The 72,089-nt window shown below is 37.6% G+C and overlaps 1 protein-coding gene across 1 annotated transcript; it reads left to right on the forward strand.

Moving 5' to 3' along the window:
- The first annotated feature begins 42,989 nt into the window (after positions 1–42,989).
- LOC101432703 (large ribosomal subunit protein bL35m-like) lies at positions 42,990–55,692 on the forward strand. The gene is made up of 2 exons (XM_012519235.4): positions 42,990–43,236; positions 55,009–55,692. The coding sequence occupies exons 1-2, from the start codon at positions 42,990–42,992 to the stop codon at positions 55,530–55,532; spliced, it is 771 nt and encodes a 256-aa protein (XP_012374689.2). The 3' UTR covers positions 55,533–55,692.
- Positions 55,693–72,089: the final 16,397 nt, after the last annotated feature.

The raw sequence follows: 72,089 nt of genomic DNA on the forward strand, positions 1-72,089 counted from the left end.
CATTTATTGGCTCATGGTTTCAAAGCTGGAAGAACCACGAGACCTAGGTGTCAGCAAGATGACGCCTCCTCTCCCAAGCCTGGCATCTGGGGCTGGCTGCCAGCAATCGTTGGTCCTTTTCTGTCACCTGGAAATGCACATGGCGGTGTCCTTTCCTTTTTCTTCCATATTTCTTGGACTTTAGCTTCTGCCTGCTCGTGGTGGCTTCTCTCCCTACGGCCTTCTCTCTAAGGCCTCCAGGAAGAGGATCAAGACGCATCCTGATCCAACTAAGCCACACCTGAACTGGTGACAATAAGGTCGTTCCCACAGGAACATGTTGTTCTGGGGTACATAACTTCATCACCATACTCATTTAATTCTCAAAACAATACTCCGAGGTAGGGACGATTATCCCTATTTTACAGCAAAGAAACTGAGACACAGAGAGTGGAGGTAACTTCCCAGGATGTACACAGTTAATAGACGGAATGGTCCAGATTCAACCCAGGCAGGCTGGTCACAGGACCCATGCTCTTAGCCGTGATGTTGCGCTGCTACCCAAAACGCAGCGGAACAGGAAACAGCTCCTCCTCCCCAGAGAGCTCCAAGAACACGCTCAGACTCACCGTCCCCATTTCCACACCCAGGGAATTCCCTCCCCCTCCCCAGAGCCTCCAGAGGTGCCCTCCACCACGCACAGGACCACATCTCCCCATCACCCTCTGCTCCGGCCCCTCTTTTGAAGGGCAGAGCTAGAAAAAGGCACCGCGGTAGTGGGGCCCTGGAGGGTTTTTGCAGCCCCGCTCTCTTCTCTCTGCCAGACCGACTTTGTGTTCTGTGTTGACATAAGGAGAAGGCCCCTTTGCCTGCTGGAGTGTCACGCTTTATCTCCAGGGCACCAAGTTCTCAAGCCACTTGACTTCCTCGTTAGAAAGGTCCCTTCACCTTCTGCCAGGACCAGGGCAGACCTTGTCCTTGCATCTGAGCTGGGGACCACACCACCCTACTACCCATCCCTTTTGCTCTCATCTCTCCCACCTCCCTCAAGCACTTGTCAAACAGCCTTCTGCCTCCTCTTAGGAAGCAATGACCAAGGAAAGAAACCAGCTCTGGAGCAAATCACATTTTCTGATAGATGCCTGGACAGCTGGCTGAGGGCCTCATACATCTAAATCAAGTTAGGTTTAGAAGGCAGGGCGTCTTCCCTACACATGCCTGAAACTAGACGAGGTTAAGAGGCTTGAACAAATCAAGGCTAGAATCCAGGTCTTGAACCCAAGATTGTACAACCCAACTCAAAGTTTGGTTTGCTTGTTAATTTATTTGTTTGTCAACTTCACTAAAGCTGCATTTGAATGTCCAGCAGAGCAGCCATTCTACTATCAATTCTGTAGCTGAATCTTCTTACAGTTCAGCTGTAAGAAGTTCCTGAATCTTCATAGACCACTGCAAAATAATACTTTAAATGAAATACTAAACCAACAGACAAAAAGGAAAAAAAGATGTTGTCCAGTGTTTTAGTTTGCTAGTAGCTGCTGGGAGCAATATCCCAGAAATGGGTTAGCTTTTGTAGTGGGAATGTATTAGATTAAAAACTAAAAGTTCTGAGGCTGTGAAAGGTCCAAGTCAAGGCATCATCAGAGAGGCTGTCTCATTGAAGGCCGGCGGCTGGTGACCCTGTGTTCCTGCCACGTGGCATGACACAATGGCAGTTCTGCTGGTCTGGGTCTCCTCCAGGCTCCCCTCCTTCCCAAGGAATATGGCCAGTTTCTCCCCGCCCCTCCCCCCGGGCCTCTGTCTCAGCCTCTTGGGAGCCTCTTTCCGTGTCTCTGGGCTCCGTTGCTTCCAGCCTCTGGTCTCTGGAACCTTTTCCTTAGTCTCTTGGGGTTTCTCTGTCTCTGCCACTTTCTTCTGTGTGTCTGTTTTCAGGGCTCTGTTCATGAAGGACTCCAACAAGGGGTCTAAGACCCAGCCTAGGCCATGCCTCCTGGAAGTCATCCAGTCCAAGGCCCTTATCTGACTACCATCCAATGAAAGAACCCCACTCCTACAGGAATGGCTTAGATTTGAAACATGAGCTCTTCCTGGATTCACAGACAGCTTCAAGCTGTCACATCCAGAAACGTGGTATCTCTAAGTGGATTTGAATCATTCAGATTGCCATTCTATATTACCTGAAGTTATACTCTTCAACTATTTTTCCTTTCTTTTTTTGAGAAAAAAAACACTAAAAACAGGCATGCTACTTAAAGTACTCGTGAAAATAACAATATGGCAGCTATCAGGCAATTTCTCAAGTCGCTCAAGAAACAGACATGTAACAGTTAATACTCACTGCCTCTGCTTTAGGTCTCGGGAGTCTGGATTTAAGGCTAGCTAGGTCTACTTCTTTCACAAAAAAAAAATGAATCAAATTAAGCACTTAAATGAAAAAAAATCAATTATGTAAAAAATGTGATAATAAGTTGGGAAAATAAATCAGTTATTCATGTTAGGGAGGCAAAACTACTGTATGACTGATCAAATTTATCACCTTACAACCATAGTGTAGAAACTTGGTAAGCATGCTTTGTCTATATGCTGGGGCAGAAATTTGATTTTCTTAGGTAATTATGATAAGGAATCAAAGGACAAAAAGTGGTTATGGTGAATACTTTTGGTAAATCATATTACTATGTGCTGATTAATTTTGATATATTTATAAAGAGAGCACAATTAAAGAGATTAAAATCCAGGAACTTGACAGAGAAAATACTTGATTCTTAATCATCACTTGAAAATCCTAAGGCAGAAATTTCAGTAGACACCCATTGACACAGGCTCATATATGTTTCTACTGGTCCAGGAGTGAAAAGGTTTAAGTAGCAATTTTTTAAAAGTTTGTTATTGGTTTGCAGAGTAATCTTATAAGGTCAATTTCTATGCCCACACTTCATTCCATAGTAATCAAAATAGTACTTCACAACCGAAACAGTTTATCCCAAGCACATTGTTTGAAACAACTACACCAATTAACTTTTTTGTGTGTAAAAACCGGAAAAATCAAAAAGAAATTTGAACAAAGCCTAAATGTAACTTTTCTTCAAAATCCTTTCTCTATGAACACCCAGTAACTGAAAATGACCAAACGTATTTTAAATTACTGTTTCACTCTCTATATTAATTTATCATATATTGAAAACTCCTGCTTTAATCCAAAAATCATTTATTTATGACAATAGTAAACTGAGCAGTTTCCTTTGAATAATTTTTAAGTCTTCATTTTTTCTGAGTTGGTAAATCTTGCACTATGAATTGGCAAAGAGTAAACACAGTCACATATTGGGAAGGAAAACATTTCATTACCTTTTGTGCTATGTTCAAGATGAATCATATCCATTGAAAAAATATAGTATGCTATGCATAATCATCAGACTTTATCACAAAAACAACATGGAAGTTCTGCTGTTTCCTTGTATTGTATATGTGCATAAAATGACTGGGGTTATAATTAAGCAATGTTTTAAGAGTAAAAGTGTAACGAGAGTAAGTCCCAGGTGTACAATTTAATAAAGTAGAATTTTATTAACTTGTTCATTTTGTATGAAAACTATATAGTCAAGGGGAAATATGTAAAATACCGTTATTTTAAAGGAACAGGAAAAGAAGCAGACAAGTTTACTTTTCATTTAAGTATTCAAAACAATTTTCTGGAATTGATATTTAATTACATTCATGAAAGACTGCAGACATTTTAGAAATGGTTATAGTTTTTCCATCAGCTTGCTGTTCTGGACATGAACTATGACTAGACTCTAAGCCTATTCAAAACAGTGCCTGGGCCCAATTTCTAAGAATAAAATCTACAAATGTTTTCTAAAACAAAATTTTAATAAATCAGTATCTTTAAAATCAATTATAAATGATTCATTTCTATCCACCTAGCAGTATTTTAAGATATTTGAGCCAAATTTAAAACATATTTTCCCAATTACTATGATAATTTATAAAAGTAGAAGTGATCACAAGTCACATTCTATAGATAGAGAAAGAACAAAGAATTAAGTGGTTCTGTGTCTGAGGTTGTCATGAAGTTTATTTCAGTTCAAATATAAGCAACAATATATTGCACTATTGTCTGTATGCCTAATATTATATCACCCCAAGGCAAAATGTATGATACACTAAGAGCAAACTAAGTAAATTTTTTTTGCATGAAAATTGAGCCATTTGATCAAAAAAAGGAGCCATTTGATCAAAAAATAACTTTTCAGCTCTTAAATATCAATCCTTTATAAATTTTATAAAAATAGTGCCTGATAAATAAACGTGCTGAAAAAAACCTTCTGACATACAAGTTAACATCTCAGGCTGACAAAGTGATATATCAAAGGGAAGCAAATGCAGATTTACACAGACAACTGGGTTGACTAGATTCAAAAGAGGTGAGTTAAATGTAGCAACATTTCTAAACGTTGCATTTGTAAAGAAAGCTGAGGATTCCATGTGAAGAGCACATGGAATCTGTGAGTACAAAGGCATAATGCTGGCAAAAATAAAACACTTGTAAAGAGTTGAAATTTAGGTTGGTAGGATAAAAAGTACAGGCGTCCACATCAGGAACTTGGCAACATAACAGAGTGAGAAACAGATCTATGTCTGCTATAGATCCTAGACATGCTAGCTGGAGAAAAATTCCAACACTAGTGTATCATATGACATGAATGTAGTTGCTAAGAGAAGTTAGAGAACTGAAATGGAGAGGTTTAAGAAAGCACTCTACAGTCAGTGGCCAAACATGCATGATCAGTTGTGGCTTAGGTTTATTGCAATCCCATCTGGGGATGATGCATACAGAAGCAGAAACTACTCTATGTTTGTCCTTTATGGTATAAAATAAAATGCAGAAAATTGAAGCAATTTGCAATAAAGGGAAACAAAATGTATAACAGACAATAAGGGAAGGGCAAATCCTTCGTGTGGATTAACTAAAGGCTATTTCAATGTTTGTGTTTTTAAAAAATTTTTAATTTCAAATACAGCTGTGATGGTATAATAGCACTTAAATTGAACCAAATTATGGTGTTAGTTGCAAAATCTAAGTTTTTATGCTGCAAAAATCTTTAAAATTTATAAAACAGAATTCATCCTAGTCCTTGAAAATGAAAAAAGTACTGAAAATGAAGGTTATCATCATTCCAAATACACAGAGATAATTATTTTTGACACTAAAAAAACCTTCTTGTAACACAAACAAGTTTTAAGTATTTATCAAAGACAATGAGCCCTCAGTTGTTTCAGTCTCTCTGAGCTACCCCATTCCTTTTGAATCAGGCCCTGGGATTACAATCTTACAAGTATCAATTTATGCTCATTTACCCTTGTCCCTCACCCATCCACATTAAAATAATTTTTATTGAAAGCCAATTTTCAACGTGGATTGCTTTTTACCCTGTTTTATTTTTTTTAATCTACTGAAATGGAACAATTGGTGTAATAATTAGATGCTATCAAAATACATTTGTAATCTAAGAAGCTTATGCCTTGAATAAGATGTTAGTGTAAACCTATAATGGTAAAAAATATTTCCCAGTTTCCAATTTTCAAATGAAATGACCAGGTTCTGTTTTTACATAAAGTAGAATGGAGGAAAAAGTCTGACCACATGTAAAATTAATTAAAATAAAGGCCAATTTATTATTTTTTTCCTAAAATCATCACCAACAAAAAATTTAGAGAGTGGTGGCAAGGAGGCTAGACTAATTATATGGATCAGGAGTAATCTAAAAGAATTTGATAGAACAGAAATATTGTACTAATATGTTAAACCTTTTTTGCATATGAGAAGTAACTGGATGAATACTTGAGGGGAATATTTTGCTTCATCCGATAAATATTGTGGGGCAGTATTTCACATGTTGAACATTTTTTTCCCTAAACATCAATATTAAAATGTGTAATAACATGTTCTGTCTCAAGTATGAAATCAGAAAGCCATTCAAGATGCATAAATTGTAGAGGGCTTGTTTTTCTAATACAGAACAAGCTGAGTCATTTTAAATAGTCTAGATAGTTATTACAATCTGACTGTGATGCATTCTTCCTTCTACCTTCCCAAGAATTTCCTGTATTATAATAATGGACTCTAAAGGAATAAATTGCATACACACAATCAATTACTGGAAAGTGTAGGTGGCTCACCCAGCTTGATGCAATCACACTGTGGCATATGGTTCCCTTGTAACAACGTTGCCCTTGGATTCCATGAGGCTCAGCCTACACACACGGGCATGGCCCACCCACATGTTTCAGAGAACGTCAACAACGCCACTGCTTGCAATAAGCCACGGCATGTAGGCTGCCTCTGACTCACCATCCGAGGGTAAGAAATAGTCAAGTGAGGAGTTTCGAAGAATGGGTTTTAGAGGAGGAAAGGTAATTCCTCAAGGAAAAGCGAGGGAGGTAGTGACACAGGAGGGCTTTAGGTTGTCTGCAGTGGCCCAGTTGTTCATCCTGGGATGTGCATTTCTATGCAGCTCCAAAAATTTCCTCATTTAAATGGAAGAGGGGTAGAGGCCGGTGTGTCTTCAGAACTATTCTGAGACCTTGCAGCCTGTGGATGCTATTGACCTTTTAAAATATATGCCTAAAGAACCTTATTTTATAAAATGAAAGTTTATGGGTTCTAGAACCCTGCTGGGAAAGGAATATAATATTTATAAAAAATATTTGAATATATTTGAGTAATTCTAGAATCATTCAGTTCTGTGGGATTGGCTGCATCAGACGTCATACCTTGTAGTGACCTCATATTTTTAGAGGAAAGAAGTTTAAGGGGAATTGATAGGAAGATAATCGCTAAATAGAAATGCTCTGATTTCTAGCATTCCTAGGAATCAAAATACTTGGCTAATCATTGCCTAAGGAATGTATATGTCTGTAGCAGTTTGATATTGTTTATGAATTCCAAAAATAGATATTGGGATTATGTTTGTGAACTGGTCTGTTCCTCTGGGTGTGTTAGATTGTATTAGGTTCAGAGGTTTCACTTTTAGTTGCTTAACTTAAGATTGGGGTTTTCATTTGGCCAAGTCAGTAGGACGTTGAGTCCCTGACCTCTTGGTGGGTTTGGGTTTTGATGCTGGAGTCCTGGGAAGTAAATACACAGAGAAGCAGATACTTGAGGAAAGAAGGAAGGCTCCATTAGACATGGCAGAGGTCCTGGGAAGAGTGAAGAGCCTGATAGTTTACAGCTGGCCCTGTGGAGTGAACAGAGTGGCTGAGCCCAGAGAGAAATGAGCCCAGAGAATGAGATGAGCCTTTTACCAGTCTACAGATGAGATCAGAAGAAGCTGGGCCAAAGGAACCTTAAGAGGAAGAGGAAGAGGAAGAGGGAGGCTGAACTCTCGCAGATGTCGGCAGCCATTTTGCTCCAACACATGGCAATAGACTTTGGTGAGGGAAGTAACTTACACCTTTTGGCTTGGTAACTGTAAGCTTCTGCCCCAAATAAATACTCTTTTATAAAAGTCAACAGATTTCTGGTATTTTGCATCAGCAACCCTTTGGCTAACACAATGTCTAACACATTTGATGGAAAAATATAGAATTTGTAATAAATATGTGAATCCACCAAGTTTTGTTCTATTTTCTTTTTCTCCTGACACAATTACATGTTTTATCAACTAAAGAACATGGAATGGGAAAGTAGATTTTCAAACAGGATGGGTGAAAAGCTTTTGTTTCTCTCAAAGGACACAGCTTTAAAGAATGAAATTGGACCAGCACCTCACATGATATACAAAAACTGACTCAAAAAGGATCATACACAAAAATGTAAAGGCTAAAACTATAAAACTTTTGGAAGAAAACATGCAGAAAATTTACTTGGCATTGGGTTAGACAATGGTTTCTTAGGACACCAAAAGCATAGTGATAGCAAAAAGAGTTTAGTTGGACTTTATCAAAATTAAAAACTTTTACCCCTCAAAAAGACACCCTCAAGAAGGTACAAAGAAGTTCACAGGCTGAGAGAATAGTTGCAAAAAAATATCTGATAAGGGATATATATCCAGCCTATAAGAGCAACTCTTTCAATTCAACACTAAGAAGGCAACCCAGTTAAAAACTGGGCAAAGAATTTGAAAAAACATTGCTCCAAAAAAATATACAGATGGTCATTACATTCATAAAAAGATGCTTGCCATCATTCATTAGGGAAATGCAAATAAAAACCACAGTAAGTTACCACTCCTTATCTACTACAACAGATAAAGTAGTAAAGTCAGACAAACACAAGTGTTGGTTATGTGGTTTCCAAATATTTTCACCCATTGCGTAGGTTGTTAATTTACTTTCATGCTAAGTCTTTTGAGGAGCAAAAGTTTTTAATTTTGATGAGGTTCCATTTATGTACTTTTTTCTTTTGTTGCTTGAGCTTTGGGTGTAAAGTCTAAGACATCATTGCCTAATACGAGATTCTGAAGATGCTTCCCTGTGTTTTCTTCTACGAGCTTGGTAGTGATAGAATTCATATTTAGGTCCTTGATCAATTTTGAATTGATCTTTGTATAAGGTATAAGGTAAGGGTCCTCTTTCTTTTTCTTGCAAATGGAGATCCAGTTTTCCTAGCACAATTTATTGAAGAGAATATTCTTTCTCAATTGAGCGGTCTTTGCCCCTTCTCAAAAATCTGTTGGCCATAAATAGGAGGATTGATTGCCGAGTTCTCAATTCTATTCCATTGGTTTATGTCTGTCTTTGTGCCAGTACAAAGCTTTAATGTGTCTTTGTCATAAGTTTTAAGATTGGGAAGTGCATCTTCCAACTTCATTCTTCATTTTCAAAATGGCTTTGGCTATTTAAGTTCCCTTACCCTTCCATATAAATTGGATGACTGGATTTTGCATTTTTGCAAAAAAGGTTGCTAGAATTTTGATTGGGATTGTGTTGAATCTGTAAATCACTTTGAGTAGGATTGACATCTTAACAATAGTCTTCCAACCCATGAACACCCATGAGCACAGATGTGCTTCCATTTTTTTAGGTCTTCTTTGATTTCTTTTAGTAATATTTTGTCATTTTCTAGATACATGTCCTTTATATCATTGGTTAGACTTATTGCTAGATATTTGATTCTTTTGGTTGCTATTATAAATGGAATTTTTTTTGATATATGCTTCTGATTATTCATTGCTTGTGTATAGGAATAATATTGAATTTTGAGTGTTGATCTTTTACCCTGCCTCTTTCCTGAATTCATTTATTAGCTCCAGAAGATTTGTTGTGTATAGGATCATGTCATCTGGAAAAAGGGAAAGTTTTACTTCTTTCTTTCAAATTTGGATGCCTTTTTATTTCCTTTTCTTGCCTAATTTCTCTGGTAAGAACTTTCAGTACAAGGCTGAATAACAGTAGTGACAGTGGGCACTCTTGATGTTTTGGAAATGACATATCTGATAAAGGTGTAATATCCATAATATATAAAGAAATTCTTCAAGTTAACATCAAAAAACAAACAATTCGCTTTAAAAATTGGCAAAAGAATGAAATAGACACCTCTTCAAGGAAGATATACAAATGGCTAGACAGCACATGAAAGGACATTTGACACTAGCCATCAGAGAAATGCAATTCAAAACCATGAGATGCCATTTCATACCCATTACATTGTGGGACTTTAACCCAAACATCTCAATAATTGTATTAAAGATAAATTATTGAAAGATTACAAGTAAGACGCAGAGATTGTCCAATTACATTTTAAAAAGCAACATTCAAATATTTGCTGCTTGTCAAAAAATGACAAATAAAATGATGCTAAAGGTAAAATACTAAATGCTTTCTTTTACTTTTACTTCTTTATTTTCTTTTAAATGTTACATTAAAAAAAATGAGGTCCCCATATACCCCCCACCCCACCCATGCCACTCCTCCCACATCAACAACCTCTTTCATCATTGTGGCACATCCATTGCACCTGGTGAATACATTCTGGAGCACTGCTGCACCACATGGACAGTGGTTTACATTGTAGTTCACACTCTCCCCCAGGCAACCCAGTGGGCCAAGGCAGGACACACAACGTCCAGCATCCGTCCCTGCAGCACCACCTAGGACAACTCTAAATCCTGAAAATGCCCCCACACCATATCTCTTCTTCCATCTCCCTGCCATCAGCAGCCACCGTGGCCACCCTCTCCACATCACTACTACAATTTCTTCCCTTACTAATCACAATAGTTCTCCAGCAGAACACCAGTCAGTCCACTCTAACCCATACTCTATTCCTCCATGCTGTGGACCCCGGGATGGCTATGTCCAGTCCCCCTCTACATCAAGAGGGGGCTTAGATTCCACATGGATGATGGGTGCAATTCTCCTGCTTGCAGCTGTAGGCACTCTTGGCTTCCTGGTGTGGTGTTGACCCTCTTCACCTCCCTGTCAGCTGGCCGGGGTAAGTCCAACAAACCAGAGGGTAGGAGCCACAAGTCTGCTGAGATCGACAAGCCATTGCTCTTTACTCTCTACACTTCTATTTGACTTTGTACTGGTGATACTAGACTGAAAAGAAGAAACTGAACTGTCTTTACTCACATATGACATAATTATCTATTTAGACCATCCTCTGCAATCTACAAAACAGTTCCCAGAACTGATGAGTTTTTCAATATCACAGAATACAAAGGCAGTATATAAAATCTCAACTGTATTTCTGTATATTAAAATAATTAGAAACTGAAATCTATAACACAATACCATTTCCAGTATCATAAAAATCCTGAAATATGCACGAATACATTATAAGAAAATACGTGCAAAATATCGTTATAATGAAAACTACTCCAAAACATTGCTGATAGGAGGATCCAAATAAGTGAAGCAAGTTACGTTCTTTCATCAGAAAACTCAATATATTTGAGCCATCTATTCTCTCCAGATTTATCTATATTTTCAGTTCAATTCCAACCAAAAGACCAACACGTTTTTGAAGTTAACAATTAGATTTTAAAATATATAAGGCAAGGCAAGGAAACTACCATGGCCAAAATAATTTTGAAAAAGAAAAACAAAATTGGGGAATCTGTACTACTTGATTTCAAGACTAAATGTAAAGCTGCAGTTATGAAGACAATATGCAGTGTTGGCATAAATGTATATAAAAAGAACAATGGAACCGAATACAATGACTAGAAATAGATCTATTCTTTTATGGTCAAATGATTTTGTCAAAGAGTCTCAGGTAATATAATGAGGAAATTCAACTAGTGGTGATAGAACAATTGGATATACATATGTATAAAAAGATCTTGACTCTTATATCACACCAATTATTTTAAAAATTCAAAATAGATTAGAAGTATCAATATAACTGTCAAAATTATGTGACTTCTAAAAGAAGACATTACAAAATATTTGTGACTTTGGGTCATACAAAGCTTTCTAAGATAAGATACAAAAAGTCCAAATCAAAACTGATAAACTGAAAATAAAAATCTAAGACTTCTGCCCTTCAAAAGATACTGTCAAGAAAATGAAAAGGCAAGTCATGCACTGGGAAAAAATATTTATAACACATATGTGTTATAAAAGACGTTTATTCAGAATATACAAAGAGTACTTATAATTCTATAAGAAGACAAAGAAGTTTATTTAAAAATGGGCCAAATATTTTAGTACTTTACAAAAGAAGATATGCCAATGACCAGTAAGCCCATTAAAAAAACAACATTACTATTCATTAGGGGCACACAAAGTACAACCACAATGAGATACATTACAAGACCACTTGAGTGACTAGAATGAAAGGGACTGATAATTCCAAGGTTTGGTGAAAATGAGGAGCAAATGGCACACTCATAAAATGCTCCTGCACTTGTAAAATACCACAGCCACTTTGGAAAAACAACATGACATTTATTAAAAGGTAAACATCAACCTGTCATTAGACCCAGAAATTCCACTTTCTAGCTATTAACACACAAGAAAAAAAAGTATATGTCCACGCAAACAACTGTACTTAGTCACATAATTTTTATTTATGATAGCCAAAAATGAATTACAGCCTAAATGTCCATCCACAGATGATTCATCCCTTCAATGAAACACTACTTAGCAATAAAAAGCAATGAACCACTGACACATACAACAACAGATGAATCTTAAAAGACTTATGTTAAGTGAAAGAAACAGGCACAAAAGACTGACTTTTTGAAAATGAACTTCTAGAAAAGACAACACTATGGTGACAGAAAGCAGATCAGTGGTTGCAGGGATGTGGAGGAAGGGAGTGAGGGCGTTGGTTTTTTTTGAGGCAATGAAAATGTACCTTATCTTTATCCATGGTTACACGATGATGTGTCTGTGTGTGTGTGTTTGTGTGTGTCAAAATTCAAAATGCATAGTTATAATTGATATTTTATTCTATGTAAATTATACAGTGAAATGATTTGGTACTTGAGGAAAAAAACAACAGCTCTATGATCTATTTTTTGGATTACATGAGTAGGATACATTTATTATGCAAACTTTTTAAAACTACAGAAGAATAAGAAAAACGAATCATCCATAATTCTACCATTGGGTAGTGAAGTATATGGGAGAAAACATCTTTGTGGAAGTGAATATTATATTGGAACACCTTTGATAAGACAGAATAATGGACTATTTAGGCAGATATTGGAGTTAAAATGACCTAAAAGAGTTGGATTTTGGAAAAAAACGTTCAACTCTTTTAAAAGCCAATGCCTCTCACTTACATGTAGATCAGTTCTTTCCTCCAAGTTCTGATAATGGTAATATTCTATCTTGTAAAACAATTTAAGATACCTGTTTTCCTTTAGCCCTCATTTCAGATTCTTCATGAATACTGAGAATATGTTATCTTGATTTTAAGCTAATACCATCTATAGGGATAAATATTTGCAAGATTAGAAGCTTGTTATTCCCTTTATAAATTAATTATTTGCTGTACAATAGGGTTCATTTTAGGACAATTTACAACGTGAAACCCAGTAGTGTTTTAAAATGTGTTTTAACTGGCAAATATAGGACACATATAGCATAAAACAATGTGTACCTATACTTAATTTTAAATTTAAAAAGAAAACTGTACAATGGCAACAGTAAAACTAGAGAAAAATAATTTTCTACCTCTACTTCACACAGTAAGTCACACCAAGAATCTGGTATTCCTTATGTGTAACTTAAAAAAAAATGTCATTTGATTACCTTCTTCTGCAGAGGATATTAAAATGTGCAAATAATAACTTAAATGCAATTTTATGCCTGTCTTGGAATCCTATACTTAAAAAAATTTTTTCTTTGCAACTGAGGAGTTTTTGAGTAACTGGCTTCTTTTTTATGAATATAACTCTTATGTCACATATAGAATATCTACTATGTCTTCCTACACAGGGAAAATCAATGAAAATAGTATGAAGAGCCCCAGTAAGCCTGTTTTTGATGAATTATGTCCTTAAATGCTTACCTTGTATGTGGTTCAGAAGGTATTGATTAGTAACAACCATTTCCGTAATATTAATGATGCACCACTCTTGAACTTCCCCCGAAGTGACAGGGTTTAATCGAGAGGGCCCTGAACAATAAATGGACTACCAAGGAGGAGACAGAATGAAATTGACTCAAACTTCCACAATAAATAATAATTTGAAACTTGAAGAAAACATATTGATGTCTCTGTTTGCTCTGCCTTTTTTGACTTGTATCTTTCATAATAAGCTGCTTACCAAAAGGATTATTACTTCATCAAGTTTAAGCCCCTATACAACCCTTTGACATTTACCTTTCTATATGCTATTGAATATTAAGAAATTAAAAATGAATAGAAAATATCTTAAATGCCACTTTCACTATTTTTAAATCTTTTTTTCTATTACAAAACACAAACTTTTAATAAACTCGACTTATCAGCTTTAATTAACTTTTCCTTGCTGTATTTTGTTTTATCACCAATTAAGCTATATAGGGACGCTACCAATTTTGGAGACCTCATGTAGAGGTAGAATATTCCTGTACTGATGCAGTCTATAAGATAGGAAAAGATTTTTCTACTGTATGTTCAAAACCTAATAAATTACTTCAGTGCAATAAGTGAACTATATAGAGTTGCATTTTTTTTCGAAACATCTAACCAACATATGATTAGTTCTTAATTAAATTTCTAAATTATTTAGAGACTTTAGTCCTGTGGTTAAAACTTCTTAACCTATTTTGTAAACTTAAATTACCAAGAAATTTTTCATCCAAATTGTTTTCTAAAGTATTGTAAATGGAAAAAATTTTTGAACTGACAAACTATTTTACACATTTGTAAATGCCACTTTAAAACCCTATAATTTACATAGGCATATCTATAACCTTGATTCATTAATATTATTATTTGACCATACATAATCTCAGCACCAGTGTTACCCATCTGTTATAGCAATTAGCTCCTATTTCCTCATTTTGCTCACAAGTTTATTATGATAAAAACCTTTTAGTATTAGCTTGGAATCCTGCCTCCTGCTTTGTCAGTCGAAAAAAAACTATCAAAAGAAAATGACAAATTTTGACAAAATTTGTTCTAGCAGTTCTGCTGAATTTTCTAAGACCTCATAAATCATTTCTTCATTCCTTAGTTTTAAACTCTTAACTGCCTTCTCTGTGTTATGTCAACTTCAAAACAAATTGGTTAAGAACTTGCAATGAATAGGTTAATGGTCCAGGGCTCTGCAGACAACCCAAGGATGGATTGAGGCTTTATGTGTCAGTGATCCGAACACTGACTTTGACATTTGACAGAATTCATACCTCACCTCTCCCACTTAGTAGCTGGTTTTTTTGTTTGTTTGTTTGTTTTTTTACCAACTCAACTTTTCTTAGCCTCATTTTTAAAATATGAAAATTGGGGATAATATTCAGGGATTATAGAAATACTATGATGATTAAATGTGATATGTCTTATACAGAGTCTAGAAGATTTTCTAGCAAAGAGATGTGCTTATCGAGGGAAAGCTGCCTTTCCCCTTGGCATTTTTATACCAGAACAGTACTTTAACTACCAATGTTATATTAGCTTTCTATTGTTGGGTAAGCCCCCATCTTACATACTCTTTCATTTGATTCTCTTCTTAGGAAAACCTGGCTATTAATATAAAAAGTTAACTTGAATCCATGAGTTTCAGAGTTTTGAGGTTTTTCCTATTTTTTAAAAAATTACAATGAATATATATTGAAAGAATAAGTGAATTACACCTCTCCACAGCTGACAATGCTCTATTGCATCAGATAAGTACCAATAATGCCTCTTTTATATCTATGTGAGCCACTCAGATAATACATAATTTTATTGTAATTTTAAAAGATGGAAGTCTGTTCACATGTAGGTTGCCTATTGGGCATGGTATCTTAAAAAGTGACTCATTTAAATAATAATCCAGTTATTCAGCTTTGAAATACTAGGTCTTAAATATACTTCTATGGGATTTGATGTTTTATAAAGCTTTGCCAAATGTTACTCAAACATCTTTTTATCCTATATGAGATATTGCCAGATAAAGTCCTCAGCTCAGCAGGCATGATTTGGGGATGTTAAAGCTTTTATAATTTGTAAGACTGATTATTGTAACTCCTAATTATCTATCCTCCTAGCCAAATGCACCAGAAAAATAGCATTTATAATGGGTGACGAAGGAAAGAATCCTTACTCTTCTCAGTCACTCTGGAACCACAGACCACCTTTCTCCCGAATTGCCTTTCCATGCCTAGAACTGATTCTAGAGGGGGAAAAAGTCCTTTAGTAACTGACCATAAATTCCCTTCCTGTGCCTTTTAAAAATTCAAGTATTAATTTAGCACCTACTTTGATCCAGGTTCTAGTTCAGGTGCTTCAATATTTATAAGAAAAGTTGACCTGTTCACTATCCAGAGGTTGAACAAAGAATAATTTTTGACCTGGAAGGTTCATGAACCAGGTGAAAAGGTATGCAACAGTGATCTGTAAGCAAGGGGCACTTCGAGGGGTATTTAGAATGTGTAATGACATGGAGGTAGAAAAGAGCATATTTTATTTCAGGAATAGTTTTTAAATGTTTTGAGCTTAAATTATTATGATTTGAGAGGGATGGCCACTAAAACAATAACAACATTAGAAAGCTATTAGCTTCTACTTATAGAGTGCTTAGTATATATCAGGTAATGACCATAGGGTCTGTTTTTTTCTTAATAATAGTAGTATTTTTTTTAGATTTATTTATTAATTTTTCTCCACTTCCTCCCACCCTCCACCCCGGTTGTCTGTTCTCTGTGTCTATTTGCTGCGTGTTCTTTGTCCGCTTCTGTTGTTGTCAGCAGCATGGCACGGGAATCTGTGTTTCTTTTTGTTGTGTCAGCTCTCCGTGTGTGTGGCGCCATTCCTGGGCAGGCTGCACTTTCTTTCGTGCTGGGCAGCTCTCCTTACGGGGCGCACTCCTTGCACGTGGGGCTCCCCTACATGGGGACACCCCTGCGTGGCAGGGCACTCCTTGCGCGCATCAGCACTGCACATGGGCCAGCTCCACACGGGTCAAGGAGGCCCGGGGTTTGAACCGCGGACCTCCCATGTGGTAGACGGACACCCTAACCGCTGGGCCAAGTCTGCCGCTGACCATAGGGTTTTAAATAACTATTTCACTTCCATGAATCCTCACAACCCCATATTGGACCTGATTATTATTTTTATTCCCGTGATCACTGGCTAGAAATTGGCAGAGCTGTCCTTCAAATCCAGGATTTGTGACTGTGCCAAAAGGTCTGGGGATTCTTCTATGACTGGGAAGGCCCCTGCACTGGCAGAGGGGTGTCGGCCAAGGACTGGGCTCTCCCACAAATTCAGGCATCTCCACAGGACTAATGGGAGTAGTAACTTGAAGTGAAGACTTTGCTATTTCCTCTCGAACCAAATATACAGGTAAATATACATGGCATAATGACCGGATATTTGTGAAAGATTAGTGCTCTGCTTGCTACGCTACACAATTTCTGGTACATTTTCCTTTTACAGTCTCGGGGGGATGGTAGAGTCATTTCTTTGAGTCGCAGGCTCCATTTACCTCTTCTCTTTGCTATCACCTGCTAACTCTCTAGACATGTCTAGTTATTAATTTAAGATTTGGGCAACAGGCTCTCCACCTCCCAAACACGGCCATCATTGGGCATTACAATCTGCCCTTTCAGTTTCTCGATAGTCACATTTTCTGTGACATTTTCCTCCTCCACCTCCACCACCCCCTCTCCGTGTCACAGAGCGGGATGTCTACACCTGAAACTCCACGTCGAAATCTTAAACACGGACATTCTACTCTCTCACACCAAACTTCCATCCATGGAGCCTGTTTGCTCAGTTACTCTCACTAAAACGCTCCTCTGCCTCCACTGAGGACTTAACATCTGGTTCTCCCTGGCTTTGCTTCATTTCCTACCCTGGGCTGTGTCTAAGGCCCCACATTTCAATGGCTCTTGTCACTTTCTTGCAGTTCCATGTCTCTTTGTTCTTTATATGCCTATCTGGAAAATTCCCATCCTGGACTGATACAACTATGTGCATTTCCCTGCTGGGAGCTGCTGGGGAAAAATCATGTAGACTTCCAAAGATCCAGTCATTAATCTTAGAACCCCCGTAACATTGTTATACAGTCCCACTGCATTTCTTCAAATATGTTTTACTCTTCTCAACCCTAAAACTCCGTCTTTGCCTTTTACTTTCAATAATATATTCTTTCCTAGGGAAAATATTTCAATATCCTGCCAAAAAAACAAATAGAACCATTTAGCATCAATATCCATTCTTTCTTCTACTTTTTTGATACAATGGAAGAGCTATTCCTTTTCCCCCTTAGGACAATTCTCTACCTTGAATTGCTAGATCTTTCTATCTTCTCAGGAATTTTACACTATCATATGTTTTAAAAATAAACTTCTTTGTATTTCACCTCTCTCCCAAAAACATTCCTACTGACCTCTACTTCACGGCCAAATTTTTGCAAGAGTTGTCTACATTTGCCATTTCTATTTCTTCCTCTATATTCACAGAAAAAGCATCTTCAAACCCCCTCTCAAAACTCCTGTAGCAAAGGCAACCAATGATCTCCTTTTCACTTAATTCAAGAGGCACTTCATAGTCCTCATTTTACAGACATTTCAGCAGCTTTGATCACTGTCTCTTTGATGATGCTCTCTTCTTACCTTGACTTCCGCGATACCTCCCTTGCTAAGTTTTTCTCTGATTTCTCTATCTATTCCTTGCTCATTACTTGCTCATCTGTCTCCCCTGCCAATTGCTCCTTCGCTGTCCAGGACTTAAAGCTTGGAGTCTTTTGGTGTTCTGTTCAGGACCTTTATATTTTCTTTCCCTATGTTGCATCTCATGGGCAATCTCTTCCTCTATCACGGCTTCAAGTTCTCCCTGTAAGGCAGCGTCTTCCAATTTAAACCTAGACCTCTGAGCTCCAGAACTGCAGAGACAGTTTTTTTTTCTGGAAATATCCATTTTAGATACTTCATAGGCACTTTCAATCTCAACAAAACACAAATTGAAAGTATCCTTGTTTTCTTCTAGCTAGAAGCCCAAAAGTCATGTTTGATGCTTTCCTTACCTCTAACTCAGACAGTCCATTCTATTTCTTAACTAGCTGGGGAATCCTTCTACTTGTCTCCATCTCCTTGTCAGACCCTATAATAGTACTCATTTCTCCCTTCTGAACTAGTATAAAACTCCCAGATTGGTCTTTCCATATTCTTTCCTTACCATTTCTTTTCTAGTCTGCACACATCAACCAGAATGATGACTTTAAATGGAAATCTGACCCCAAAACTCTCTTGCCTGTAGTCCCTCAGTGGTTTAGAATAGAGATTAAATTTCTGTCATGGGGTCTACAAGGCCCTATGTGACCTGTCCTTCATTCATTGCTCAGGTCTGATTTCTTTCTATTCATTTCTCAGCATTTTATGTGCCAGAGACTGGGTTCCTTTTGGTTCCCAAAGTGTGCCAGCTAGTTTCCCATCTCAGGAGATTTGTCCATGCTATTTCCTCTGCCTGTTCTTACTCCCTTCCCCTGGTTAACTCAAGCTTCAAGTTGCTCAAACACCACATTCTCTATGTGCCGCCTTCTTCCCCTTTATGACAATGGTAGTTTGCTTGTTACATGAAAACTCAGTTAAAATTTGGTGTTTCTTTTTTTAAGTTACTCAAACAGTGAAGGTATAAGGTTCATGACTTGAACCCTATGGTGGAACTATATGTGCCCAGAAAATCATGTTCTTACAGTTAACCCATTCCTGTGGGTGTGAAATCATTGAAGCAGGATCTTTTCACGAGGTTAGTTCTGTTTAGGCGTGACCCACCTCAATCAGGATGTCTTAACCCTCTTACTGGAGTCCTTTATAAATGAGATAAATACAGAGAAGAGAGAGGGAAAGCCACAGAAGCAAGAAGCTGGCAGCAAGGAAACCCAGAAAAGAAAGGAGAGACCAGCAGATGCCCCCACGTGCCCTGCCCTGAGGCAGAGGAGCCAAGGATCACTGGCAACCAGTCTTGGGGAAGAAAGCCTCGTCTTAATAATGCCTTCATTGGACATTTTTCTCAGCCTCAAACCTGTATGCTAATAAAGTCCCCTTGTTAAACCAACCCATTTCATGATATCTGTTTTAAGCAACCTGGCAAACTAAAACAATCCCTAACACCTCGCAACAAAGTTGGTAGCATATTAATATTCTTCCAGTAAAAGAATGTTTCTTACTTTCAGCTTCTTTAAAGACTAAAGTTACTTTTCTCAAGTGCTTTTTTGTTGCCATTATTCATGCTAATTTTAGTCTCTAACTGAAAATGATTACCGTGGCCTATCCAAAGTGAGGTTTCCATTCTCTTCAGTGACAGTGCATTTTAGGGAAACACTGGTTCTAGAATCATGCACCGCAGACTCAAGAAGTACATGTTGATGTTTCCTGTGCTTTCTACTGAAGAGAGCTGCCAAAACTTGAAAAGAAATTTAAATGATAATAGAAGAACGTGAGAAAACGGTGTCATCTGAACGAGGCAGGTCACACTCTGAATTGCCTGCTTCTGCACCGAGATAGGCAAAGTGATTCCGAATTACAACACACCTTTCTTTTTCCCTGCAGCGAATCGCCAGTGGTATGGAAGACAATAAAATCCTTAGGAGGGAAAGGAACAGATGCTTTTTTCGTTTTAAAATCTTTCAGGCCCTAGAGAGAGAGTAGTCGCGTCCCTTCTAAAGTTGTTTTATTTAATGCAGAATTTTGCTGCAAGAGCCTTCAATGAACATTACTCAGCTAACTTAAGAATGTGGTAACAAAGAATAGAATCTGTTGCATTTACGAATTGTGCTGTTTATTAAAATGCCATATTTGATGTATAAACTTTGTTGCTATGGTGACATCCTCAGACCTAGGTGTAGCTTGAACATGGTTTGGATGTTCGTACCTTTCAAGGGTTCAAATGTTGTCTTTGCTGAGGAGTCTCCTACTTTTTTACCCATTAATGTAATATCCACTAAGCAAAAGAATATCACCTAGACATAGCGTTTCTCCTGCATATCAATTAATAGCTCAATGTTGAACACTTTAACTTGAAAATAGGCAGAACGACAATAAGTGACAAGTTTTTTTCTCTACATTTTTATACAAGTTATTTAACTAAAAATGTACTATCACATTTTTCTCCGAATGGAAATAGTTTCTTAAGTTCATACTTTCTGCAAACTCAATAATGAATTTTGCCACAGAATGTGAGGACCTTGAATTTGTGGTTAAAATGCCAAATAAAATGAACTCTTTCATTAGTATTTGCACTTTCTAACTTTTGATTCTACTTTATTGAAATATAGTTTTCCTATAATAATTCTATTGTACATTTTTCATCCTTTGCTTTTTAAGTGATTGGATTACGATCTCTATAGCAAATTTTGTTCCCTATTGACAGACAGGAGGTCCATTGCAGGAAGATTTCTCACAGTGTGTGGTTAGTTCAATTCAACCCAACAGCAATATTGAAAAATGATATATAGCATATATCTTAATGACAGTAGAAAAATTGTGCTTTTTTTTTTATTTGCCAAAGTATTCATACTTTTAATTTCATAAGGATATTTTTAGTTTCTAGTAACAGGAAGAGGTGATAGGTAACAAAGTTGTAAAATAGAGGGTACAAATATGGTGTAGATTCTAGTTATATACAATGCCTATAAAATATATAGAAAAGTACATTTCAGTTCCAACACCTGTGACAGTTAGACATTCTATAGAATCCTATTTTCAGTCTCTGCCTGCATCATATGCCATTATTAGTTTTCTCTAAATATAGTTAGAGACCTTATTACTTGAGCATGAAGAGTATGTGGTGCAGTAAATAATAAAATTTTATGCTTTTCTATTTTTCATAATTGGTGTCTATAAAGCAGTTAATAAAATTACAATTATGTTTCAGAAAACCTAGAAATTCAAAATGAAAAATTTTAAATGAACATGGTAAAAGAAAAAAAGAAAAATGAAGTACAGCTATTTAAAATTTTTACAACATATTTAGAACCACCATACCCAACAATATTCTAACAAAGAAATTAGAATTACATATAATATTTTCGGAGATAAACTTGCTTTTATGTAGATGGATAGGATATGCTCATTAAAGCAGCAAATATCCTGGATTTCCATTTAACGATCCCAATGGCATACAACAGATTTTCATACACATAATCCACGACACCATGTTATAGATTTTTTCCCCAACAACATTTATCTTTCCTGTTTTATGAACCAAAGCTATGTTATATTTTCTCTCTCTTCTATTTAAAATTCTCATAAATAATTACTGGATTTCAAAGGCTCGCGGCAGCTAGACACTTGATAATAGCTAGTTCTAATTGATGTTAAAAGAAATCTGTTATTGGTAGAAAGACTTATAAAATGGCTTTCTCCCCCTCCCTCTCTCCCTCCTTCCCTTCCTTTCTTTCTCTTTGGCTCTTGAATTGGCATTGTGGCATTGCATGCTATGCCACCCAGATAGACAAAGACCGGAAGCGAGATGTCATTTATTTGCAAAGTACTAGAGCTATAGGCAGGGCGCAATAAAAGGAGAAAGAGAAGAGGTAGTTGTTTGACCGTTTCTCAGAAACTGTGTCTGAAAGAATAACAGGATTGACTAGGAAATCAGGAAACATGTCTTCCTGGAGGCAGGACTGGCAAAGTGCCTGCGTGGCAGGGGCACTCACCTCTGCAGGTCTTCCCGAGGGGCTGCTCCTGCGCTCCCAGGCAGGCTGGCTGCGGGCAGGCGGGGGTGCTGCGCCCACGGGCAAGGCCAAGGTCCACCTGGCTACACTGCTCTTCTCAGGCAGCCGCTCTTGGCCTGGAAGAGAAGAGCATTCCTTACCCCGGCACCGACCAAACCGCTGCGGCTACACGGTCATCAGCCATGCATTTAATTTCAATTGTTCGTGGTAGTTCGTATATTTACACATTTATAGTTACAGGAAGTTTAAAGTGTTTTCTGGAAAAGAGGACTGAAAGTGGTAAAGTTGATACAATCGTGCAATGGTGGGCGCACGGCAATGCTCACTGAAAATACAGATAAAGCATCAAAAGCATACGGTTGAAGTTGGTAGGCAATGTTTCACAATGCAGGGCATTGGCGGTGGGGTGGTCTCTGGGAGCCTTATGGTAATATGCATCTTTGTTTTGTAAGTTCACGTCTTTCACTATACCCTGACTGTTTATGTATGAATGATAGACTTCAGTAAAATTTTTTGAATTAAAAAAAAATATATGGTTGACTGTAGTTAAATAGTAGATCCATAAAGACTGGCTCTGATCTCGTTCGCAATACCTTTAATTTTCTTAGGATATTCAGGTTATCTTAATACTATGGCAGTCTATGTGATAATTGTTCAAGTATATCTAACCTGTTCACTTCACAATAATATGCAATATGGATTTTGTTATAATTCAACATTATTTTCCTTTATAAAATGACAGCTTTATATCATTACTTCCAAAAGGACTGTGGCAGGAATCACTTTCTCCATGCAGGTGTTTCTTCGCCTTTCCTAAGCACTCATTTGCTTGACAATTCAGGCCTCTAAGGTAACCCCATGCCTCCAGTCCAGGGAAGGTGAAATCGTTTATCTGCTGTGGAGTTTAGAAAGTAAACACAGGGGCTCTTAACCAGTCTCTTCCTTTCTCTTTCTCTCAGAACTGCCCTATCCTCTGAAAGCACAAGTTCCTTACTGCTTTCCTCTCGGCCATAGTCTTTTCAGGGCAGGCACTCTCCTTGGTGGGGAATTAGGTGTGTGCAAGGGTGGCTGTAGCTGAGTTTGTAAATTAATTCAGGGGACAGCGAAGTCACAGTCACATCCTCCAAAGTCCTCTTCTGCCCTTCCTGCTAACATACCTTTCACACACCAACCAGAAGCGCCTTCATTCATTTCCTAACGTGCTCTACTGTTTCCTGCAATAAGATCTTCGTACTCAATATGCTCTGCCTGGAATGCTTTTCCCATTGATTTTCACAGACCTGGCTCCTTCTCACCTCAGGCCTGATTTGAGTATCACCTGCCAGCTGGCCTTCTCCGACCACCTTAGCTAAATAGCAGCCCTCCTTTCATCACTGAATGCCACCGCACTTGGCTCGTTTCTGGCAGTTATCTCAATCTGGCATTACACCACAGTCATTTTGTTGACTGGGCTTCCCACGTGTGGACTCTAAGCCCTATGAGGGCAAGGATTATAGTTGCTACATTCATTACTATGAAGTAAGTATTCTCCCAGCATTTCTTGAGTAAAAGACTGAAAATGCACAGATAGATGGAGAATCTTAAAATATATTTAATTCCTGGGAAATATGACAAAGAGCACAGTAGTATAAGATCTTGAAATATCTTTGAGATGAGTACACAGGAACTGTGGTGCATAAATGATAGTAATTTCACAGATCAAATGCAAGAAAATCATACGAGATGCTTTGTTGTCTCATTCAGTGCTAGCACGTAATAAGGTTGGAAACCACATCTATCATTTAGCTGCATATACTTGGGAAACATACCACAAAGAAAAATGTTTTCACAGAAGATACAGTGTTTGTTGAGTATTATCCATAAATCCCACCCTTAGAGATATTATCCAAAGCTATTCCAAGAGGCTATCCGGAAAACTGAATGATCGATTTCAGCATGTTCTTTGGACATCTGGTGTGCAGAATGTGGGGCCCACACAACTTAAGTTTACAGACTACTCCACAGGGTTGAGAGCTCAAACCTTTCGCATGCTTTTCTCAAGAGCCATCTTTAGTCAGTGGTAGTCATAACTGTGATGTGTCAGCCTCTGCGAAGACAGCAGCTACAGTTCCAATTGTACTTGATAGCCTCAAATCAGGGAACAAAAACACTATTCTTAATATGCCGTAAGATAGTAGGGTTTTGTCATTGGCAGTTTACAGATGAATTTTCAGTAATGACATTTGCCGAGGAGTATTTTCTCTACTGATCATTGATCATATGTCCTCGTGGAAATACCCTACCAAACAGGAAGAACACAACAGCAAACAGAGTTTCTGAAAACAAACAATCTGAAAGTCGGTATGGAGGAAACTAGATTAAACAGGAAAGGAAGAGAGCTACAGTTAGCCATTGAGCGCATGGACCTGCGCTCTTCCCGGGTGGCCCAGCCTCAGAATTTAGACCTTCCAGGAACTCCATTAAGGGATGGGGTTTGGGGACTTCAGTCGCATCAGATTGGTCTCAATCACATCAAAATGACCAATGCTAGGATCGGTGTTGGATTAATGCAGGCAGGAAAGCTCGAAAGACATGATCAAACTAAAATCAGGTTAAACGCTGACACAAAGGACTAGAATTTACAGAGGGGGTCACAATGCAGTCTGGCTAAGAATGCCTTGAAAAAGGAGTGACATAGATAGATCATGCACTTCTCAGACTTTAGCTTCTCTTGGCCCTTGGTGTGTGCTGATTGAGGAAGGGGTTCATACAAGTGGATGGGCAAATTACAGGATAGCTTGACGGTCTTGGAGTAGAATTCTCAGCATGTGCCCAAAGGATGTCCAGCTAAGGTAGAGATCTATCAATTGCCCGTATTCTACAAAGCTTATTTTATTAAGAACATTAGCCAAATTACTACAAACTCAGTGCTTTCTGAGAGTAAGTTACCAAGGAAGCAAACATGGATACATGTTGATTATACATTATATAAATATATAAAATATACAATATAAATATATAAACACTTGAAAATATAAGTATATTTATGATATTAAAACATATTTATGGGTATTTATTTTTTCATTGTGAAAATGTCTTCAGGATATATATTCCTGAAGACAGTGAGAAATATCTTGTTCTCTAACAATGTACTCCAAACTCCTCATTTCAGCCTTTTTCTCAAAATATTGGGAGTTTACATTTAAACAAAAAATTATATCACAGCAATTATCAGCACCAAAATTATGCTAAGCTTTCTACTATTCAAAAATAAATGATATTTGGACAGTTTTACAGAATGTGTTCTATTGCATTATTTATTTTCCTGGTTATGTACATGTGTGTATACACAGAACACCTTGATGTGCTTCATTTGGAATGCAAGCCTTCTTTTAAGGATCTTTGTCAAGAAAGTGAGTGTGGCAAATAAATGTGGCTTTCATGTAATCCACTCGGTTTGGTGCATCACCAGCATGTAATGGGGATTATAGCTAAATAGATGACTCAATAGTCAATCATCTAGAAATGGCCACTTTAGCTTTTAGGGTAATGTTAACTTCACTGTGGTATTAGTAATCTCATCAACTTTTTGGTTAGGGATGGATAAATAACTAGCTTTTAGTATGTAAATTACCAACAAAAACGTTTTGCAGAAAATGGGTCAGGTTAGAGATGTAAATGAAGCCTAAAATGTCTCATTAGGTTTTGAATTGCTTTTTTTTTTCCCAAGCATTATAAATCTTGCAAGCTTTTGGGGTAATTTTCTTGCTTGAATAAGCTAGGAAGGTCTTTTCCAATAATAAATGAACTAAAATACTTCTCAAAACTAATTCAGCTTGAAAAGATAGAGCAAATTGAATATTGAAGTGTAATCTATTTTAAGGTCTCTCAATTTTTCTGTTTCTAAATATTTTTAGAGAATAAGTCATACAGGCCATATGTACAGATTTCACAGTGGACTATAATGTTTAAGGATGGAGAAAGGTCTCTTTCAATGGCCTTCATTTAAAATCAATTGTATATTTGAAGGATACTTTTCAGATCTTGGGACAAATTGTTAATTACAGAATACAAGTCTATCTTTGGTGAAGGAATGAATCTTTTTTTTTTTCATTATTTTTTTATTTTTTATTTTTTTTCTTCTTTATTTTCTTTTAAATTCTACATTAAAAAAAATGAGGTCCCCACATACCCCCCAACCGCACCCACCCCACCCCTCCCACATCAACAAACTCTTGCATCATTGTGGTACATTCACTGCATCTGACTGAATCTTCTTTGATTTAGCAAAAAGTCTCTCTGGTTCTCTTCTGACAACTCTTATTTGTAACACTCATTACATATTTTCAGAACAAATAATATGCAAAAGCAAGGTCTTGCTCACAGTCCTGCCCTCGGGCCAGCTCACTTAGTTAACTGATCACTGTAGATGCAGAAGCAAGGGCTTTGGATCTTATGGGACAGTAATAAAACAGCACCATGTCACAGAACGAGGCTGTCACCACGCAGGCCACACATCTCACTTTTACCACATTGGTCTCTAGTCTAAAACCACCAATTTACAGCAGGCTAAATGAGCCTCGTGTGACACTGTATGAAGTGTTGCTTGGTTCTGTTCATCTCTCACAGCACTGCCAATGTTTAGGACAGTTTAACATATTAAAGTCATGACAGGGGGCTGAATTTTTGTCACTCTAAAAGCTGCAAAAGTGGAATAGTAAATAGTTACCGCAATGACTTATATTTAACTGGCTTAAAAACCTAGAAGGGAAATCAAACCATCGTAATCCTTGGGTTTGTTTCTGTGGTAGGCCTAACTGAGGATAAACAAAGTTAACAATTATAAAATCACATTAGAATAGCTTTCATCTTGATTTTGAGCAGCACTTGCCACCGAAAAAGAATATCAGCACTTTCTAAAAAACCTACTGCATATTTCTCTGCTCCTTCATACATTACCTTAGTATTTTGTTATAGCAGCCTCATAATGGATCTTTACAAAACAAAGCCTTTGACATTCTCTCTAAGCTGTCTAAATTGTAATATATACGTATACATGACATTTTCTTACAGAATAGATTTTACTGTTTCATTTGTTTTATACATTGAGGAAAAGAAGTGAGATTAAATCCTTCACCGAAGTCCTTAACTTACATGGGTCTGCCTTGTCGACTAGTCTTACAGGAAAATAAAAGACGTTCTGATGGGTTTTAGCAAAGGAGAAGTGAAGGAGGTGACAGCAGGTAGAAAGGATGTGGAGGCCTGGTCTCGGAGGATTAAAATAATAGAGTTGCTCAGGTGTTATGTAGCTGTTTTTTGTCATGTATTTGGACAGAAGACAGTTACAGCAGGTAGACAGGAGAGAGAATCAGAGAGAAATATGAGTCTGGAAATGTATCTCTATGGTCTACACACTGACATGGCACCATTTTTTTTTTTTTTTTTTGCTCACTACTAAAATTCTATCATCATCCTCCTTAAATCTTGCAAAGACTTTCTCGTCTTGCCTCAGTCCAGCGGACATTCCTTCCACTTTCACCCGGGCAACATCTTCTTGCCATTGACCTCAAATCCTTTCTCATGGTCCAGCCAGGATCGTCATGCAAATACCAACCTCTCCACAGGCTCTACGAGACAGGAAGGATACAGTGCCCTCGCCTTCCTTTGTTTGTAGTGACGTATTTATCTCGCTAATAAATGTCCAAAGATGGTCTACATCTTATTTTCACTATATCATATTTTTGCTTATTTCACTTATTATTATTTTGAGATGACAACAGATAAACGTCACTGAGCACTTACTATGTGCCAGGTACTCACTGTATCCTAAAACAATCCATGTAGTAAGCACAATGATCAGCCCCACTCTGTAAGTAAGGATACCAAGGCTTAGAGCTGTTAGTTGCCATGACCAAGATCAAATACTATGTGGTGGGACCAGGACTTGACTGCAGGTACCATGACTCCGAAACCTAAACCACACATACGATAGACATACTGTATCCACTAAGCGCATGCTTCTCACCCTCATTCTATCTTCTAATCCATGCTCTCATCTGTGATGGGGTATATGATACCAGAAGACTTAGGCTCTGATGAATCTAGCCCAGAACATCTTTGTAAACAGCCAGCAGTGCCTGAGGGGTCATTTGTTCTCCCTGATAAAAATGATGAGAACATGAGCTGGAACCCACACTTAAGTGGTAGTTATTTATAATACTGTCATTTATATGATCATCTGTTTAGAGCCTTAGAACACTCAGAGTGTTCACAAATACTACCTCATTTTATTCTCAAAGTGTTATCCCATTTTATCAAATGAGTAAAGAGAAAGGATGGGAGATAAGTCTACATTTACTTAGCATCAACAATTAGGGGATATTGTTCTAAGTATTTAGAACAATACCTAAATTGTCCCTGTGAATTCTCACGTCATCCCTGTGGAGTACCTGCAACTAAGCACATTTTACAGAACGCGTGACTGGAGTTCCTAGAGGTTAGTTTACAGCTTATAAAAAGGGATACCAGCAGGAATAGAAGTAAAGTCTATCCAAGGCCACTGCCTTTCCCTTGTAACTCATATCACAGTTGACAGCATTCGTTTAACACTTACATAGGGCCCTGTGTTATTTGCTACCTCATGCATATGCTCGATTGGTGTCTTGCATGAAATCAGCTTTTATTTTGTTAAAGGAAAGAATCATGTTTCATTTTCTTTGAATCACTTGCAGTTAATACAAATACTAGTGATTTGAATGTGGTCTGAAAATAGGAATAGTCTCATTTACCCAGCAATTATAATTCACAAGTAATTGTGGATATGCATTACAGTTGAAGAAATAACTCTTCCTTCTTGGACCAATACTATGATTTAGATTACGTATTGTGAGGGCCACAACTTGAACTCATCATATTCTTCTATGTCCTCTGTGGCTCAGCGTTTCTAAAATGACTTGTCTAAGCAAATTCAAACCTAAAACTACATCTCAGAACATCTTTTTACACTCTACCTCAACATGAATTAATATTTGCACTTGCTAGCTTTATCATAAATCTAGAAGTATAGCTCTTTAGAAAATTTGGGGGTTACATGTTTATTTAGAGAACAACCAGTGTAAGACCATGATGATTACTGAAGAGCACCAAACCTTGTTAGACCATAATGCATATTCATTGAACTGGTGACTGTTCTGTGTTCACAAGAAGCATGTATCCAGGAGAGTAGATGCATGCAGAACATGCCTGATGTTCTTCCCTACTTCCAGCCTTAGTTCTTAAAAAGGCATGAAAGACCAGCCTCTTAGAAATATTGGGAGGAAGCTTTTTCTTTCCTCTCAGTCTCTTATCCTTTGGGCAAATATTTAACACAGCTTCACACATTCTCTTGGGGCCTCTGCCTATGAATTGTCTACCTTCTCCCTACTCCTACTGAATGGGGTGAGCTTTTCCAGCCTTGGGGACAGGCCTCCAACCTCCTGGTCCAGCCAGGGTCTGGTCTGTAATTGCGGCTATCCCGTTTGTAGACCTGAAGGCCTAGATTTGAAGGAAGAAATAGTAAGAAGACCAATCTGAGCCTCCAGTTCAAGCCTTTGCCTATCCAGCTCTGTCACTTCAATCTTTTATTTGTGTATTTATCTGGTTCCAGTGCATATTTCTCATTATTTTTCCGAATTTCAGAATGTAGACTAGATCACGGGTTCACTCACCTCAATCCTCAACAGTAGATATTACATGTGCTTCGAGTTGTCCCATTATTCATGACATGCCAATTTGATCTTGTTGCTCTATGAGAAACCATCATACAACTGTGTATTCAATGGTTATTACCTTTTTTAAAAAAACGTTTTCACTGTTTATATTTTAGTTGTAGTACAGTTCAAGTACTCAAAAACATTGCACCTGCAAGGAGTTGCTCAAGTTGGTCTCTTCCTATCTGATTGCATGCCCAAGTCATACTTGAATTTGGACTCTAATGCTTTATTGTTCTCACCTATTAGATAACAGGAATCAGTGATTAGGGTTGTGATGCCATAATTTCTAGAGCCAAGTCAATTACAGGAGGAGAGAAAGTTGGAAGACTTTGGGACTAGAAGTCAGGAGATCTGGCTTTGCCCCACTTAGGTTGAGGACCTTGACCAAGTAATTTAATTTCTCGAAGAGTCAGTTTCCTCATCTGTAAAATTAAGATGTTAGACTAGCTGTCTCTGAGGCATCTTTTGATACTAACATTCCACTGTGGGAGTTTCTAGTTATAGATAGAAGTCTGGAATTCTATAATTTCTTCAAAGAGAAATAAATTAGATCATGTGGGATTTAGAGTACGCACTTACCTCACATAATGCTGTCAGTGAGAAACATTTCCTTCCCTTCCCTTCTTTTCCCTTTCATTTCCATAATGGCTTTTGAAAAGTTATTCCACTTTTTGGATGGCTCTTTTTTTTCCAGGAAAAATTTTACCACCCTCCTCCGCCCACCCCCCCAAAAAAAGATGTCCCCAAACCCCACACCAGATAAATTTACTATTAGAAATGATACTTTGATATTAGAGTTTTTGGCAAAGACATATTCACCAATTTATTCAAACAGCTTCTAATCAGAGAATAAATTTGAACGATCCACTATGTTTGGATGAACCCAAAATGTTTTGCTTTGCATATGTCCTCTTGGCAAGAGAGATGAAGAGGACATTTGTACAACTCTTCAGTCTGTTATGTACATATGTTATTCCCAAGTGTTTCAAAGAGCTCTGTTTTGCCTTATTTTGCCCTCATGGTGTTTTTCTGGATTATAACTTTACTTTTTAAGTTAAGTTTGAGTACAAGAAATCTAGGAACACCAAAAAAGTTAAAAAAATAAATGAGTACAATAAACCTTCATCACATTAACTTTTACGTATAAATTGTATTTATTCATGTTTGAAACATTTTTATCTATAAAAATTTGTATTCATTTTCATTGATTATCTCTTTCAACTGTGGAAATATGGGAACATCTTGGCTTGGATGAAATATATCATACATTTTCCCATACAAATAAATGGAAATTATTTTTATTGTACTTTTTATTCACCTAGCAACAGTGTTTTCCAAATGAGTTGGTTATAAAACCATGAAGCAAGGATCAGTGTATATGTTCATATTGTGATCTGGGTAGGGATATATATTGCATTTTGAATATTCTGATTAAAAGAAAGATACATCCCTCTTCAGATGACTGCCAAACTTCAAAGCTTAAAAATGCAGTCATGAAATTCTCACCCAAGCAATCATTAATATCTATATAGGTGCACTGTTTCAAGATTACATTTAGTTCATATATAGAGAGAAGAGATGAGTATCCTTTCTATAAGCAAAGAATTGAGAATTACAGAGTTTAGAGATACCTAGGAGAGGTTAAGAATGATACAAACTAAACTGCCTTCCCATCCACCAGTGACACCACTTCCAAGGATCTATCCAAGATAATAATTACATTTACCTACAGCGATCTGACCTGCAGAAAGAGGAACTTTGTTCTGGAATAGTCTCCTTCAATCTCTGATTAATTAATTCAAAAATGGGTACGATCTCATGTCATATTAAAAGTAACTGAGTCTTTGAATGTAAGATTTAAAAGAAAATAAAGAAGAAGAAAAAATAACTGAGTCTTGATACAATTTATCTATGAGTACCCACTGGTTCTTTCAATCTCACTGATTGTCTGGCTATAAATACGCCCAGTATCTGATAGTATCTATTCATTCTTTCCCAGTTTCATCAAATCTTTTATAAATATGTATATTTCTAATTCTGCCTAACAAATACTATATTTAATAAGCACTCATTTTTGTATAACATAGATAAGTAATTTATCTGAAATTTCAAATTTATTTACTTCATTAAGAAAAACTTATTGGGAAAGCGGACTTGGCCCAGTGGTTAGGGTGTCCGTCTACCACATGGGAGGTCCATGGTTCAAACCCCGGGCCTCCTTGACCCATGTGGAGCTGGCCCATGCACAGTGCTGATGCATGCAAGGAGTGCCGTGCCACACAGGGGTGTCCCCACATAGGGGAGCTCCATGCACAAGGAGTGTGCCCCATAAAGAGAGCCGCCCAGTGTGAAAGAAAGTTCAGCCTGCCCAGGAACGGTGCCACACACACAGAGAACCGATGCAGCAAGATGACGCAACTAAAAGAGACACAGATTCCCATGCCACTGACAAGAACAGAAGCAGACAAAAAAGAACACGCAACAAATGGACACAGAGAACAGACGGCCGGGGGGAAGGGGGAGGAAGGGGATAGAAATAAATAATAAAAATAAATCTTTTTTTAAAAAAAGAAAAACTTATTAATGTTTTGATCAGAACCAATGTATCAAAATGGAAATAGGCAAATATCTTAAGAGATAATAATTTAAAAATGCTATTTTCCAATTGCCCTTGCTGGTCCCTCTCCCACACCTATGCTGCTGTGGTGTGGAGCCAGCCTGTAGTCCAATACTAGGTCCCTGTTCTGGAAGGAGCAGAGAGTCCCTATGTTCATACTATGATGTCTGTATGTTGATGCTAATCTATCAGGTGGCAGCCTGAAAGACTAAAACAGGAAGCATGTCTCTGGCTCACCCTCTCAGAACTTATCCTGCAGGCAAAAACAGCTTAAGGACAGCTAAAGCACTGTAAGAAATAATTAAATCAAAGTGGGTTGGGGCAAAAGATTACTTGCTTTGAGTCATACAATAGAGCACCCAGGAGGGGAGAATGTCTATTTCATAGGGATTATAGGGGGCATTCAAATTCCTGTCATCAGGCAAAATGCAAGAACAAGTTCAGGACATGACTAAGGCTCAGAGAGGCAGAGAAAACCCTGTACTTCACGTTTGAGATGGGCTGATCTACTTAATAGGAGGACTAAACTCTGAGAAAGAGAACTAGCCAATACAGCTGTTTTGTAGACTGTGAACTTTTGTTTGTTTGTTTGTTTTTGCATTGGTTTCTTAGTTCATGTTAGTTTCTAGCCCTCAAGGAAATCATAGCACTAGCTGGATACAAACTTAAGAGCTAGCTCAAGGTCTAAATCCCAGAATTAACAGTTTAAAATGTTAAATTGCACAGTATATGATAAAAGAATATAAGACATATAAAGGAACAAGAAATCATGGTCCAGCTAAAGGAGCAAGATAAAAATCCACAAGCCATTAATGGGCATATGAGACAAAGCCTTAAAAAAAAAAAAAGATTCCCAATATGCTAAAGGAGATAAAGAAAACACAGAGAAAGAAATTTTTAAAATCTGGAAAAAAATAAATGAACAATATGAAGTTCAATTAAAGGTGGAAAATTTACAAAAGAATGAAAGAGAATACTGTATTTGAAAATTACAATAACTGAAATGAAAACCTCCCTAGAAGACTTCAAGAGCAAACTGGAGCTGGTAGAGGAAAGAGGCAGTGAACTAGAAGACAAGAAAATTGAAATGAAACAGGCTGAGGAGCATAAAGAACGAAGAATGAAAAAAAAAGTGAACAGAATGTGAGTAACCTGTGGGACACTATCATGCATACCAATACACACATTATGGGAGTTCCAAGAGGAGAAGGAAGAGAGAATGAGGCAGGAGGAATAGTCAAAGAAATAACAGCAAATTTAATGAGACACGAAAATGCACATTTGAGAAGCCCTATGAATCCCAGAAAGGATAAACTCAAAGAGAACCACAATTGGAATACAGTAGTTAAACTGCTAAAGGGAGCACTTTACACTGAAAGAAAAGGACACTAGACGATGGAGTAAAGTGGCATGAAGAAATAAAGACCTCCAGTAAAAGTAACTCTATGTATAACTATAAACACCAGTGCAATAGTATATTCTGGTATATAACTCCACTGTCTAGTTATTACAGGTTCTAAGATGCAAATACACAAAATTTAATAATAATTCTATAGTTTTAGCATACGATGTATAAATATATAATTTGTAGCATGTTCACCAAAAAGGTGAGGGGACAGAGGAATGTAGAAACAGTGTATAAATATGTTATTGAAATTAACTTGATTGTTATAGATTTAGGATGTTAAATTTAAGCCTCATAAGGCAAATATATGATAAATATACATAGAAAGAAATAAAAAGGGGCACAAATGGTATGATAAAAAAATAAAATAAATATGAAAGTAAGCATTAATGGAAGAATTGAGGGACCAAAATTGTATAAGATTTAGAAAGATCAAATAGTAAAATGACAGAAGAAATACCTTATTATCAATAGTGACTTGACATGTAAATAGAGTAAACTATCCTATAAAAATTTAGATTGGTAGACTGGACTTTAAAAAACACATTGCTCAATGATATGCTATACCAGAGACTTACATTAAATTCACAGTCACAAAAAAGTTGAAAGTGAAATAATATATCATGCAAATAATAACTGAAAGAGAGCTGGGGTAACTATAGTAATAACAGATAAAATACACTTTAGGTAAAAAATTGTTACAAGTGACAACGAAGGTTTGATAAAGGGACCAACTCAATGCACCTAACAGCAGAGCTGCAAAATACATGGAGATATAGACAGATTTGAAGGGATAAACAGACAGTTCTACATTAATAATAGGAGCCTTTAATATACCACTTTCAATGATGGATAGAGCATCTATACAGAAGATCAATAAGGAAATAAAATACGTAAACAACACTAGGAACTATCTAGCCCCAACAGATAAATACAGGACACTTTACCCAATAGCAGCAGAAAACACATACTTCTCTAGTACACATGGGTCATTCTCAAGGATAGACCATATGTTAGGTCACAAAACAAGTCTCAATAAATTCAGACATATCGAAATCATACAATGTATCTTCTCTGACCTCCATAGCATGACACTAGGAATCAATAAGAAAGGGAGAATTGAATAATTCACACATATGTAGAAATTAAACAATATACCCTTTTTAATAAAATGTTATTGAAATATATCATTCATACATGATCATACATAAACAATAAATGTATAGTAAAAGTTGTGAACTTACAACACAAACATGCATGGCACCATACAGGACTCCCATGCATCACCCCCCAACAACACCTTGTATAGTTGTGAAACATTTGTTACAAACTATGTAATAGCATTATCAAAATGTTACTAACAATAGCCCATATCTTATATTTGGTGTATTTTTCCCCTACCAACTTCAATTAATAATACCCTGTATTAGTATTACACGGCTATTAGAGGTCATGAGAAAATGTTCTAATCTTTATCTCATTAGCCACAGTTCATCCTCTACTGGATTCCCTGTGTCCTACAGGCCCATGTTTTGCACAATCCATTCATAGTGCACACACAGTGGCTCTCAGTTTCATTACGGAGTCATGCTGTCATCACATCAGTCAAGTTTAGAATGTTTTCCTTACTCCAAAAGGAAAAATCCCTTATATACCCGCCTATAGCTATTCTTAGAATTAATATAGTATCTTATTTGCTATTGCAGCAAAAATATTACAATATTGCTGTTAACTAGTGTCCATAAGTTATATTAGTTTTAACTTTCCCATGCATTACCATATCCTTAATAGTTTGTAAAAGAAGAACATTTCTGTATTTATATTATTAACCATAATCTTCATCTATCACCAAAATCACTATGGCATTCATACTCTAGATTATTCTCTAGTTTCAACAACATACTCTTAAACAATCAATGGGTCAAAGGAGAAATCATAAGGGAAACTAGGAAATACCATCAAGTAAATGAAAATAAAACAAAACATACTGAAAGGGAGTGCTGACAGACAAATGTATAGCTCTAAACTCTCACATTAAAAAAGAAGAAATATTTCATATCAGAGACCACACCTCACAACTGGAGAATCTAGAAAAAGAAGAGTAAACTAAACCCAAAACAAGCAGAATGAAGGGAATAACAAAGATCAAAGTGGAGCAAAGTGAAATATGACATGAGAAAATATAGAGAATATCAACAAAACCATAGCCAGTTCTTTGAAAAGATTAATAATATTGACAAAACTTTAGCTGGATTGACAAAGAAAAAGAAAGAGGACACAAATCACTAAAATCAGAAATGGAAGGAGTGATATTGCTACTGATCCCACAGAAATAATAAAGATTGTAAGGGGATATTATGAACAACTGTACATCAACAAATTAGATAACCTAGATGAAATGGACTAATTCCTAGAAACCCCCACTGACTCAAGAAGAAAGAGAGTATCTCAACAGACCAATATCAAGTATAGGCATTGAATCAGCAATCAAAAACCTCCTCAAAAAAGAAAAGCCAAGGAACAGATGGCTTCTGTGTTGACTTTTACCAAACATTCCAAGAAGAATTAATACAAATCTTGTTCAAACACTTCCAAACATTTGAAAAAGAGGGAGTATTTCCTTACTCATTCTATGAGGCCAATATTACCCTAATACCAATGTCAGATACAGATACTGCAAGAAAAGTACAGACCAATATCTTTTATGAATATAGATGCAAAATACTCAACAAAACACTAGTAAACCAATTCCAATGCCACATTAAGAGAATTATACACCATGATCAAATTGAGTTCATCCCATTTATGCAAGGTTGGTTTAATATAAGAAAATCAATTGATGAAATGCACAATAGTAATAGAATGAAGGAAAGAAAACAATAAATGATCATCTCCAATGATCCCAAAAAATTTTTCACAAAACCCAGCACCCTTACTTGATAAAAACACTCAGAAAACTAGGAAGAGAAGGAAACTTCCTCAACATGATAAAGGGCACATATGAAAAACCCACAGGTATCATCTTACTCAACAGGGAAAGACCGAAAGCTTTTCAGGAACAAAGAAAGGATGATCATGGTCTTTTCTATTATTCAACCTTGTACTGGAAGTTCTAGCCAGAGCAAGTAGGCAAGAAAAAGAAATAAAGGGCATCCAAATTGGAAAGGAAGACCGAAACTTTCCTTATTTGCAGATGACATGATCCTATTCATAGAAAATCCTGAAAAATCTACAACAAAGCACCCAGAGTTAATACATTCAGTGAAATGGTATGGTACCAATGTGCAAAAATTAACAGTGTTTCTATACCTTAATAATGACCAATCTGAAGGGAAATCAAGAATATTCCATTTACAAGAGCAACTAAAAGAATCAAATAGCTAAGAAAAAAATTTAACCAATGATGTAAAAGACTTCTATATGGAATTCCTACAAAATGTTGCCAAAGTATCAGGGAAGATCAAAATAAATGTGACCGTATTTCTTGTTCTTGGATTAAAAGACTAAATATCGTTAAGATGTCAATTTTACCCAAAGCAATTTACAGATTCAATGCAAACCCAATAAAAATTTCAATAGTCTTCTTTACAGAAATGCAAGAGGTAATAATTGAAGAGTATGGGGTCTCAAATAGCCAAACTATTGAAAAATGAACTTGGATGAAACACACTTCGTGACTTAAAAAGTTACTTCAAAATTGCAGTAATCAAAACATGATATGGGAACAAGGACAGGCATATAGACCAATAGAATTGAATTGAGATTTCAAAAATAAACCCTCCTATCAATGGCTAATTGATTTTTGAAAAGGGTACCAAGCCCACGGAATGGGGAAAGAATAGTCTTTTCAACAAATGATCCTGGAAAAACTGGGTTTCCATATGCAAAATAAGGAAGGGAGACCCCTATCACAGAGCATATTAAAAATGGATCAAAGACCTAAACATAGCAACCAAAACTATAAAACTTCTTGAAGAAAACATAGAGAAATCTTTGGGTCATTGTGGTAGGCAATGGTTTCTTGGACTTTACACCCAAAGCGGAAGGAACAAAATGAAAAATAGATAAACGAACTTCCTCAATATTAAAAATTTTTGTGCCATGTAGAACTTCATGACAGATGTAGAAAGACAACCTACCAAATGGGAAAAAATATTTGGAAACCACATATCCAATAAGGGTTTAATATCCAGAATATATAAAGAAATTCTACAACTCAACAACAAAAGACAAATGGCCAATTAGAAAACAGGCAAAAGAAAAGACTTGAACAGATATTTCTCTAAAGAAGATATGCAAGTGGCTAATAAGCACAAGATGAGATGTTTACCACCATTACCCATTAGGGAAATGCAAATCAGAACCACTAAGAGGTGCCATTTCATGCCCACTAGAATGGCTACTATTAAAAAAAACAAACCTGAAACTGAAACTAAAATGTGTTGAAGGTCATGTGGAAAACTAGGAACACTCTTTCACTGTTCATGAGAATGCAAAATGATGCAGCCACTGTGGAAATCCGTTTGGCTGTTCCACAGAAGTTAAGTATAGAATAACCATACGACCTGGCAGTCTCACTTCTAGGTGTATATCCAGAAAATCAAAAGCAGGGACTCAAAGCAATATATGCGCACAGATATTCACAGTTGCCAAAGATGGAAGCCACCCAGATGTCCATCAACAGATAAATGGATAAACAAAATGTGGCATATACATGCAATGGAATATTATTCATTCATAAAAAGGAATGAAGTCCTGACACATACAACAACATAGATGAGCCCTGAAGTCACAGTTTTGAGTGAAATAAGCCAGACACGAAAGGGCAAATAGTGTATTATTTCCCTGATATGAAATAAATAGAATAAGCAAATTAATAGAATCAGATGTTAGAATACAGTTTACCAGGGGCTGGGATAGGGGTAGAAAATGGAGAATTAATGCTTATTTGATGCAGAATTTCTGCTTGGGGTGATGGAAATGTTTTGGTAATAGATGGTAGTGATGGTAGCTCAATATTTTGAATGAAATTAACAGCACTAAGTTACATATTTGAATATGATTAAAATTTCAGATTATGCATATGTTAGATTAAAAATGTTTTAAAAACCCGTAGGACTGTACGACACGGTGAACCCTAATGTGAACTATGGACTCTAGTTGCAGTATCATTATAATAGTATTGTTTCTTCAGTTGTAAAAAAGTTACCTCAGAAATGCAAAGTGTTAATAACAGAGAAAATTGTGAGTAAAGCAAGGTGGTATGTGGGTACTCTGTGTTTTCTACATGATTTCTCTTTAAACCTACAACTTCTCTAACAAAAGTTTGTTTTTTTTTAAAAAACACTTTTTCATAATGTCATACGTAATGGTTATTTCCAAGTCATTTTTCTGACCTTTACCTACTTTCTTTTGAGCTACAATTCAGTTCAAGGGCTCAAAACATTTTAAGTTCAAGTCCGCCTCCCCCAGCCCAGGCCCAAATCCTACCTGAAATTGAACACACTATCTTATCAGAGGTCAAGGTACTCACTCACAACAAGTGTTCCTTGAGGAGAATGTGTCCTACTGTCCCTGCTCACGAGAGCAGACCCCAAACAATACGTCACACTGATGGGTCACTGAAAGGCGGGCCTTGTGCGGTTGCCCAGAAGCATCTCCTGCGAAGGGAGCCCTGGTCAGGGCCTTGGTTCTCACCCTCTCCAGCAAGAGGCAGCAAGCGCTTGTCAGGAGCTCTGAGAGCAGCCGGCTGAGCTGACAGGATGCCCAGCAAGGAGTGAGAAAGGCCGGGGGGGGGAGAACGCTGATGGTCACTCTCGAAGGACGGCGGCAGAATAAAAAGCCATGAAATTTAAAATAAATAATATAACTCCCTTTCTGCTGTAAAGTGCCAAAGATCTCAGAAGGGAATGCAAATCCAGCATGGAAGACCTGTGTTTCCTCTTCTTGTATTTTGACATTTTCCTAGAATCACTTGATAGCGCTCACATTAAGCTTCATTTCAGATTCCTATCCAAAGTCAAACTACCAGAGGCAGTGGACTGTGACATAACTTTCCAAAAGACAACACCAGAACGAGCACTTTTGTTTGATTATTCATTCGGTGCATTCCAGAAAGGACCACATAAAAATTAAAGGTCACGCTAAAAAGCAAACTTCAGGTTAATACTTTGTTCTACTATTATGAAAATATGGGCTATGCTACCTAATTTTTACAAATTCTCCAGCTAGTCTTATAATTAAAAGTTACCTATTATGTGCTTTTACTCCATCACAGGTAAAGATTCACAATATAAAATAACTCTAAATTTTAATATGAATACTTTTAGCAAAAGTAAATTGTCAAACACAGTGAAGAGGACTTCCTCATAGAACAGAACACACACTATGGTGTGTTCTATACACTTATAATAATTGCATAAATCCAAATTTCACGTAAAAATTCCAAATGGCATATTCTTAAGGCATGAAGTATGTTTAAAGGAAAAAGCTAAGTGACATGAGCTATATTTTCCCAGGGCAGCACATCAAGGATGTAAGAATAAAGAAATAAAATCCAGAAAATAGTGTGTTAAGCCTGCATCCCCTCTGAGGTTGCATTAGATTTATGGAAAAAAATAAAAAGAAAGAAAAACAGGAAGGAAATTAAATTTCTATTTTCACAGGCAATAATGTGTTGTACAATTTGCAATTAAAAATAAATTAGGCACAAAATCTGCAACAGATTGTTTTTAAACTTTCATTAAACCTCTTGAGTTATGCTGCTAGATGCAACGTGCTAACAGAAATGCTAGGACTGAAATGAGTTTCTGGCATATGAAATAAAACTATGTCTTCAATCTACAAAAATTTAATTTACAGCTTAGCTGATTGGATGTAGCATTTTAACACCATTTTGGAGGTTTAAGAACAGCAAGTGCCATAATCCTCTGAGTATTTTGATCACTAGCACACAAGCATGTAACATACTTTGTGTTCAAGGGGAACCTTTATCCAGGATGCAAAGCTGGTGCTGAATTATAATCACATTCAAAAAGATTGCAAGCCTGTGGGTATTAAGCTTTGCACTCCCAAGCTTAGCCAAGAAGATTTAAGCAACTTACACTGGGACAATACAGTTGATCTGATAAGAGTATTCCAAGACATTAAAGTTAATTTTTATCAGAAGTTTTGCATTCAAGGTCTCATACATTATACCTTTTCAGTACTAATCAAAAGTGTTTCATTGCCAATTTGAGCAATGACACTTACAAGCAGATGGAATTCATCAGAGAGAGAGAAAGGGGAGAGACACACACAATAGTTTACTCCCTAAATAAAAGAAAATCTTGAAGGCCTCACAACAACGTCTGATGTCTTAGATGTTATTCCAGATTTCTTTGCTGTATTTGTCTGAAAAGGATTTGTCAGATATTTTCACTATTCAATTTAAATAACTTAAGTTATTTAAATGACAGATGCCATCTGTATCATAAAGCAGTCAACTCCTTTGCTGAACTTTTTTTGTTCAGATGAATCAGTGGATTATTCATGGAGCAGGTGTTGCTCACATTCAGTCTCTAACATAAGACACAAGGATGAAAGAGAGATAGAGTCCAGGATTGAAGGATTTATTCTAAATATCCTTTTATAAATTGGTTATTGAGCATTCAATAATTAAAATACTGTTGAAGAATAACATCAAATAATCACACTTAAATTTCTCTCTATTGTGGATATGAGAAAGTAGAGATAAAGAGTGGAGGGTCTCTGGGACCTATGGATCAAGAGCCATGAACCTGGGAAGCAGATGTGGCTTAAGCAGTTGGGCACCCACCTACCACACAGGAGGTCCTGGATTCAGTTCCCAGTACCTCCAAAAGAAGGTGGTGAGCTGACACAATGGGCTGGTGCAGCGAGCTGATGCAACAAGTTGACACAACAAAGAGACGCAACAAGGAAACACAATGAGAGATAGAACAGGTGGGAGTGGAGGTGGCTGAAGGCATTGGGCACTTCCCTCCCACATGGGAGGTCCCAGGTTTGGTTCCTGGTGCCTCCCCAAAAAGAAGACGAGCACACAGCAAATAGATGCAGAGAACAGACAAGGATTGCAAAAATTGGGGGGGCTGGGAGACAGAGAAATAAATAAAATAAACCTTAAAAAAAATAAAAAGAGCCATGGACCTCTCATCTGGAGTTCCTCCTTTGCAAAGAAAATAACAAAGTTCTTTCCTTGTGATTACTGACTATTTGGGGAATTATTTCTCTTCTATCTGCATCATTTTGATTAAAAAGTAAAGTACTACAATAATTTCAAAACAGCACCATCTACTTGGTCTCTACCTTCTGACCTGTTGTTCATTTTTAGGCTCTTTATTTTTTCCTTATTTTAATCAAGAAAACACAGATGTAATGCAAACTGATAATATTTTGAAAATGTCTGAGAGACGTTTTTCTCTCACTCTCAAATGAGGTGAAACAGGAAATGTCCCACACATGTGCTGTTTAAAAAGCACCGGGCAAGAAGGCTACCACTTCCTGTCATTGCATTTTACCTGGATCTGCTTAGGTCTGTTTTGACCTCTTTTTGTCAGTGTAACTATCTGACATGCTGGTAGCATCCTTACACAGTTACCTCCACTGCCTTTACAAGCCGGTGGGCATAGTCTGAGCAGAAAAAGGAGGAGACCGGGGTTAGGGCTTGGCGCCCTCTCTGAGAGAACAGCCTGGAGTGGATGGGTGGGCAAGCTGGATGCAGCCTGGGGATGACCTTGGATGACCTTCGCTACGTTCTGCAGCCTGAACTGAAGACCCAGTGGGGAGATTGTGTGCACTCTGGGAGTGCAGATTCAGATAGATGTTGAGAGAAGTCCTCGTTCAGCAAGAAGGCACAGAAAAAGTCAGACACCATGTTTGGCGTTTAAGACTCAGTTTGGGCCTGAGCGTAGCCCTGGGTATATACTTGTTATGAGAGGTGATTGGGATAGAATCAGGATCTTAGCCAGAGGATGGCCTGCACGACACCACCTGACACACACAGCTCTGGGCCCCAGGTTCCAGCAATCTTTGAGGCACCATTTAGTAAAGGTTTAGAAGGATACCATTTTTCGTCATCCACCCCCTCGGCGAGGGGACAAAGGCAACGTTCTTCAGGGGCCTGGGACTGCTGCAGGGCTCATCTTCTGGGATGGCTTCAGTTTTCAAAGGATGGACCTAGTGGCTGTCGAGGTTGTCCTGATTCATTTAAGAGTGAGGGTAAAACTTGGGCACTGGCTGATAGGAAGGACATATCATATTCAAGAATAGGGCAGGGCTTGGCTGAATAAAGTAATGATGTACAATTAATTATTGTAGTCCTGTTTTAAGTTCCCATCAAGTATGATCTCTCTAAAATACTTGACACCATCCATTACTCCCTGATGTTTAAATCTCTGTCCCTTGTTTCCGAGGACTGACCTCTCTGCTGATTTTTCTACCTTTCAGACTATTCATTCTTTCATTGTCCTTGCCTGGCTTCACATCATTCTCGTCATTTATCTAAGTATTGGGGCATTTCGGGATTCTTCTCTTGGTTCTCTACCTTTATAGCACAAAATATTTTTCCTGGATGTTTTCATCTTATCCAGTGACTTCAACTTCATCATCTCAGTCTTTATCCCCAGGTATTAGCACTTGTCTGAGATCCAGAGCTAACTGCATTACAATGACTGATGGACATAGCCAGTTGGATGCTTACAGGCACTTGAGGTAACTGTCAGAAACTGGACTCTTTGTCTTCCTTTGCAATCCTTTTATCCATGCCTAAACCTGTTCTATCCTCCATGGTGTTCATTTCTATTAACGGGGCAATTATCTACCCCAAGTAGACAGGGCATTGTAATTTTTTACAAACTTTTCTCTGCCTTAACCTTAACATTCCATGTTATTAAATGCTGCTGATCCAACCTCAAAAAAACGCCTTCTGTCTCGCATCCTCTCTCTTGCCACTTTGCCGCTGCTAAATTTAGTTCCATTCTTCATGTCCCATCTAACTTTTGCTACAACTTCACTATCTGATCCCTCCAGTTCAGTGGTTTTCTAGGTGTGGTCCCAAAACAAACAGCATCAGTATCACCCCGGAACTTAGAAATACAACTTCTCAGGCCCCACCCTAGACCTCCAGAGTAAGAAACTATGGGGGCGGGCCCCAGCAATCTGCGTTTTTAGCAAGTGATTCTGATGGATGCTAAATTAGAGAATCACTGATTGAGTTGATCTCTACTGTTGCTAGAGTAGAGTAGAGATTTTACTAGAAATTCAACCGTCATCCCCGCCGCCCATGCAAAGATTCACTGGCAACACAGCTGGTGGTATCCTCAGCAAAGCTTATGTTGTAGCCAGTAGCACTGTTTACCAATATCCCCAGTTTTCCTTCAGAACTCAGGGAAGGATCATACTTCCCTTTCCCTTTGAAATTAGGTGTGCCCCCATAACTTACTTTGGCTAGAGAAATGTTGAAGCAAGTGATGCGTTTCACTTTCGGAGAGTGGCCCTAATTCACCAGGGCACGACTGTCCGTGTGTCCTTCCCCTTGTCAGAGTGAAGAGCACTCGAGATGGGGAAGGGCTGGAGACAGGACAAGGGGCAGAGCATCCAGTGGACCCTGATGCCTGCATCGTTGGGAGGGAGAGATAAACCCTTGATTCTGCCACTGAGACTTGAAGGTGTTTGCTACTTGAGCACAAACTAACCTATTCTGAATGACTCACTTTACCATCTTAGTCTTACCTCCTCTCCAGTAACGATTCTCCTTTCACATACTCCACATGCAAATCAAATTGAATTCATTGTTCATGCTGAATTACTGTTCCGTAAACCTGCCAAACTTTTTCACGTCATCATGGCTATTCAGATACTATTCTCTCTACCTGGAAAGACTTATTTTTACCCAGAAAATCCCAACTCATTCTTTTATATTCAACTCAAATGCTCCTCTCTCTGGTAAGCATCTCCTGACTACCCCCCTTCCCACCCGAAACAATCAAATCAAATGCTCCATCCTCTGTGCTGCCACAGTATTTTTTTCATATTTCTGTTACATTTTGAATCATGTTTCAAAATGTAACAAATTGTCCAAATGTCTACCTCTGCCCACTCTAGGTCATTTCCTCCAGGACTAGAACTATGAGATTGTGACTTATTCATTTTTGTTCTATCAGGGCAGTTAGACATTTTTAGAGACCTTTACCAGATCTCTTATGTATTTTTATAGAAGTGAATTATACTAAATCATCTACTGCATTGTTGTTGTGTATATGTATGAATTCGCGCCGTAAGCCTTTTAAAAGGCTCTTTAGTATTTGTTTGGTTGTTTTGCCCAGTATGTCATGTTGGGCTAATGTCTTCAGGAAGAAGTCAGCAGTAATTCCCACATCCTTTGCTTAAATGGCAACAATGGCTCAGTATAATTAACCCCTTGAATATTGAAACTACAAATTCGTAAAGCAGAAATGACAGTTTTATGAGGAACTCATCAGGCTGAAATTATAGTTTTTATCCCTTTCACCTGAACACATTCTCTTATGCGACCACGGCATCATTCATCTCTCATCTCCTGCTTTCTGCCTGCACCACAATTTTGTGAGGACTTCCTTCGGTGTATCTGTGTCAGTTTCATATGTCACTGTCCCCCACAGTTAGCGCCACGTGTTAACAGGCATCTCATCATGGATTTGCCCTTCATAGATCATAAGAAAGACAGCTTTAACACCTAATCCTTGGTTTCGTCTTGCCAAATGCTTCCTCCTCCTGATTTAGCGCTCTCTGGTGATGATGGCATCCTTTTTCTGAGCCATCCAGTTTTACATGGTCCCCGTTTTCTTCTTGGCTCCTTCCCCATAGCCACTCTCATAGGCGATGTCTTTTTTAACTATTTCTTTTTTTTTCCATTCTATTTTTGTAAATTCATCTATGATTTCCCATCTATTCCCCATTTAACGCTAACATTAAAAAAAAAGAAACTTCTTAAAACAAAACTTCTTAACATAAAACTTATTACATTATATCCTTGAGCTAAGGCTTTCAAAAACGCTGAAGTCCAATTCAAATACAACCCCTTTAGTGGGTTATATAAACAACTCCTTTCATAGTTTTACCCTCCTTTCTACCTCTTCTTTGATGCCTCTTCTAGTTTAACTACAGCTAAACACCCCAATTTACCAGACTCTAAGCTATCCACAAGGTCGACTTAACTATTCCTACTTCTGGTCTTTTGTTCAGAGGCTAGCCCTCAACTAGAATTCTTCTCTTACTCTCATCGCCTTAGTAATCCAACTCATTCTTCCAGATCGTCTCTCTGATCACAAGTTTGTTTACTGTCAGGTTGCCTCTGAGTTTCATCCCCAGTACTAGTTGCAAAATAGGTAATACCCATAGTAATGCCGACAATTTATTGAGCACACATTGTACTGGACAGACCATGCCAGAAGCCATCAGGTACGGTAGTGGCAATGTCTCATGGCTCTGGCAAGGACTTGCTTACACATAGTGACACCTCCTCCCTAGAGGTGTGTGAATGTCCAAAAGGCAGCTCATCTTTGGACTGACCAGCAGCTGCCCGGGTGTGCCTGGCAGTGGAATTCAGTTCCCTGAGTGTTCAACATTGGCCCTGCTCATTGCTCTCTGGAAATTTGAACTTAAGAGCAAAAGAGTAATTTAAGAGGACAAGCTCCTGAAGCAGAGACTGAGTGGCCCTGCTACTGCCGAAGTGGAGCTCTAGAATCCGCTGCAGAGCGGGGACAAACCAGTCAGGCCTGGTTGGACCCGAGCAGGGCCCTGGGCACTGAGAGGTGGCAGGCTAAGCCCACTCCCGAGGCTCTCTGAGGAGCTGACCTTGAGCGCGTACGCTTGTCAGGGTCTACAAAAGTACTCGAAATCTAAGAAATGACTCAAACCTGAAAACTATGAAACAAACAAAAAAATGTACGTACATAATCAAATTTGGTATTTGCAACAGATGCATTACTTTGGAAAATAATTCGCAAGTTAGATTGTCTCACTTCTAAATAAATTATTTTCGGTGCTTATCGACCGCCAAGCAAATACAGCCAACTATGAATTATTGTAAATTGCTAAGTAATTTTAATAGCAGAATTGTAAGGATACCTTCCATTTTTGCAAAATATTTTTACTTAATGAGGAATTTTGATTCCTTTTAATATCTTTGACATTGCATGGAATTTTGCATCCAAGTTAAGACAGCACAGGACCTTCTAAATTCATGAAACAATTCTGTGTTCCCACAGGCTCAGTCTCGGTCCCCTCTACCCACTGATACGATCTTAATTTGTCTTGTTTCCTTGCATCATAAGACCTTAATACACACGCTCTGAGCCATGTGCTTTGTCCACATAATCTCTAATCTTCACCAAAACCCTATGAGAAGGATATATGTATTTTATAAATGAGACACCTAAGGATTGGGGCCTTAAGCTTTGCAACAAATGGCTAGGAAATGGCAGAACCAGATTCATGCCTGTCAGTCTCCAATGCCCTCTTCACACTGATCCTGTTGCTTTCCAGTTGTTAACTGCTCTTCATTATTGCCAACATCTTTCTATCCCTACACTTTCTTTCCCCATTTTCAATCATCTAGTGATGAGAAAACATTTCCCCCCAATCCCATACTAGTTTTGTCTTTCAAATCTTGGATTATAGAATAGCGCCTCGACCAGAAAAATTGAGACAAGATTAGAGTTGCAAGAGTTGAAAGAGCTGCAGTAGTGACCTGAGCAGCCCGGACTTCAAGGTCCAAGGTCCTCTCAGGGCTGCAGGCCTGGAGCTGCATGCACAACGCCCCTTGGTCCCAGCTCCTCCCTCACCCCAGAAATCCACCCAAATAGATCTTAATGTACAATAACCAGATTACAACGAACAGCAAGGTTTGCTTTTTAAAGGAAAAGAAGTTTCCAAAGGGAACCACAGAAGAGAGGTAAGCTAGTACCTCTTGAGTTGGCGGGAGTTTAGAAAGAAGGGAGGGCAGTGGGCTGATGATAGGTCAAGTTTCCTTTTGCCAGTGACCAGTCCTGCCCCAGCTACTGGGTCAGAGAAGGTGGGACCATGAGCTTCTGGGGTTGCGGGCAGCTAGGACCAGGAGCACGGAGGGCGCAGGGCCCGTGAGGGGCCCAGAGAAGGACCCCAAGCCTACACTGAAGGCCAGCATCACACGCTCAGGAAATAGGGAACCTAGTAAGAATTAGAGACTCTGCAGTTGAAAGGGCCAACTCACAGCTGGAATCTACAGGGGAAAGTCAGAAAAGGAAACTGGGCAGCACTGGTTCAGGAATATGAAAGAAAAAACATTCAAGGCAACAGAAATGGTCTAGCAGTAGCCAACTGGGCTGATTTCTGGTGTAGTCAGAGAACTTTTATAGCTTTATGGTGGGAAGCGATAAGCTGCAATGTAGCTACTAAGGGCATTCTGAGAAGATCCTCAACCATAGTTGTACATGAAAATCACTCAGGAATAGTTGGAAGATAAGTTTAAGATACCGAAGCTTGGGTCCCATTCCCATTCCACCCCTTCCCTCCGATTATTATTCCCTGGATGAGGTGGGGAAGGGATGTGGGAGGGCAGTATTGCCATGCACATTTTAACCCCATTTCAAACTGAGTCTAATTTTTATCCGGCAATGGAAACCACCGGGTAGACGGTGGGAGGTGGGGAAGCAACAGCAGTTTCTGTCAGGTCAGCTCCTTCCTCGATGCGCTCTCAGGTTGTGAGTCCTGGTGAGAGGACCTCCATATGAACAGCAGTGCCATCTAGACTCTAGACATTTATCTCCAGAGGGTAGAGACTATAGCTTCTTGTTTTCCCCATTATATTTTTAGCGAACATCAACTTGCCTGGCCCACAGTAGGTACTCAGGAAATAATTTGTGGAGTGAATGAATGGGATCTAAGCATGCCCTGGCACTTGTACTTCAGGTTGTCTGATTTTAGTTGACATCCACTGCGCACTGTTGATATATGAACTGGATTAATATTGCATTGAAAGCCTCAGGTAATAATTTAAGGCCGCTTGGTCTACTGGAAAGAGCATAGAGCTTTAGAGGCAGAGCTTAGGGTTCAAATTGTAACTCTGCCTCTTACTAACCAGGCAACTGTGAACAGTTTAACCTCTCTGTCTCTGTTTTCTGATTTATAAAATTAAGTCATACTGTCGATTTAGCAAAGCTCGTAGTAGAATTAGAAATAAGTAAGTAAAGGGTTAAGAACAGTGCCAGAATAGCAGCAAACCATTGCTATTATTAATAATAAATGGCATTCCATGGGCAGTGGAATTGGCCCAGTGGTTAGGGCGTCCGCCTACCACATGGGAGGTCCGCGGTTCAAACCCCGGGCCTCCTTGACCACGTGGAGCTGGCCCATGCGCAGTGCTGATGCACGCAAGGAGTGCCCTGCCATGCAGGGGTGTCCCCCGCGTAGGGGAGCCCCACGTGCAAGGAGCGCGCCCCGTAAGGAGAGCCGCCCAGCGTGAAAGAAAGCGCAGCCTGCCCAGGAATGGTGCCGCACACACGGAGAGCTGACATGGCAAGATGACACAACAAAAAGAAACACAGATTCCTGTGCCGCTGACAACAACAGAAGCAGACAAAGAAGATGCAGCAAATAGACAGAGGACAGACAACCAGGGTGGGAGGCGGGGAAGGGAAGAGAAATAAATAAATAAATAAATCTTTAAAAAAATAAATAAATGGCATTCCACTTGACAGGTCTATACAGGACAGTTACACTTTTATCAGGCAAGAGGTTAACAGGGACAAATGCCAAAAATAATTAGTGAAGTTATAAACTAGAATAATAGGAGTCCAATGCTGTCATCTTTAAAATGTATTTGGGAAAAAAATGAAAGACTTTAATATGTTGGGATAAAAATATTACCTCCCCTCACTGTTTGTGATGTTGAGGCAAACATTCTAAATAAGGCATATGTGATGTGCAGAGGATTTAGGAATGTACCCAAACCAGAAGACTCCTTGGGTACTCTGGGAAACAGAAAACATTACGCAATTCTATTTGAAAAATCACAGAAAGGCAGGCTACAAATAAGTGGGCATGTTCAAAATTCTGAAGCTTTCTAATTGACCCAAATGTCATGAAAATGAGAACAAGGATTTCAATACCAATCCCCAGAAAATATTATGAAGATTTTATTTTCCATCCTGTGTTTCTTAGCAAGCAAAACAATCTTTGTTTTAATTTTTTAAAATAATTCTAAAAGTAACAGAATCTACTCTTTGGGCCCAGATTTTGTTTTAAAGATAGCCAAGCGTTTACAAGAATCTTGGACATGACTTAAATCCTTTCAACATTTGAGAATAACGTGTGGGTTTATTTTCATAATCCGAATGTTGATAAGCATATTCACAAAGAATCTGCACTAAAAATAAGGAGGATCATTGGACCACTGGAGTCTCTTTTACACATCAGGTAGTGACAGCCTGATTAACAAGACACTCAAAAGAGAAGTCCAGCCTCCCCCGGAGCTGCAATTGCCTAACTGAAATGAGGGTGAAGAAATAGAGGGGGGCAGTTTCTGGGAAAATGGCTTTCTAATGTCTCTCTGCTGTGAAGCTAGTCTTTCTCTGTACACATTTATGAGGCATGGGCAGAGTTTCTGTGGGCTGTATATACCCTATCTGGCCAGTCCCACCAGATAGGTAAGAGGGCCAGTGAAATCAACACGAGGGAAGACTGGTGTGGGAGTGGGGCGGGGACAGTGGCTGGCAGGAGAGTGAGCATCGCAGGGTGTAGAGAGTACCCCTTAGAGAGGAGGCTGAGTGTGTGTTAGAGGCTCGACAACACGCTGTCCAAACACCTTCATCTTTCATAACACAAGGTTAAATGAAAACATAAACACCATTCAAGGCGTGGTTAAAATATGGTATTTATGAATGACAGATATTACATAGTCTTACAAATTATTTTATTTTCACAAAATAATAACATGTAATAAGGCTCACAACAGTTATAAAAAAATATATACATAGAATTAGTCTATCAAATAAACATAATATAAAGACCTTTATATAAATGTATGCATGTGAATGTATACAAATTTGTGTATTTATGCTTCCATTTATGCACACATGATAGTAAACAAAACAAGAAAGAAATATCAGCAATATTTTGTTCAGTCAGTGGAATTAAGAGGGGCCTTTTACTTTTTCTCTGGTAATTATCTAAGTGCAAGGACTTGGAAGCCAGATGGACCTTAGGTTCAAATCTCAGCTCCAGTTCTTTCTAGTTGTATGAGATCAGGAAAAAGTGCTTAAACTTGCTGAGTCTCAGTTTTTCTTCTGATTTATAAAATAAATGACAAACAACCCTTGCAAATGGGAGGATGATTGTGAAAACGAGTTAAGATCATGTATGTAAAGTCCTATGTAAAAAATCTGGCATGGAATACTTTTAAGTGCCAGTTGGAATTACCATTCATCCTACGCAAAGACTGAGGTATATTCAGAAATAAATGTCTATTAAAAATAAAATAAATGACAGCACTAATGGTAGAATAAGACCACAGTGAGAGAAGGGAGACCATGGGATGGCACACACAGTGTTGAGATTGTTTGGCCAGGAAGAGTTTTGGAAAGAAAACAAAGGGAGTTATAGTGACCTGTGGCCAGAGAAGAGGGCACCGGTAGCAAGCACCTTCAGACCACGCTTTGTCCTTAGTATGTGATAGGACACTGAGTAAAAGTCATCTCCTCTGGAGTCAAAGTAAACAAAGCGGTGGACAAAGAGGGGCAGGTGAAAAACCAAAATATGAGCTACTCCCAGGACAGAGAAACAAAATCATCTTCTTGATGAAGAATCAGCATTAATTGAAAAGTCATTTTAATCATTTGGCAAACCTTTAACTTAACTCAGGTGTAATAAGTCTTCCATGATAAATCCTTTGTTCCTTCGTTTCCAGAGTTCCTTTTCTGCTAAGGTGTGCAGAGGTGCGTATTCCTAAATCTGTGTCTCCTCCCCAGGATCAATTTCAAATTTTACAAGTGAGGCAGAGTTGTTTTACTAATGCATCCTGACTCCATTCCTCTTGAATAGAAAAATGTGATGCCCTAGTGAGGAAAATTTCGGATTGTTTTTTTCTTCATCTTGCTTCCAGGTAAGGATGCCTCCCAGAAGTGATACTCAAAGTGGAATGCTTCAGTTACATGAAGACTCGAAAGTGGTAAGCTAATATAACTTGAATGAATGATCTAAAAACCTTGACTATGAATTTTCTGAAAACTCCACAACCAAAAGCAGCTTCCTGTGAAGTTTAACATCAAAGATTGAGTTTAGAGTGGTCAGATATTTATGAAATATTTTTCCTGGGGGAGCTTCATTTCATAGACGTTCAGGAGAAAGATACTGCTCTGATAGGGTGAACACAGAAAACAGAGTACATTATTTCAAGGTTATGAAGTGAACGCGTTCTTTAACCTCCAACCAATAATAATGTCTTAGAAATTCTGCACATTTTCCTTGGAATTTTAGTTAAAACAAAAATATTATTGCTGGTAATGAGGAGTCAACTATATGATATACATAGTAGTTTTGTAACTATTCTTTTAGAATTTTTTTCTGTTTAGATGGAAGAAAAGAAAAAAATGGGCAATAACATTTAATGAAATGATATAGTGATGCAAAAGTTAGTCTCACAACAGTCCAGGAAATGCTCTGACCTTGTGTTTACTTTCATTAGCAGGAGAAGGTAACAAGCAGCAGGATTCTATTTCTCCACTCACACTGTTTTCATCTACCTATGGTGAAATCTCCAAAAAATAAGACAGCACAAGAGATTTTACTGAATAGTTAATAATAGTGATATTTTAGACACTTAAAACAGTGATTTTGAAGAGCTACAATATGGCTCAATGCCCCTTGCTTTTATTTTAGCTTTTGCTCATTTTCTGAAGGCTAACACTTCATTCATTCAACAATTGGTTACTTCAACACAATGATGGACACCGTGAGGTAAACACTGGCTAAGCAAAATGGCACAGAAACGAAAAGCAAAGGCTTTCATCTCAAGGTGTTTGTATAAGTTGAGGATAAACACAGACACAGAAAGCAAAGGTTGGCATATGATCTGGAAAGCCTCAGATTAGATGCAGGAATGCCCAGGCTTCTCGACAGCATGGAGGAGAATGGGATGAAGGTAAGTGACAACAAGTGATATCAGGAATGGCTTCTCAAAGGAGGGCTTTTTAAGTTAAATCTTCTTAAAGGTTAAGTGGAAGCATTTCTGGTATAAGATGGAGGGAAAAACCACAGGAATTTATATTTGATCCCTCATGAAATAAGAATAAAGGTGACTTTTTTTGCTTGCTTGTTTTATATATAACCTCACGTAGATGTGGATAATTGGTAACTGATTTAGCAGGCCAGAAAAGACTTAATCTTGTGTCAGCAGTGGGGAAAATTTAAAGCGGCTTAACTGACACTATAGAATCATAAAAAAGGCAGAGATGTTGGCTGCACAGAGTACCCCTGAAGCTGGTACTCAGAGGATTGGCTGAAAGTTGTTTAAGAAGCAGTTAGAACTGCAGATCCTCCTGCATAGCTAGTAACTACCTCTCACAGGATTAGAAGTGTAATCTCTGTAAATGGGAAAATAGGGGGTTTCCAGACCGGAGCCACTAGGATGACTGAGGGTGGAGGACTCCTACCAGACAGGGATGAAGGAAATGTTTACATGCTGTAATTTTAGATACCAGACTTTGTAACTCATTTCATATTATGCTGGCAGCCAGTCAAAACATTTCCAGGCAGGAAATTTAAAGACTTGTTGTCCTAGGGAACATGGCTAATCCTAGAGAACATTGGGCTATCCTACACAACTGCCCAGTTCTCATCTGTGGTGAGAACAACAGGGAACAAACTCAGCAAAGCCGACAGGGGTTTCATACAGCGACCCTTTTCTACATATATATACATACATATATGTGTGTGTGTGTGTGTGTATAAGGACCACAAATGGGTCCAAACCTTTAAGTAAAACATTTAGTATGAAAGAAAGACCCAAAGAAGCAAGCAAGCATATTGGAAGAGACAGATACATGCAAAGAAAAGAGAAAAACAAGACCTATCAATTATCATTAGCATCTTCAGAGAAAAGATATTATATCCACAAAAGAATAATAAGATGCTATGAAGGAGGGAAGCGAATATGGCTCAATGGATAGAGCTTCCGCCTACTATATAGGAGGTCCACGGTTCGATACCCAAGGCCTTCTGGCCTGTGTGGTGAGCTGCCGCATGCAAGGTGTGTCACCCACACAGGGGTGCCCCCTGTGCCAGGTGTGGCCCCCAAGCAAGGAGTGCAGCCCACCCAGGACTGGTGCCGCTGCCCACACTGAGAGCTGATGCAGCAAGATGACACAACAAAAAGAGACACAGAGAAGAGACAATATGAGAAGCAGCGAACTAGGGAGCTGGGGTGGAGGAAAGAGAATGATTGACTCTCTCCCACTCTGGAAGGTCCCAGGATGGGTTTCTGGAGCCACCTAATGAGAATACAACAGACACAGAAGAACACACAGCGAATGGACACAGAGAGCAGACAATTGGGGGGTGGGGTGCCTGGAGAGAGATATGAAAAAAAAAAAGATCCTATAAAAGAGAAAATACGGAGATTTTAAAAAGCTTTTTGAAATTATGTATAGAATACACATTTTAGTAGAAGTTTTGGAAAATAAAATGTTCCAAGATAGTTAAAAATAGAAAATGGTAGAAAATAGAGACAAATTATAAAACTAAGAAAAAAATTAACAGGTATGTCTATGAGGTACCATCCAAATAATAATTTCAGAGAAAAAGAATTGAGGAAGCTGGCAAGATGGCGGCGGTCTTGGCAGCTGCTGTGAGAGCGGTTTCAGAATATAAAGAAATCATCAGATGTCTCCCTAAAGTCAGAATACACTGTAGCTAAGATATTCTCATGATTTTCCAGGCTGACTGTTGAAAAATGAGATGAAGTTAGTTCTTTTTAAGGAACTTTACGGCCCCTGAATATTTTGGCATCTTCAGCCTTTCAAAACTGTACCAGGAATGTTTGTCTTATTTCTGCACTGTCCATCCAACATTTTAGTCATGTTCAAACACCACTTGTTTCCTCGGCTCCCAGACTTACTACATCTCTTGGAAATCTGGCATGTGGACATACTGCCACAATCCTTAATAGAGTGGTCCCCTTGCTTCCAAATGTCCTGAAGCTGCCAGTCAGAACTCTGACGTACTGCAGTACAAGAAAAGGAAAGAGAAAGACTGTAAAAGCGGTCATCTATAGGTTTCTTCTACTTCATTCTGGCCTTTGGCTAAGAAGAAAGGCTGGCTATAAGAAAAAATTATGGAAAAAGAAGCCCGCAAGAAAAAGACGCTTGAGGGAATTTGTGTTCTGCAATAAAACCCAAAGTAAACTCTTAGATAAAATGACAACGTCTTTTTGGAAGAGGCGAAACTGGTATGCTGATGATCCTTATCAGAAGTATCACGATCAAACAAACCTGAGAGTATAGATCTGAAGTTTTGCAAATTCCTAATTATTGAATATGTATCTTGGTTTTATATAATGTCTTGACAAAGATGTGTAAGTATAAAATTTGATGTAAATTGTACCAACTGGTATGTAAACCTGCAATATCAACATTAAACTTATCAAGATTTTAAAACTTAAAAAAAAAAAAAAGAATTGAGGAAATTGAAAGCAAGAAATTTTCAAAGTATTTTTGAAATACAAAATTTCCCCCTAACCAAAGGACATGAGAGACTGAAAGTACTTTATAAGTGCTCAACACAATGGGCAGACATAGACTCATGACCACTCAATGCATCATTATGAAATTTCAAAAAGTTCAGAACACCAAAAAAAAAAAAGGTGATCTACAAACTTCCAAAGTAAAAGAGAGAAAGTAGATGGTGTCTTCAAATTTTTGAGAAAAAAAAATTATTTCCATCCTAGAATTCTACATCTCCCCAAACTATCAATCAGGTTTGAGAGTGAGGCGAGATAAATTTTTTCAAGATGATAAAACTGATGGAATAACTAAATATTTGAATTTAATGAGAGAGATTTACCTAGTCTAGGAAGACTTTGGGGTTGTATTATAATATAAAATTAGGAAATCTACCAAGTTTTTTCAAACAGAGGATAATTATTCCCAAGGAATACAAGCTTTTAGGAAAAAAAGAAAAAGAATTATAATACAGCTCTGCTGTCAGTAATGTTTATATAGTCTATCTAATGGAAACAATGACTATTTCATCGAGATTGTAAAGGATATATATCAGAGGGTTTGGTGACTGTAGGAAAGGGTCAAGTTTAATTTCACAAAGGGAAGCCCCGAGCCCCGCTCTGCTGTTTGAGGAGGGAGGGTAGCGGTTCCAGCAGCTTTGGCCGTTCCAAGAATTTGAAAAGTGACGCTGAAGGGAGGGCCAATGGTGAGTGCTGGGGGCGGAGCTAGAGCATGGAGATCCAATGGGGAGTGCTGGGGGCGGGGCTAGAGCAGGGAAAGCCAATGGTGAGTGCTGGGGGTGGGGCTAGAGCAGGGAGCTCCAATGGGGAGTGCTGGGGGCGGGGCTAGAGCAGGGAGAGCCAATGGTGAGTGCTGGGGGCAGGGCTAGAGCAGGGAGAGCCAATGGTGAGTGTGGGGGCGGGGCCAGAGGTGAAAGCAGTGCTGAGCCCGCCCAGTTGGAGGGAGTGTAGGGAAGGCAAGCGCTGGGGGTCAGAGTGGGAAGCAGGGAAAGCTAGGTAGATCTCTTGGATAGGCTGTAACCCCTGAAGTACCCAATCAAGGGGGAGCAGGGGAGGGACTGCGGTTAGGTTTAGGTTATAAATATCACTCTTTCTTGTTGTTTGTCCTTCCGGCCATTTTGCCCAGGTCTCTTGCAAGATGTTAATAAAATTCTTTTCTCCTCCACAATCAGGTGAGCTTTTGTCTTCTTATAGTGCAGTGTTCTTTCTAACAGTGACAGACATGTTTGTGCATGTGTGGGGTACTGTGGCCAGTGAAAGAGAGCTAAATAATTGTCTTCCTTTTTGGGGAATGAAGAGACAATGCCCCAAACCTAGTAATCAAGAAACAACAATATAAGCATATTCTTAAGAGTTATTGATGCAAATCCCCAAAGAATACACTAGGAACACTAGAAATGGGTTGCCTCTGGGGAGTGGGAAGCCGGAGGAGTGGGGGTGGATTGTTTTCATTTTTTAGTCAAGCTATGCATAATAGAACTGTTTTATTCTATAGATATATATATGATTAATAGAAAAGTAAAACTAAATGTTAAAACAGAAGAATGCCTGTTAGTCAGAGAGAGAGGAGGAAGAAAGGAATACCACTCTTTGTGTGCTCTGCATATGAACAAATACGGACATAAAACGGACCTTGGTCTATCAAATTTGTGCAGAGTTCAATGAAGATGACCGTCTTCGTTTGGGTCTTTCCAGAAGTAAAACCTGTGGCAAGGAGTCAAGTGTAAACAGCCGAGTTGGAAAACAGAAGGGCAATTTGTTAGGAAGTGGGGAAATGAATGGGGAAGTGAAGGTTGTCAGTGACAGCGCTCCATTAAGTCAGGTACCACAGCGCACAGTGACAGCTTCTTCCTTTGCAGGAAATGTGAGAATATGGTGTTAAACTTTGCAATCCATACTGAAAGATCAGGGGTGAGACCAGGTACTGGCCAAGTCTCTGTAAATATATGAAGGAGGTGAAAATTGAGCAGGAATGGTGTCCCCACTCAACAGGGTTACCGTCATAGTTATCTTCACACTGAAAATGCGAGCCAGATCATATAGTGTCATTTAAAATAGGTGGTAGCAAAATTTTCAGTCACATACCACTGAAGCCATAAGAGCAACACTTTAAGTCTGTTAGTGCATGCCAAGCAGGGGATTCAATTTAATTTATAATAATGATATATAATTTAAAATTTATAATAATTTAAACTATAATAATCCTGACTTTAGTTTTTATTTGTAAATGCTTATGAGCATTAAAAGTAAAGCTATACTTCATAGTTAGGTATAAAAATGGCTTTTCCTTATATATATTTTAAACATCGGATTAAATGTTATTTCCAGTAAAACATTCCTGTGGAAAAACATGGTGACAATGGCCTGAGGATAACAGCCACTAGGAAATAAAGTGAAGTAAAGGTCCCTACTTGAAAGAGAAGTTTTTAATTTTTATATGACAAAATTTTCCAAGTCTCTTTATCAATTTTTCCCTTAAAGCGATGTTATCAGAGAGAAATTGTGCCGGCTATGCCCATATTACTTCAGTGTTATAATAAAATGGCCAGGATAATACCTTTACCTGGATTTTTAATAGAAAACTGGCACACGGCAGTGTCTCCTCATCTCTCCCTTCTTTTCCAGTTTCCATTGATGTTCAGCTTCTTATTTCCTGTGGTTTCCTCCCTATCTAAACTCCATTCTGCTTATAAAGGACTCTAGTAATAGGATTAAGACCTGTCTTGACTGATGTGAACCATAACTTAACTGAAGTAACCTCATCAAAAAGTTTCTACTTTGGAATTTATGCTCCCCAGTGTAAGACAGAGTTAGACTCATTTACAGTTTCCCAACACATGGCTCCTCTGCCCCTTTTATTCGAATCTATAATTAGCACTATACCTGTTAAATATATGTCCCCAAGACTTAAATCTTTGGTCTTTTCATGTGCCTGTTGAGTCTTGAATCTCAGCAGAGTTGCAACACCCACTCTCCAGTTGATTGGACACACCCAGGAAAACTAACAAAGAGATGATGATGGACAATGCCCATCCCAAGAAACAGACAGTGTCTGCAGCTGCAAACACGATAGTTCCCTCCTTCTGCCCCATGGGGTCTAAACACCCTCTCAATTAGAAACCAAGTGGGCATCACCGTCCTAAAATCCTCAAGATTGGGGAATGAACAAGGGGCTAAAGTAGACTTATTATTATTCTATTATAGACTTCTTATTATTCTAGCAATGGAAGAACTTTTATTGTTGCTGTAAAGGCAGTGACCACCAGAGGTTCTGAGATGAGGGAGAGGGAAGAATAGGTGCTACATGGGGACATTTTCAGACATTGGAATTGTCCTACATGATACTACAATGATAGATACAGACAATTATATATTTTGTCATAACTACAAAATTGTGTGGGATGGAGTGTAGGATATAATGTAAACTATAGTCCATGGTTAGTAGCAGTGTTTCGATATGGGTTCATCACTTACAACAAATGTGCCACACTAATGAAAGATGTTGTTAATGTGGGAAAGTGTGGGAGGGGGAGGGAGGGAGGGGGGCATATGGGAATCCCCTATATGTTTTATGCAAGATTTATGTAATCTAAAACATTTTTTTAATTTAATTTTTTTAAAAGGACTGGCTTACAATGGGTTCACACCCACAGGAATGCTTTAAATAAGAAACCGATTTTCTGGAGTAGAGCTTTATACCATCACATTACCTTATTAATTTCTGTCATCTTTTCAGTGCCTATCACTCATCAATTAGGCTTACAATAAATAGAATAACTTTATCTGCTTCCCAAATCATTATACAATCAAAGTATCTGGTTTCCATCAGTGTAGAGAAATGAAGACCAAATAACTTTCAAGATAAATATTGCAGTTGACCAAAAGTATTTTTGCTTTCCATAGCAGAGGATAGAGCTGTGAACAAGAGCTCCAAAAATGAGTAAATTAACTACATGATTCAAGTGGGGTTTTTGTTGTTATTGTATGTATATTGTGTTACCTTTACTATCCACTCTTTAATTTTAAAATACAACATTTAAGTATAACAATACACAGTTGCCAACCTAAACAAAGATGCTACATTTTAAAAGTGTGGTTCTTTAAAATAAAGGTCAACATTCTCATCAATTAATCCTCATTTTTCATAATAAAAAATGTGGGCCAGCTGCTGAATCAGGTACTTGGGCAAGCATTGCTGCCTATTTTGTAAAATCAGCTGTAGCACATTTGTGAGTGGAAAGAGTCGCTGATTTTGCAAGATGTTGAAATGTACAAGCTACATACGGTTCAGTGTAATTCCCACTATATTGTTATTTTCAACCAAGAAAGCACTAGGCATTTGTCCCATCCCTCCTTGCCTAATGTTTTCTTTATAGATTGTTGCCCTAAACATATAGTATTTGACTTCATTCAGTAATGAAAAAAATATACCATTTGTCCTCAAGATAGGTTATAAATTCCTAAAGTGTTAGTAATAAGGAAAAAAAAGTCTTTGTACTGTTTCCGTTTCACAAAACAAAAATGACTTGGCTATAAACAAGATACTTTCTGCTATTGGCTCCTCCTACAAAGGTCACACTGGAAAGGAAGTTCTGTAAGATATCACTTTGCTGCTCTTTACATACTATGCATGGTCCTCATAGCATTTTTGGAAATAGGCACTCAAAGTTTTCTAGTGAATCCTATCTCTTAGAGAGCAAAGAGAAAGAAATGCAACACTAGACTTTCTCTTACTAAAAATGGGAAGGTAATTTTACCACATTTATCATTGTAATTTCTCTTTTTAAATTCCCCCTCCTCGGTAAAATGGGAGTCAGAGTCTTTCATTTAATATTTATACATTTTAATTTATATAGGTATTTTCAGATATTTTTCAATAAAATGGCATTTGAAGGATGGCTTATTTATTTTCCTAGAAAATAGAAGTGATAAAATTGGAAAGAAATGTGAACATTTTGATATCATATAGCAGACTAATTTTATATAAATATATGTCATTATATTCAAAATAAATTAAAATATATTATTGTAAAAATGTTAAGCTTGCTGGGATGGAGAAAAATAATTAATAGGTGAATGTATTTGAACATTCAATAAAATCATAAAATGAAATTCTCAGAAAAAGTCTAGCAGCGAGAACAAAAATGCAAAAGATGATTACTACAAGACATAGAAGCAAACAAAACATTGCGGAATTCTGCACACAAAGATAGAAGAGAAGTTTTGATCTGATATTTAACTAGTTTGATGAAAAAAACGCTTAAAAGAATTAATGGCTATTTTATTTGTTCTGTTATTGACAAGTGATAGAAAATAGTTATTTAATAAAATAGTAATAAGTAATAAAACAATAACAGACCTCTGGCTGAGTGAGAGGGGCCATATTAATAAATATCTCTACACTTTGAAATATCCTCAACTTGACAAAGCCGAAAGCAATGTGCCTTCAGGGACTTGAGGTACCAATCAAGATATCAAATCTATTGATAGCCCTGTGGTTTTAAGGGAGAACTTTTTTTTTATAAGATAGAACAATTATTTGTATTTTAAAATATATGTATAAAGGCTGATGTTTATTCCTATTTACTGGGGTTTCCCAAACGTATTTGTTTACTCTGATACTCTTGTAGGTAACAATTTCCTAAGGAGTCTTGACTATATTTGGCAACTTAGTACAATAAAGGTAAATATATAAAGGAGGCATAGTTCAAGGATAATGACAAGTTCTCAAGAGATACCGAACACTCACTGATAGCAGCCCTCCTATACCGTGATCTCCCGGAAATGGAAGTTTGAGTATTGAGGAAAATTAGTAAAATGCTCCAGTTGTGACTCAGGTGCAGAAGAAATAATGAAACATTTTAGGAACAGTCACAGCGGTGGCATGGGCTTCTTTGAATCAATCTTTGCCAGTGTTTAAGCTATTCTTTCAGAAGCAAAATATTTTAAAGACACATTATTAGCTCTATCTAGCCACTATCAAAATCCCTTATACATTTTGATTGGTAGTTATTTTACAGTATTCTGATGATTAGAAGTGTTGACAAAGTTTCCCAAATCAGTGAGAATAATATACATTGGAAAACTCACACACGCACAAAAGCAATTAAATGAATATGATAAGAAGCTTACGGAAATCTAACAGGTACACAGATATATTTCACATGAGTAAGTTTTAGAAGTATAGATGCATTTCTGCTCTGTCATTTTTCTATATGTTATCTGTCAGCCTGTATTTATGTGGCATTTTCTCTTTTTACACTGCCCTGGGATGATCTCATGGAAATAAGCAAAGAAACTAAAATGGACACATTAAAAAAAAAAAAAGGAAACCTTTCTTCCTCATTTACTTCCTACTAAAGGCTCTAGGAAAAAATCCCTTCATTTATTCCCTTAATATGTAGCCCCTTTGCTTGCTACAAGGGCATATGTTCAGTGAAAAATGAAGTACTGGTGTAAACTCTACTCCTCGAAGAGGACAGGTTAAGTTTCAGTTCTTGAAGTCCTCCCCAGTATCCCAGCCCAACTTGGATTCTTATTTTCTTGCAATTCCTTTAATTTTGACCTTCTTGCAGTCAATTCTGGAATGAAACTTAGACATCATTCAAGTCCAACTTTTCATTCCACCTATGATTAAACTGAGGCCAAATAAGTTACCTTACTTACAGAATTAGTAGTACAACTGAGAGTAATACCGTTATCTTCTGAGCCCTATGTATTTTTCTTCATCTTATCTCACATGCAATCTTAGATTTTACTGTGTTCCTATTAACTGTTTTCTATTTAATGATTTTTCCCCTCTCACCAGATGGTCAGTTACTTATAGCCATGTTTTATATCATTGTTTTCTATCATCTACCTAAGATAGTGCGGTGTCTATAATAGACATAATTGAGGCAAGTTGAATAAGTTAAAACCTATTCATTACTGTAAGGTAAATATACATAATTCACTGATGTTAGGGGAAATATTGTTCTTTCATGAGTGATGCTTCTAAAACATTTTTTCCTCTGTTATTCTAGCATACTGCTAAAAGTTCTCCAATTTTTATATAAACAGTTGTTCAAGCTAACAATATAGACATAACACATGGTCGAACATTAGTAGCCATAAAAGATATGTTATTGTGAGATATTATGAGGGAGAAATTGTGTAATGTCTTAGAAATGAATATCAACATTGAGGACTGCAAGATATTAAGGAAGAAAGAGTAGTCTCTTCAGCAAGGCATTGTAGTTAACTCTCAAAAGGGTGGTTCTCGGTGTCATTGTTTCCTGAAACAATTATGCCTTTTAAGCGACTAACCATGAGACTGATACTTTTTCTTTCTGTTCCATATTCTTACAGTTTGTTGATTTTTATGCATTTTCATTTATTCCTTTTATGATACTTTCACATTTCAAAGTCAATTGGAAAACCTCATTGTCTTAGTTTGTGTTACCAAGTCTTAAAACAAAGGGAATTGCTGGGCTCGACTTCCTGTCTGGAGGTTTTACTTCTTTGTGGTAGATCTTGCTTAAAGTAACCACAGTTTAGGCAGGAATTTCTTCTGCTCATCTCTACAGACATTACTGTGACTTTACTTTAAGATTATAAATGTTTAATTTTGATTCTTCTGGGCTCTACCACAAATGTGTCACCCCCATAATAAAATGCATTTATACATTTGAAAAAAATGTTAATGTGATCATTAGCTTACTATTTAAAATAATAAGAAGAAATCTGAACAAAACCCACCCTGCAACCGTTCTGCTGTTTGCCGGAATGTTTGGAAACTGCCAGGGCTTCCTTTCTTCTTTTGATTCCGTGTAATGAAAAAAGATAAGAGATTAGAAGAGTCAGAGGATTAGATTTTTTTCTCTTAGTTGGGGAAGGAGCTGCATGTTGTAGAATCTAAAACTGACAGGTTAGAGTGCTGACAATATGGACCCCTGTTCATTCTGAATGAAGTGACCAATCTGGAGCCTCCTGGGAGGTTAGTCTGCGACCTTGAGATTGACCTTGCTTATACTGGGGAAAAACTCCGGCTGCTTTAAGTGTTGTGCTGAAAATGCATAAGCATACGTTTTCTGTGTTAGCATGCACGTAATTACAGTGATGTTCTATGTTGCCTTCTAACTTGAAGAGGATCTAGATGAATTATCTTGTTTTTGTTGAGGAGGCAAACCAAATGATCTGGAGCATAGGCTGAAAAAGACCTTTTTGTTACCTTTTTTTTCTTTTTACCAGTGGCAAAGAAATTTGCACTGCAGCATTGCTTTTCCATGACTAAAGAGGAGCGCCTATGTAATTAGTAGAAATATCATGGGCAATAAATACGAGGGAACTATCTCTTTAAAGTGTTTGTAGCAGGCACATCACCTGTGTTCTTTTGTCCTTCAGCAGATCTTGAGGTGTGTTATCAAGAAGGAACGTTTCATAGCACTTTCTGCAGATATAAACATATCAGAGTCCGTGTGTGTGTGTGTGCTTCCATGTCCTCTTTACAGATGAATGTGCAGGGCTGGTTGGAGACAGGTGCAAGCCGCGTGCTTGCATCTGGCCTCCCGCTCTGGCTTCACTTGTACAGGTAGCTTTACTTGAGCAGAGCAAATTAGTAAAGGATTACAGTCCTGATGCTAAAAGAAATCGGGCAACCCTACAGGAAACCAAGCAAACAGACAAAAACGCACAAGGAACTGTTGGTCAGTGTGATGAGCTTGGGGCTTTTCCAGATTTCCCCTTTCTGTCCAGCTGTTCTATTTGCGTGCCAGTCTCTGTGATGTATTTGGTTCTCCTGATTCCTTGGACAGCTTCTGTCCACGCCTAAAAAGGCAGAGGCTGTTGTTCTCCAGGGCACTCTGCACTGGTGGCACGCTTTTTGGTTTCTGTTCAAAGGTGAGTGCCAACGAACTTATAATTCTTCTGGCTTTTCAGTGGAGGGCGAAATACTTGTGGCATGTCAACCAACTGTCAGGTGCAATTCAAGATATTGTGGGAATCCCCGTGCCTTGCATCTTTGGGTGTAGTATAACAATAATTATGACTAAAGTATAAAAAAAAATAATGGGACGTGCACTTGGTGTGAAGCAAGCTGTTCTACATAGCTCTGCTTTTTTTAAAAATGAGGACTTGCAGTAAAATGAAGAGAGGTGAGGGAACATTTCTAGGATGAGGTTTCCAGAAGGGTCATAGGGCTAAGCATCTTATAGGTAGGAGATCTACCGGGTTGTGATCAATTCGAGACGGGGAGCCTGACTGATCTCCGCTGCTAGCACAGCCATGGCCGTGGCAATGAGAGATGTAGAAGTAGAATCAAAGGGCATCTAGGGTCTCCTGCAGGTATTTCTTTAGGATGACCATGTTTTGTTGGCTTGAAGGAACTAAGGAGAAAGGAAAAGATGAAAGAAAAATGCAGGCACAGTATGTAAGTGGTAAATGTAATTTTCTATCGATGAGACAACGTCGTTTGCATCATCAACGACAAACACTGAACACCTCGACTTGAAGGACAATTCAGAGAACCCATTTCAGAGGGAGATCAGTGTGAGGACGAAAAAAGGGGACACTCTCCGAGTCAGTCCTCAGCAGCGATCCATGCCTCTACGGGGCTGTCCACCTGGATGGACCCACTGGGAGCTTCGTCTGCTTAACGGTGGTGGAATAGATGATTTGTACTGGCCCTTACAGCTCTAATATAATAGAAATTTATGAATTTAGAAGCCAGGGGGATGATTTCCATTTTTCCTGCCTACCAGAGGAAGTTCATTGATTAAAAGGAAAAGAAGGATAATTTTATACTTACTTAAAAAAAACTTTTTTGAAAGAGATCCACATCATCTGAATAATTTCCAAAGAACTCTGAACAGTTTAAGAAGGTAAATGTAATAATTATTAAATTACCCTCTTCTGATTGATTTATTGGAATACACTCTATGAAGGAAAAAAAATGCATGAGTTAGATACATCTGAGTTTGAATTCTGTCTCCTCTGTTACCTTGGGTGAGTTATTTAATCTCTCTGACCTCAGTTTACTCATCCAAAAAGCAATACAAACAAAACCATAGGAGTTTTCTGAGGATTAAGTGAAATGATGCCTGTAAGGTGCTTAGCAAGTGACAGAGCATTGGTTCTCAACTGGTGATAAATATTTTGATATTATATGTGTGATTTTTCAAAAAGTTAATTAATATTGTAAATGCATTTCACATTGGATGACCTAGGAGCATATTTTTATATTATATACTATATTTTGTCACATCTAAGTTATTGATTGGAAAATACACCATTATTTTATGTCTTACTGGGAAAGGAAAGAACTGGTAACATACTATGACATACTATGACACACATACTAAACTATGACACAAAAAGATGTCATCAATTGTAAGAAGAATTCAAATTTCAAGTGCTAATATTTGAAAAGCAGCATCTTAGAATAAAGATATACAGTAAGTCTAGATGTCTCACATATTAAAATCCAGGATATATTTTTATGTGTAGTTATCATTGAATTCTTATTTGAGTCCTTTGTGACAATATGTCCTGTGTTATGATAGAATGTCTGAAATAGTAAGGATGAATGGTCATACTGTAACTTTCATAGAAATGGTTTTGTCCGGTTGTGATGTCAAGTCACAGGTTTGCTCTCTTTCCACTCTCCCAACTAGACATAAGCTTGCTAGGGCTGGGATGTTATATTAAATTGCCATATATCCCCTTCACCATCCAATACTGGGAACTGATCCATAGTAGATATTCAATACATTCTAACACACATGAATCAATAAACAACCCTACTTAGAATCACGTTCAGTGGCAGAGACTGAGTCCTATTCATTTATATTTCCTCAGGGTGTAGCACAGCACTTGGTGATGGTAAGAGCTCAATAAATGTCCTTTAATGGATGAACCAATGATTTTGACTTTAGGATGCTTCTGCATTTACTGGAAGGCAGAAGTAATATCAAGCATTGACTAAGAAAACCACTGAAACAATAACTAATGCCTAATTTCCTATTTCCATTTGGTTTCCTAGGGAGCAGTGACTTTGTTTTTACCATGTTCTATCAATGACTGTTGGATTTTCTGGGTCCAGTTCATATAATGACACTAGCTGTCTTCCTATTTTCATCTTGGTGGAAGAAATACATTCTGTAATGCCAAATTATTCATTGAATTTGATAGTTATCCATATCTCCTTACCTGTGTTTCCCAGTACTAGAATTAAAACCCTGAAAAATTTCCCGGGAGACAGTAATAGTAGGGGATGGTTTATGAATAAAAATGTTGGTAGTTGGAGTCAGAAGAGTTGAGTTTTGATTTTTGCCACCTACCCACTCTGAAACCTGGATCAAGTCCCCCAAGTGGTCTTTAAAATTACAATTTCATTAACCATTTTACAGCACGTTTGCAAGACTTAAATGCAATTCATGTAAAGTTATTAGGTAAGCTGCAGAAAAAATACAACTATAGAATTTGGATTATTGGTAGCAGTAAACGGCTCATTTATCTACCTATAAGAAAGTGCAAAAATGATCATTTGAACCTTGTACCAACAAACAAAGTTATCTATGATTTTGGTACAAGCACTTCTTCCAGCTATGGTGAAAATCGCAATATAGACAAATTATATGTCATTGGAACTGAATGTATAAATACAATTATGTTATGGACTTTACTGATTTCAAAAGGATGAAGTCTTTCTAAGATGATCTTCTCAATATAACATGATGCATGATATTTTTGAAACTCATGAAAAGGAAAAAAAAACTGCCTGAGGAAGTGAAGCAGAGCCCGTTTTCATATAGGCATGCTATTTCATGACCATCAGGTGGAAACTTTTCAGGCTTAATGCTTTATAATTCTCCCAGCTGAAGCTTTAGAACTTCAAAGCACTGTAGAACATTTCAAATTTCTCTTCTGCCCATGAGAAAACCGTCTGCATTGAAAGTTGCTTTCAACTGGAATCTTACATTTGCTATTACACAACAGTGACATATTTTTATGGAGATTAGAATTACACACCAAGAATGTAAAGTTGCCCAAGCAAAACCATTTCTATGATTAAAATTGCTCCACTCCACAGTATGAAGATCTATGACCTTCGCTTATCCATAAATAATGGTTACTATAATAAATTTTTAAATCTTTTATAAATTCCACATTTACCTAAAAAATGCCCTTCTTCTAACCGCCTGTAATTTACAAAGAGGATTTAAGTAAGTATAATTATGTTTCCTTTAACTAGTAAACAATAAATCTACCACCAATTGCAAGGACAAGTGATCAGTGGGTATTATGAAGAAAATGACATGAAAATCAATATGTAATTCCTGGGGAAAGGGCATGCTATACTTTTAATTTTAAGTCTACCAGTGGTAAGTCAGGAATATAAAATTTGCCTCTGCAAAAATAATTTGTTTGCTGTAAAACCAGGAATCATTCCTGGTTATCTAATACTTCAAGAAATAGAGTATTAGCCCCTCTCAGAAGCTGTGTGAAGCTGGCCCCCTTTGGCAACTAAAAGAGCTCTTTGAACCATAGAACAGATGTAATGAAAATTGGTTCCATTAAATGCAGCTGGCAAATTACAAACTGAGAAATTAATGCACCATACCATGACTCTAGGGGCTAAAATGAATCAAGGTGTGGTTGCCAGATGCTCACGTTTCCCCCTGCCCAACAAAAACATTTCTGTTTATAGATATGTTTGCCATAACACAAATTACTGATATAGGCAATAAAATTATGAAATCAAGATGAGGACAAAGTAACTAAAGCAATAACTGTATTGTATTCGTGTAATAAAATTTAAAACTGTAAAATGGAGCCAAACCTGACCCATGTAATTCTGACATCTTCTTTGGGCTTGGGAAGTGCACTGGACTTAGGGATATCTGCAGTATCCTCTAATAGACTGTCTCTGAATTCCAATGGGAAGGCGAAGTCCGTTTGATACTATCTATAAACAGCATGCTCCTTTGTTGATTTCAATTCAATTTATTCCAACTTGGTGTGCTTCTGATGGCTCTACTAGTAGAACCTGACAGAAGTCCATTTAGCATCTGTTTTTGAGGTGCTCTTCAATGGTTCTGAGTAGTCCTCTTGAGTCATTAGCTAAACATTGTTTCAATGAACTACACTTGCAAGGATCCCCCTGTGAAGACTAAAGGGGAGGAAACTGAAAGCACATTCCCAGGTAATTCACGAAATCCCTGGGATATTGCTCCCGTCCCCTCCCTTCACAAAATAAATAATGGCCCAGGACTTTGTTTTTGTTTGACTTCTACTGAGTAGAAGCTCTACAAGCAAACCATTCTGAAACTATATTTCCAACTTCAGCTTGTTTGAAAATATCTAACTTGTAACTAGTCATTTAATTTACCTAATTAAGTTAGTCGATTGTTTTCAAAGAAAACTGGGGGATGGAAGATAGAGGAAGTGACTGAATGGGGTTCAAAAAAGGGATTGAATTGCTGGCAAAGTTCTATTTCTTACGCTGGGTGATGGGGAACATTACACTTTATTTCACATCTTTTTAATGTCTGAAATGCTGCCTCCTTATATTAAAACTCAAGAGAATATTTTGATGGGCCTGCAGTCAAAGTTTTATGTCCAAAAGCGTCATTTAGAGAAAGGTTTGGGAGGGCTAATTATGAGCTACCTAATTTGCTTCTGTCACTGCAGTAACTTTGCTTTTTCTGGAATTCAAACAAAGAACAAAGATTTGCTAGATTATATTGGTAAATTCTTGCATGTTCTACATCTCTTTGCCCAAAATGACTGGCAACACACATATTTAGCCTGGGTATTTTATTTACATATATTAAGACGTCTATTTTCTCCATATTTTCATAATAAAAAGCTATTTCATAAATATTTAATCCACAAGGGTGGACTGCACTAAAACATGGCAAATATTCTGTTTTAGGAATTGCAACAATAAATAATGAATTAATTGCAATAACAATGTACTCGTGTTTTCTTAAAGCTAAAATATATACAAATTATTTTTTATTGCACACAGAAATCCCAGTCCTACTTTTCTAAAGCAGCTGTTAGACAAACAATAAATTCAATTCTACCTCCAACTCATATATATGAAGAAAACACTACAGTAGAATTAATAAGTATATGCATTTCAGACAGCATATGTAATACACATTACACATTCTATAGTAACCAATTACTTTCTGTAAGTTGAGATGGCCTATTTACTTTCTGTCCAATAAAGCACTGTTCTAATTAGAGCACTGCATCATACAGAATTACATTACTTCCAGATAAAGAATTTTTTGTAAAGTGCAGAGATATTGCAATATGCATGTTGTATGCTTTATAGCTATTATAAGCATGCAACAGTGACAATTTTCCATTGTTTTATAGTAGCATTATTTCCACATATAGAGACATATACACTGGATACATGCAATTGCCCACCTACTCCATATACTTTACTACACATTTACTCCACCGTGAGCAATTTCTCCTTTGAGTCACATTAAAACTGTTTTCAATGTGCAGATATGTTGTTTCCTTATTTCTACAAAAGGTCAGCCTTCTATACAAATAAAAACAAATTGATTATATCTTGCAAGCTCTGAAAGAGTAGGTAAAAGTCTGGGCACACCTAGGCCCTCTTTCCTTCTTACAGGTATTCGTGTGAAGATTTTTTATTTAAGAAGTGATTTTGATGTGTGTGGTAATTAATTGAAATAAATGAAAAAATTTGCCTTATATCCAGACTAAATTTGCTCCAACAGTTGCTGATCCTCAAGCTCTGAATGTCAGGCACTTAGTGGAGAAATTTTACATGGCTGCTGCCCTAACCAGCCTTCCTGCCTGACAGCTCCATTTCCAGCCGTAATCAGGGAGGTGAGTTTAATTCGAGTTTTTCATTTCACACAGAAGTAAAACAGTAGATAAAAGGTGTTGAGTTTTTTTAAGATGATTGCTCACCCAGAACAAGACAACACAAAAAATGACCAAAAATGAGAAAGTGATATGGGTTTTAAGGTTTGTCTAATCTGTGAATAAATGGTAGCTAACAGATTCATTTTCTCATTGCATACCCTATAGAGGAATTTTCCCCCTCCTTCTCAATATAATGGATTAACAGAGATTAAGAGCTTCACATCCTGTGGCATTTGGCAGTTCCATTTGGATTTGGCCCATTCCAAAATTTCCCCAAAAGTAAAGGTAGAAACTCTCTTTTACATTCTATAGAAATGTAAGTTAAAGTAAAAAAAAAAAAAGGCAGAAACATTTACATACATTACTTCATTCGAATTTTCATTTCTTAAAATCTGATAGAAAAGCAGTGAAGACTTACTGACCTATTACCTCCTTTTGACAAGCCCAATTCATTAAATTTTTATTTTAAACTAATGTCAATACATTGACATATGGGATAGGTAGAATATCACAGATAAAGACCAAATAATAGTTTATCTCCTTGGCAAGAAAACTGCTGGTTTGCTCTCCTTCTGTTGCACTGGAATAAGTCAGTTCTGGGTATCAAAATCATAGTCAACAGAATGCTGAGTTTGGTTCAAACCGCCACTTTCAAGATGCACTGTACTCACCTTCAGTATACTTATACTGAGCATTTGGGAAGAGGTCAGCCTATCTGCAAAATGAGAGGTGAGATTTGCCCACATGGGGAAAGCAAACATGATTCAGAGCACAAGGAAGTTAATTGAAAATAAAATACATAACATTTATTGGACTTTAAAACAGTGAATTCCAAAATAATTAAGTTAATAAAAGAGTCTCACTCTTTTCTGAACTAAATTAAATAGCTCTAAAATTAATTTCATTGGTTTTTTAATTCACTGTTAACTCAATAAAATGAGCTTTTAAAATTAACTTCTTTGTTTTTGAACTCACTGAAGAAGTCCATAAAACGAACTTAGAAAAAATCGTGAGTTAAACTTTCCCAGATTTAGGCAGCAGTCATCTGAAAATACGTACATAACAAAGGCATATGTAAAATCTAGGAGATTTTACTCAGGGTATTTAATCTAAGATTTTAAAGGATCTGTTTATCTGTATTATATCTGCTATATTGAAAGATAAGAGATTTTTTTCTCAGAAAGAGGCAAAGCATAACAAAAAAGAAATATTTGATTTCAAAATAATTGTTTAAGAGATTAAAAAAAAATACAAAACTCCAACTCTGGCAAATTTTGTTCCAAAGATGATCTAAAATATCAGGTAAAAAAATAATATGAATATTATATTCCAAAAGATTTTTCTGTTTCTCCAAGATGGCAGGCAAATATTTTATAATCTCCAATTTATTCCGATGTGTATAAAATAAAGGCATAAGGGAAGACAT

The sequence above is a fragment of the Dasypus novemcinctus genome, chromosome 1 (assembly GCF_030445035.2).
Source record: "Dasypus novemcinctus isolate mDasNov1 chromosome 1, mDasNov1.1.hap2, whole genome shotgun sequence".
Taxonomy (NCBI): Eukaryota; Metazoa; Chordata; class Mammalia; order Cingulata; family Dasypodidae; genus Dasypus; species Dasypus novemcinctus.

What these genes read in the sequence shown, in the direction of transcription:
- LOC101432703 (XM_012519235.4), top strand. Translation starts at nt 42,990, where the DNA reads ATGGCCTGCACGACACCACCTGACACACACAGCTCTGGGCCCCAGGTT. An exon ending in TGATTCATTTAAGAGTGAGG is followed by an intron (nt 43,237 to 55,008) that starts GTAAAACTTGGG and finishes GTTCTTTTTAAG; the next exon opens with GAACTTTACGGCCCCTGAAT.